At 40.1% G+C, this 72,089-nt stretch overlaps 1 protein-coding gene and 1 pseudogene across 1 annotated transcript; one reads left to right on the forward strand and one right to left on the reverse strand.

Annotated features, from left to right (window-relative positions):
* Positions 1-6,381: 6,381 nt before the first annotated feature.
* Positions 6,382-34,183, reverse strand: C12H12orf54 (chromosome 12 C12orf54 homolog). Its single transcript, XM_053558035.1, has 8 exons — positions 34,068-34,183; positions 31,769-31,799; positions 31,259-31,297; positions 14,140-14,172; positions 12,016-12,040; positions 10,080-10,122; positions 7,495-7,788; positions 6,382-6,444 (listed from the first exon to the last, which is right to left on the reverse strand). Exons 1-7 carry the CDS (start codon positions 34,130-34,132, stop codon positions 7,647-7,649), a joined length of 378 nt encoding a protein of 125 aa, XP_053414010.1. The 5' UTR covers positions 34,133-34,183; the 3' UTR covers positions 6,382-6,444; positions 7,495-7,646.
* A 9,247-nt stretch (positions 34,184-43,430) lies between these two features.
* Positions 43,431-44,080, forward strand: LOC128561886 (olfactory receptor 8S1-like; annotated as a pseudogene).
* The last annotated feature ends 28,009 nt before the right edge of the window (positions 44,081-72,089 follow it).

A 72,089-nucleotide genomic window follows, 5' to 3' on the forward strand; every position in this document is an offset into this window, starting at 1 on the left:
TTGTTGCAATTGCCATGGCAGTCTTCTTCATGAAGTCTTTCTCCAGGCCAATAACTTCCAGTGTTTCCTATACTTTCTTGCAGGATTTTTATTGTTTCATGCCTTAAATTTAAGTCCTTTATCCATCTTGAATCAATTTTTGTGAGTGGGGAAAGGTGTGGGCCCAGTTTCAGTCTTTTACATGTAGACATCCAGTTCTCCCAACACCATTTATTGAATAGGGAGTCTTTCCCCCAAGGTATGTTCTTGTTTGGTTTATCAAAGATTAGGTGGTTGTAAAATGTTAGTTTCATTTCTTGGTTTTCAATTCAATTCCAAGTGTCTATGTCTCTGTTTTTGTGCCAGTACCATGCTGTCTTGAGCACTATGGCTTTGTAGTACAGACTAAAATCTGGTATGTTGATGCCCCCAGCTTTATTTTTGTTACAGAGAACTGCCTTAGCTATACGGGGTTTTTTCTGGTTCCAGACAAAATGCAGAATCATTTTTTCCAAATCTTGAAAGTACGATGTTGGTATTTTGATAGGAATGGCATTGAATAGGTAGATTGCTTTGGGAAGTATAGACATTTTAACAATGTTGATTCTTCCCATCCATGAGCATGGTATGTTCTTCCATTTGTTAATATCCTCTGCTATTTCCTTTCTGAGGATTTCATAGTTTTCTTTTTTTTTTTTATATTTATTTTTTTTTTTATTGTTGGGGATTCATTGAGGGTACAATAAGCCAGGTTACACTGATTGCAATTGTTAGGTAAAGTCCCTCTTGCAATCATGTCTTGTCCCCATAAAGTGTGACACACACCAAGGCCCCACCCACCTCCCTCCTTCCCTCTTTCTGTTTCCCCCCCCATAACCATAATTGTCATTAATTGTCCTCATATCAAAATTGAGTACATAGGATTCATGCTTCTCCATTCTTGTGATGCTTTACTAAGAATAATATCTTCCACGTCCATCCAGGTTAATACGAAGGATGTAAAGTCTCCATTTTTTTAAATGGCTGAATAGTATTCCATGGTATACATATACCACAGCTTGTTAATCCATTCCTGGGTTGGTGGGCATTTAGGCTGTTTCCACATTTTGGCGACTGTAAATTGAGCTGCAATAAACAGTCTAGTACAAGTGTCCTTATGATAAAAGGATTTCTTTCCTTCTGGGTAGATGCCCAGTAATGGGATTGCAGGATCAAATGGGAGGTCTAGCTTGAGTGCTTTGAGGATTCTCCATACTTCCTTCCAGAAAGGTTGTACTAGTTTGCAGTCCCACCAGCAGTGTAAAAGTGTTCCCTTCTCTCCACATCCACGCCAGCATCTGCAGTTTTGAGATTTTGTGATGTGGGCCATTCTCACTGGGGTTAGATGATATCTCAGGGTTGTTTTGATTTGCATTTCTCTAATATACAGAGATGATGAACATTTTTTCATGTGTTTGTTAGCCATTCGTCTGTCGTCTTTAGAGAAAGTTCTATTCATGTCTCTTGCCCATTGATATAAGGGATTGTTGGCTTTTTTCATGTGGATTAATTTGAGTTCTCTATAGATCCTAGTTATCAAGCTTTTGTCTGATTGAAAATATGCAAATATCCTTTCCCATTGTGTAGGTTGTCTCTTTGCTTTGGTTATTGTGTCCTTAGCTGTACAGAAGCTTTTCAGTTTAATGAAGTCCCATTTGTTTATTTTTGTTGTTGTTGCAATTGCCATGGCAGTCTTCTTCATGAAGTCTTCCCCCAGGCCAATATCTTCCAGTGTTTTTCCTATGCTTTCTTGGAGGGTTTTTATTGTTTCATGCCTTAAGTTTAAGTCCTTTATCCATCTTGAATCAATTTTTGTGAGTGGGGAAAGGTGTGGGTCCAGTTTCAGTCTTTTACTTGTAGACATCCAGTTCTCCCAACACCATTTATTGAATAGGGAGTCTTTCCCCCAGGGTATGTTCTTGTTTGGTTTATCAAAGATTAGGTGGTTGTAAGATGTTAGTTTCATTTCTTGGTTTTCCATTCGATTCCAAGTGTCAATGTCTCTGTTTTTGTGCCAGTACCATGCTGTCTTGAGCACTATGGCTTTGTAGTACAGACTAAAATCTGGTATGCTGATGCCCCCAGCTTTATTTTTATTACAGAGAACTGCCTTAGCTATACGGGGTTTTTTCCAGTTCCATACAAAACGCAGAATCATTTTTTCCAAATCTTGAAAGTATGATGTTGGTATTTTGATAGGAATGGCATTGAATAGGTAGATTGCTTTGGGAAGTATGGACATTTTAACAATGTTGATTCTTCCCATCCATGAGCATGGTATGATCTTCCATTTGTTAATATCCTCTGCTATTTCCTTTCTGAGGATTTCATAGTTTTCTTTATACAGTTCCTTCACCTCCTTCGTTAGGTATATTCCTAGGTATTTGATTTTCTTTGAGACTATGGTGAAGGGAGTTGTGTCCTTAATTAGCTTCTCATCTTGACTGTTATTGGTGTACACAAAGGCTACTGACTTGTGGACATTGATTTTATATCCTGAAACATTACTGTATTTTTTGATGACTTCTAGGAGTCTTGTGGTTGAGTCTTTGGGGTTCTCTAAGTATAAGATCATGTCGTCAGCAAAGAGGGAGAGTTTGACCTCCTCTGGTCCCATTTGGATTCCCTTTATTTCCTTGTCTTGCCTAATTGTATTGGCTAGAACTTCCAGCACTACGTTGAATAGTAAAGGTGACAGAGGACAACCTTGTCTGGTTTCAGTTCTAAGAGGAAAAGCTTTCAGTTTTACTCCATTCAGTAAAATATTGGCTGTAGGTTTGTCATAGATAGCTTCAATCAGTTTTAGTAATGTGCCACCTATGCCTATACTCTTCAGTGTTGTAATTAGAAAAGGATGCTGGATTTTATCAAATGCTTTTTCTGCATCTATTGAGAGGATCATGTGATCTTTATTTTTGCCTCTGTTAATTTGGTGGATAACGTTTATAGACTTGCGTATGTTAAACCAGCCTTGCATCCCTTCAACTTTTATTCCATGATAGTCTGAGAAGATGCAAGAAATAATTTCTATTTTTTTAAATTTGCTGAGGTTAGATTTGTGGCCTAGGATGTAGCTGATTTTGGAGTATGTTCCATGGGCTGATGAGAAGAATGTGATTTCAGTTTTGTTGGGATGAAATGTTCTGTAGATGTCTGTTGAGTCCAGATGAATGGTTAAGTTTAAATCTAAAATTTCTTTGCTTAGCTTCTTTTTGGAGGATCTATCCAGCACTGCTAAGGGGGTGTTACAATCTCCAACTACTGTGGAAGTGGAGGAATCAAGTTGCTCATGTCTATTAGAGTTTCTCTTATAAATTGAGGTGCATTCTGGTTAGGTGCATAAATATTAAAAATTGAAATCTCATCATATTGAGTATTACCTTTAACAAATATGTAGTTTCCGTCCTTATCTTTCCTTATTTTGGTTGGTTTAATGCCTATTGCATCTGCGAATAGGATTACAACGCCTGCTTTTTTTTGCTTTCCATTTGCCTGGAGTATAGATGACCATCCCTTCACCTTGAGTCTATATTTGTCTTTTAATGTAAGATGCAATTCTTGTATGCAGAAGATATCTGGCTTGAGTTTTTGTGTCCAATCCACCAACCTGTGCCTCTTTAGAGGACAATTTAAACCATTCACATTAATTTAGAATATTGATAAGCTTTTTGAGAGTCTGGTGAACATTTTTAATCCTTTTGCGACTGTAGAAGTTGGAATTTGATCAAAATTTTCTGGATGGGTTTACTTTTGTGGTGGAGGATTACGCTGGTATTTATGGAGGATAGGTCTGAGAATATCCTGGAGAGCTGGTTTAGTTATGGCAAATTTCTTCAACATGTGAATGTCATTAAAGTATTTAATTTTTCTGTCATAAATGAAACTCAGTTTAGCTGGATACAGGATCCTGGGTTGAAAGTTATTTTTTTTTAGGAGATTAAAATTCAATGACCATCCTCTTCTAGCTTGAAAGTTTTCAGCTGAGAGATCTGCAGTTATTCTAATATTCTTCCCCTTGTAGGTGATGGTTTTCTTTCATCTGGCTGCTTTCAGAATTTTCTCCTTCATATTAACTTTAGTGAAATTGATTATGATGTGTCTGGGGGATGTCTTATTTGGGTTGAGTCATGCTGGAGTTCTGAAACTGTCTGCTATCTGAATTTCAGAATCTTTGGCATGTCTGGAAAGTTCTCCTTCATACTCTCATGGAGAAGAGACTCTGTGCCACGTGAAGGCACTTTGTCACTTTTGGAGATCCCTATAAGACAAATATTGGTTTTCTTTGAATTATCCCAGAGCTCTCTGAGAGAGTGATCTGTTTTTTCCCTTCATTTCTCTTCCTCTTTGAGAGTTTGGGAGCGTTTGAAAGCTTTGTCTTCAATGTCAGAAATCCTTTCTTCTGCTTGCTCCATTCTGTTACTGAGGGATTCTACTGTGTTTCTCAGATCTTTGAGGGCTGCAACTTCTTGTCTCAATGTGTCAAAATCTTTGTTCATTTGGCCTTTGAATTCGTTGAATTCTTGAGATATCTTTTGGGTTACTGCTTGGAATTCTAATTCGATCTTATTTGCTATCCAGATTCTGAATTCGATTTCTGACATCTCAGCTATTTGTTTGTGCATGGGATCTTATGCTGTGTCTGCCCCATTGATCCTTGGGGGAGTTGATCTACTCTGATTATTCATATTGCCAGAGTTTTTCTGTTGATTTTGCCTCATGATTATTTTTCACCATTGCCTCTGGTCGTCCTCAGAGTTGGGGAGGTGTCTCTCCAAGGTTAGACCCCAGCAAGATCACTCAATTGTTGCTGGATCTTTGTAGGGAGTAACCCTCTGGGGCTGCCCCAGCTAGGGAGTTCTGGTTGTGGAAGCAGCTCTGGAGTGTGACACACCCAGAGCCAGCAACAGGGCGGGGGGTGGTGCACATGATTCTCGGAGTGCCTGGTGCCCAGTGACTTTGGCATAGAGACCCAAGGCTCCAGCAGTCTCTGGCCAGGAGAAGGGCTCCACGCAGAAGCAGGGAGGGCTCCGGAGGGCACGCGGCTACCAGAGTCTCTGGCCAGACGAGTGGGCCAGTGTGGAGGCAGGGAGGGTACAGGGGGAGGACGCAGGGTTGCGCAGCTCCTGTAGTTCCTGGTCAGGGCATGCGGAGGCCCCAGGCTCAGGTTGCGGGTCAGGTGTCATGGCGCAGCTCTAACCAAGGTCCGGGCAGGTGCTGATCACGGTCGCAGCGCAGTTCTTATGGAGGTCTAGGAGGGCGCCGATCAATATATTTTCTTTTATTACTTTGTATACATCTGGTAGTGGTGACAGCTGCAGGCCCCGGGCTCGTCTGTGTGCGTTTGTCTGATGGTTTCTTTGCCGGCTGCCTTGATTTGTTTTAGGTTTTGTCTCATACTTTTGAATAAATTTTGTTATCCATTTGTATAAAATGTCTTACTGAGATTTTGTATTATATTAAACTATTTTTAGAAATGAAAAACACTGGCAACAATTTTAATATCATTGAATTAGCATGAAAATATCCTTGTTTCATTTTTTTCAACACAACTCAATGATTACAGTATATTTTTTATCATGTTAAAAAATTTCCATTGATATTTAAAAGTCTTAATTAAAAATTAAAATTTGAAATTTAACATATAAGTCAACATCTAATAAAGTGAAGAATTTTAAAAAACTTACTTTATTGCTATAATGTATTCTGATTAGTATTTTACTAGTTTTATGATAAATTCTCACTTCTGGGGTTAAATCCTATTTAATATATTATGTTTATTTGTTCAAATTTTGTTTAGAAAGGAAAGAGATAAAAACTTATCTGCCCCATCAAGTAGTATGTGCATATATATGCATAAATTGCCATTTTTGAAAAATATCCTTAATAGTCTTTTCTTGCATGAAATGCTTTTGGACTAGGTGACCTCTTCACAGGCTGGAGGATAACTGTGTTGGAATGGTAGACTGTAAGACCAGTCTACATGCATTAGGAATGAAAGGCATTTTCAAGTAATGCCTACTTATTTTACAGGAGAGGGAGATGAAGCCCACAAAGAATAACTTAGACAAAGTCAGAGTGAGTTTACGAATTTATATTGTATGCCTCCTCTCGTCTACAGTGCTGTTCTCTAAACAAAACGCAATAGCATACTTGGAAATTCTATCACTACATTTTACAACCCAGGAAGAACCAAGAGGGCAAATGTCCCTTACACCACATTTATTTCATCAGTTGTTTGTCTGATGGTTTCTTTGCTTGGCAGGTTGGAAGATGCTTGGGTCTCACTTGTTTTCCAGATTCCCAATTGCAGCTGTTGACCCTAGCTTCTCTACTCAGGGGGCACCACTGTCTCTTCTGGGTTCAGACGATGTCTTTCTAACACCTCTATTTCAGGCCACTGAAGCTGTGTTCTAGATGTCAAATCACCTGGATGGGAAGAAAAGAAATTTATTCTCTTCCCTGCTAGATAGTTTACTAGGCAGAAGCCCCTGAAAGTAAAAACAGTCTTTGTGCCCCCATCCCAAGTCATCCAATAGGAATTGAGGGAGGACTTCTGTTAGGTGTCCACCATATTCTATGTGGTCTCTACTTCAGGATCTTTGCTATCCTATACTTGCGGTCCGTGTTTCAGTAGAGGAAGGAAGTAAGCTTCTTGTCTTAATATCTAAAACCACAGCTAGGTTTTGAGTAATGACAGAAGTTTTGTGAGTGTACGTCTTCCTTTAGAAAGATGTAATCTTAATGCTAAAATATTGGAATGTTTTGTGGATTTGGATGATTTGGGGGAAAACAGGGTAAAATAGTTGAAAGAAGACTATTCAAGAAAATACATAGTCACTGAACTTAGACACTGGCAGATGAGACCAATTTTTCTCTATCAGCTATGACTCAGACTCTGTTTTAAAAGGAATTTCCAATGAGCCCCAGGGAGGTGTATAACTAGGATATGGCTAGTATAGTCTATGCCGAGGGGTGAGTGTCTGAGACAGTCTTCTTCTCCATGTGGGGTTAGGTGTCAGGTGAGTGAAAAGGGTTGAGGAAGTGGCCTAAAGTAGTGCCTCTGGGGCAGCATACTCAAGTGCTGTATTACAGAAAACCCTGGCAAAGGAGTCTAAAAGGATGTATTATGTTTGACTCTTGAACTGAATTAAGCCTGCAAAATAATGTAAGTTTATTTTTCTTTCTATTTTTTTTCCTTTCTATTTTTTTTCCAGGCCCAGGCGAGGTTCAATAATCTAAGTTTATAGAGCCCTTTCCGGAAAGGAACTGTGGGCCTCTCAATTATTGTTTTTTTCTATCTCTTTTTATCTCTCTGTCCCACAGAGAGATGAACATGCCTTCTTGTACAGAACTATCTACACCTGATGCACTCTGTTTGGCTCTTTGTCTTGATTGTAGGGACCAAAAGAACCTGGGCATACCCCTGGCCTCCCCTGCCCACCCTCTCACCCCATTTCTCCTGGCACTAGACCACACCTGCATGGACCGCTGCTCTCCCATGTTGGGATGAGCACCTGTGAGATCTGTGTTTCTGACGATAGCAGGTAGGCAGGGTGGAGCTTGGGGAAAGGCCACCTGGGTGAAATGCTTGGCAGAAGCAGAGGGGTCCTTCTTCCTTGGTTATAGAGTTAGGGCCCAGGGTAGTAAGCTGATTGACCAGAGAGCTGTGTCTTTAGGTTGTGGGCACGGGCTCCTGATGGCTGGTCTCCAGTGCTGAACTGTGATCTTCTCAACTTTGGGGTCATCCCCCAATCAGGAGGCCTGATGCTTCTGTACCAAATAAGAGGAGGTTATGGATGTATGAGAGAAAGAGATCCTACCCTTTGGGCTCCCTCCCTGGCCTCCACTGTTCTTAGAGATTTTGTTATAACACTCCACCAGGAATAGGCATCACTGGCCCTCAGAGTCGTGATTCCTTGTGTGGTCCACATGAAAAAGTCCTTGTTGGGCTTTAGGAGATAAGTGTCGTAACCTATCAGAGCCTATGTTTTCATCAGGAAAACTCCTACCGTTTGCCTTAGAGGAATATTAAAATTAAATAACAATAGACTGGGTGTGGTGGCTTATGCCTATAACCCTAGCACTCTGGGAGGCCGAGGTGGGTGGACTGCTTGAGCTTAGGAGTTCGAGACCAGCCTGAGCAAGAGTGAGAACCCCCATCTCTAACAACAACAACAACAACAACAACAAAAAAGCTGGTGTTGTGGCGGGCACCTGTAGTCCCAGCTACTCAGGAGCTGAGACAGAGGATCACATGAGCCATGAGTTTGAGGTTGCTGTGAGTTATGACCACACGGCACTCAAAACCAAGGCGACTGAGTGAGACTCTGTCTCACAAAAAAAAAAAAAAAAGTAATAACATAGATCCAAAACGGTTTTGGCCAATCCAAAATGCTCTTTATGTACACCATGGAATATTATGCAGCCTTAAAAAAAGATGGAGACTTTACCTCTTTCATGTTTACATGGATGGAGCTGGAACATATTCTTCTTAGTAAAGTGTCTCAAGAATGGAAGAAAAAGTACCCAATGTACTCAGCCTTATTATGAAACTAATGTAGGACACCTCCACATGAAAGCTATAACCCAGTTATAACCTAAGACTAGGGAGAAGGGGGAAAGGGAGGGGAGGGAGGGGGGAGGTAGGTGGAGGGAGGGGGATTAATGGGATTATACCTGTGGTGCATCTTACAAGGGTATATGTGAATCCTAGTAAATGTGGAATGTAAAGGTCTTAGCAAAATAACTAAGAAAATGCCACGAAAGGTATGTTAACTAGCGTGATGAAAATGTGTCAAACGGTCTACGAACCAAGTGTATGGTGACCCATGATCATACTAATGTACACAGCTATGATTTAATAAAAAAAAACCAAAATGCTTTTTATTTTTTATTTATTTATTTTTTTTGAGATAGAGCCTCAAACTGTCACCCTGGGTAGAGTGCTGTGGCATCACAGCTCACAGCAACCTCCAACTCCTGGGCTCAAGTGATTCTCTTGCCTCAGCCTCCCAAATAGCTGGGACTACAGGCACCTGCCACAATGCCCGGCTATTTTTTGGTTGTAGTTGTCGTTGTTTGGCGGGCCGGGCTGGATTCAAACCTGCCAGCTCTGGTGTATGTGGCTGGTACCTTAGCTGCTTGAGTTACAGGCGCGGAGCCCAAAATGTTCTTTATATGTAAAAGTTTATAATAATTGCATTTATAGTTTATATAAATATAAAATAACCTTTTAGTTATTCCTCTTATGGTTTCAGCACTGAGCAAGCTAAAGCATAACTATCTTTTCAAAAGGAATGTTTTTATTTCACAAGAGCCAACTGTCTGAGATATAAGACAAATTCTGTTCAAATAGGGATCTAAGGAGTTCCCCTTCTCCATTTCCTGGTTCAAGAAGAACCATACCTGAAATATGTCAAGCTGACTTTTTTTTTTTTTTTTTTTTACAAAAAGTATTTATCTTTAAAGCCCTTTGAAGAACATGGCACTGCCCTCTTTCTTGACTATGCAGTCCTCTGTATCTCGATTGTCACTGTTGGAAATCATTCCTGATGTCTAAATTAAATCTCTGATGTGGTAACTTGATCTTTTTTCTCCTCATCTTGTTCTTATGGAAAAGAAATCAACATCTCTGAATGTTAGGGCACTGATTTCTCAAACTTTTATCAGTTTTCCTTATAATTTTCTAAGTCCCTGATTCTTTACTCCTTCTTCATGGCTTTCCTGTCCTATCTAGCATTCTTTCTTTCTATGTTCCCTCATTCCCTCACCTGCCTAAAGAGAGTTTCCCGAAGTCTAGTACTGTGAAGTTCAGGACTGGCCCTAAGATTCCAGGGATTTATTATTGATTGGGCTGAGGATAGAGGAGGAAGCCCTGGTCTATAGTTTACTCTCAGAAGAGATGATGCAGGGACCACCTCTTGCCCCTTTAGAAGAGCTGCCTATTGGAAGTACAGGATTTTGAAGGTTCAAGGCTCAGAGATAGCTCTCATTCCTGGCCACATATCCATATCCAGGAGGATACTATCTCCTTTGGGGACTATCAGAATAGGGCCACTTACCCAGTCCTAGGTGCAGATGACATGGGCGTCGTGGAGCTCATCCCTGAGGTGGACACAGGAAGGGGTCATTAACTTACAGGGGTCTGGAAATGTCTCCCCAGTTGCCAGGCTCACATCCCTAGTTTGGAATATAGCCACTCAATGTGGGAGAGGCAAGCCTTGTGGGGACACGGAGGACACAGGACTCTCAGAGAGGCAGAATGTGGCACCAGATACCTGTCTATCTGTGAAGCACAGTGAATCATGGTCACTGTAGCTCTGTTCAGTCAGTGCTGGACATTACAAGACTTGGCCAAATGCTTCAGTTATGTGGCACTGCCATGGGAACAAGTCCCTAGTTTCTCGCTTCTTATACCCCCCCCCCTCTTTTTTTTTGTATGGACAATGGATACAATGAGACTTGACCTCCTCCCACCCTAAACGCCACCCTCCTTGCCCTCACCTCCCAGTCTTTTGGGCAGCAGGTAAACAACAGCAGCAGTTAGATCTTAAATCCACATTTTTACAGGCTGGGTAATCAGTTGGATATTTCCAGGACTCTACAGTGGCCTCTTTGGAAATCAAGCTTCCTTGGATAAAGGAGAATATCCTCCAAGCAGAAGTAAATTTAGCCCTGTTTAACCTTTTGCCAATTAGGGGTCAACATCCAGTAAAGTATCCCATAATCCTGAAGATCTCACAATGGATTATGCTAGGCCATAGTTCCTTATTCTGGTGAAGGTGATTGATCAGGCTTGGAGAAAATCAGAAGAGTTCTTCTCTGGACTGCATGTATTTAAAGACCCCCAAGAAGACTTGTACTCTTGTGAACACTGTTTTGTGAAGGAGCTGGAATACCAGATAGACCCCAAAAGCAGTCAGAATCTCCTTTAGATTTCCTCCCTTCCTTGCCTCTTGTGCCCACAGCTGAAGTCTCCTCAGCTCTTCCCTGGGGTATGCAAGTCCCAGCCTAGACCTACTGAATAAGGACCTGCTTTTTAACAAGAGACCCAGGTGTGATTTGTAAATATGCAAAAGTTTGAAAAGCTCTGATTTTTAAATTCTCTTCTAGATACGTAAAGGGAGGTGCTGCAAATACAGTTTTTATGCTCTAACTCCAGCCTCGTGAGTGTTTTGAGTATTTTCTCAAAATGCTGGAATTTGCATCTAGGCCTTTGAGAACTGTAACTTGACCACCCTGAATAATTATTCCATTCTGACATCCCTGCTATTCCATCCCTATGCCAGCCCTGGGAAGCTGTTCCTCGCTGTCCTTGCTGTCTCTTTTCTGTGGACAGGAGCCCATGTCTCCTTAGGCCCTCAATAGCCGTTCCAAGGGAGAAAGGGATCTTTCCATCCCTGTCCAGGTGCTGTAGACTGAAGGCCAGCATCCCCTCCAGATTCATATATTGAAACCTAATCCCCACAATGATATTAAGATGTGGGATTGTGTTGAGGTGATGAGGTCATAAGAGCATTGCCCTCATAAATGATATTAGTGCCCTAATAAAAGGAGAACCTAGAGAGCACCCTTGCTTCTTCTGCCATATGAGGACACAGCAAAAAAGACACTGCCTGTGAGCTGGGAAACAGACCCTCACCAGACACCAAATCTGCTGGCACCTTGGTCTTAGACATGTCAGCCTCTAGAACTATAAGAAATAAATTTCTGCTGCTTATAAACCACACAATCTATGGTATTCTGTTATAGCAGCCCAAATGGGTTACACAAGGTAACTAGGCTGGACAGAGGAGAGACTAGCAGCGTGCATGGAGGCTTTAAGGAAAGCTGGTTTCCAGGCTGGCTGAAGTGGGGGGAAGGTAAAGAGCATCTGGACCTCAGCTCTAGGACAAGTGGAAGATTCTGAGGTAAGACTTTGGGATAAACTGGTCCTTATTCTCTACCAAATCCCCTCTTTTGTTTCCTTACCCAGACCTTGGAATACTGCTCTTTTACCTCGAATCCGAGCATCTTCCTGCAGCTGAAAAATAAGGAGATTTCAGAGAGTCAGAGACCATGGGGCTGGTCTCCTCTGGACCTTCATTGTACCAGCTATAGAATCACTCAAATGCAGGGAAGTCTATTTGGGAAATCTGGACTTCTTGGAAGAAGAAATAAATCCTAAGTTTCCTGAAAGAAGAATTTGTATTGTCTTTGTATCTCTAACACCGAACCACTTAAGATGATGTCCTGTATACAGTATATTTTCAAGAAGTATTTTTTGAATAATGAATAAATAAATAGGAGCCAGCTATGGTTTCTGTAGGGAGGAGATACACAGCTCGTTACTTCACAGTCCTAATTACTCACACCATGGCCTCCCCTATTTTATTCTGTCCGGTCTTTCTGCTGCGCCTTTTCTGGGCTCTGTTACCCTCCTTGTTCAGCCACCAGCGGTTCTTTGTAGTGAACCTTGTAAGTACTTGCAAAAGACCTTGTAAAACATACTTCTTACCTGGAAGAGTAGCTGCCAATGATACACTTTGGGCCCTCTGAGCTCACATGAGCCAACTAGATGGTTTTCTGCCTTAGGAAGTTCTAGTGCCGGGTCTTATGTTTGTCTAATAAGAAGAAAGCACATTCTAATTCTACCTTACCCTGCTGCCTCTTTCTTAGCTTTATTCTTACCTGAGTATATAAGCACACAAATTTCCCTTATATGTTTGGGCCTAAGGTATTTGTTTTGCCTGAGGGATTTGTGGGGTTAGGGATTATATCTGACCAACTCCATGAAGCAGCACCAGAGGAGAGCTTCTGCACAGGAGAGGTCACCCACTGCTAACTTCATACGCAGGCCCTGAGAGGATGGAATGGACAAACAAGTCTCACAGATAAGCATCCTCCTCCCAATAGCTGCGGGGGACTAATGTTCTGGGTAGGATAGAGGCACCCTGACCCCAGAGGCAAAATCTGTCTCGTATTTCCTTTTACCCACAGCCTGGCATATGCTGTAATTTTCTTTCTTTCTTTCTTTTTTAAAATGAAAGCGATCCTGTTTTTTATCTTTACACTACTGAATTAGAAGAACAGAAAAAGAACAACAGTTGGGTGCTCAGAGGCAGTAATTTTCAGAGTAAGTCCCAAATATAGCAGCATGATACAGTGATATGGCTTTTTGGACCATAGGATGGGGCTCAGTTCTACCAAAAGTGATCCAGATAGGGAAATAGAGAAAGCTTACTTTCAAAGCTGAACAATCCCTTTCTTGTCATTCCTCCCAAGCTGCCATTTCTAATACCACAGGAGGTGCGTGCTATATTTAAATTCTAATTTTAATGAAATTATATCTTTATTCAGAGGAACAAAAAGCTAAGAAATCTGTAAACAAGTTTTTTGTTTGCCCTAGCTTTAGAATATTTGCATTTGCCGCGAGTTATGTGTTTTCCTACATTTCTAGCTTATATAAATAGCCTGTTCATAAGTAATTGCACAGATAGTGTTTGTTGATTTTCAGTCTAACAAAGAGGAAAAAAAAAGATGTGACGGTTGTCTTGGTAGAACCAAAGCACCATCAGCAACTTGAGCAGGCTAATACAATAACTCAGTATCTGTGGCAGGCCCACAATAGGGTACGTGCAGGCCCACAATAGGGTATGTGCTTTACTATGTTGTTTAGATACTTGATCAGTATTGAGAAAAGAGATGGAAAGGTGCACGGAGGAAGAACAGAGAAAGAGGATTTATTTCTATTTATCCAAGTAGTTTAGCCCTAGTTTCTAATTTGCACTTCCCCGCCATTCGTTAATAACCACCATGATCTAATAAGGAAGCTTATCATGTCATGTGGGGGTTCCCTTCAACTCAGCCACTTATCAGCATGTCATACAACCAACTGCACAGAAGGTTTTTGTTCTGGTGGATACAATTTTCTCTACGTTACCACATTCCCTCAAGGGAATTGTTAGGTATCTTCCTGCCTTACCTGTCTAAATTGATAAGTTAATGCTCCTCTTTAAAGGGAGAAATTACTAGATAAATGAATATAAAATCTTGGTAAGAGTCTCAATAGCATAAGGAAAAAATGAAATTAAGGACAGGTGATGAGATCAGGAAATTCTCATCATTAAAATCTAATCTCACCTCCTTCTGTATATCCTTAAAGGCCATCAGCACCTGATAAAAGACAAAAACATAGAACAATTAATAGTACAGACTGTCGCTTTACACAAAGGCATTTATATAGAAAATTAGGTTACATAATCTCTCAGGTTTTAGGGTGTAGAGAGTGAATGCCAAGAAACTAAATTTCTAGCTTCAGTGATGATCTTCATTGGTTTCCACTCTACTTACATCCCTTTTCTTTTGTAGATGCCATTTCTCTACATGGTAAGTGGGGCAAATACAGTACAGTATTTAAAGAGGACTGGGCTGTGCAGGAGTGTATAAGGAAACCCATTGTTACTTTCATTTCCATTTAATGAGTCCTTACTCTAAGCTAAGCATTAAAATCAACTCATATTGGTATGTAGGTTACAATACATTGGAAAACAGCACCAAACGTTGGTGAGGATAATACAGAACAGCTGCAACTTTCATACATTCTTGGAGGGAATGTAAAATCATATGATCGCTTTGGAAAAAGTTCAGGCATTTTCTTATAAAACTAAATCTACACCTGCTTTATTATCCAGCCATGGGTGGATACTATTTGGGAGAAAGTTTGAGAACTTAAAGACAGGTGTATCTTGTTTGGTGGAAATATAGTTTTTGTAGATATTCAAAAGTGTCTATAAGGCTACATATGGGAAATGGATAGTAAAAGGGGTAAAATGTGCCAATTACCAATTTCTTGCCTCTCAGCAATGCTTTGTTCACATTTTGTTATGTCATATTCAACATTCATTATGTTAAAGGTTATCCAATTATTTACTGGTTCTCAGCAGGATGGTCTTCCGACTCTTACAACAAGCAACTCATTAGTTAATGCAATCATTGTGAAAACATGTGATAGTTATATTAATGTGAAGGATTATGACTGAGAAGATTGTTTTCTTATGTAAAACGTAAAGGAAGGGTCATTGGAAATCACAGAGAATAAAGAAAATTGATCATTTCACTCATTTCATATAATATTGTACAGTGGGGGCTAAAAGAAGAGGCTCTGGAGAATTTTACTCATTTTTCATCAAAAAGCCAGTCATTGATTTAATTAACAGTCATTTTCTACCTGGTTCCATATGGAAAACTATTAAATAATACTAAAAAGTAATCAATTATCCTTTCTTATCTCTATATTCAGGCTTTAAATGTAACGTGCAACTAAAATGTCAAGATTGGGATGTTGAAGTAGCTGATATTTGTGGGACGGCCTCTTAGGAATGCCAAATAAATGTCTGTGTTCTATGAAAGTGCACAACTGTGCTCTATGAAAGTTTACTGTGGCCATCTCACGGGCATAACTAGCTTCTGCACTCTTATTCCATTCCAATATATGGTGAAACGTGACATTTTCTTTTTTCTTTTTCACATGCTTACAAGTGGTGGTTTATTTCAAGATATAATTGAACTTAAATTTAAAATACACTAATGGCATTGTTAAGTCTATTACTAGAAGCAATTTATCCAACAAAGATTATAGTTAGTCAGTAGAGAGCTTACATGCTTTTTTAAAGGAAGATAATGTTATTTTGTCATTATGGTTTTACAACAATTTTTTTGTGTTGCCTTTTTATTTATGTATTTTATTTTTTTAATTAATTAATTTTTTTATTATTAAATCATAGCTGTGTACATTAATGCTACCAGGGGGCAGCATACACTGGTTTTATAGACCACTTGACATATTTTCATCACACTGGTTAACATAACCTTCCTGGCATTTTCTTAGTTATTATGTTAAGACATTTATATTCTATGACACCTGATATTTTCATGTTTGAGAACTGACCATCTTGATTGTCATTTTCAGATGGCTGGAAAACCAAGGACATTTTGTTAAAGTGAATAAAACATCAACTTTTATAGAATTAGAAGAAGCTGCTCACGCAGTAAGTCTATTTTAAAAAGTGGGGCTTTGAGTCTCAGACTTACCACTGAGGACATTGCTTCAGTTAGGAGACTGAAGGCTACAGATTCCTGTTGATGGCTTAATGAGCCTATTTCTCATTTTCAACTCATAGTTTTCAAGTTCTAAAACACTTTCTGTATAGGATTCAACATTTTATTCATTATAGAAGGTGTAATTCAACTATCTTCCACAAGGACTCTCTTTTTGGACTGGATCACTTTAAACCAATTTACAGCAAACAATTTAATCTAATTCCTGAGGCAGCTCTCTTTAAGTAGGATTGAAATATAATCTTTTTCCTAGTTACGAATCAAAATATAGTCTTTTCCCTAATGACGGAAAGGATAATTCCTTATTTTCAAAGTACAGACTCACATTCTTTTGCTTTCTTCTCATGCATTATAACTCTTCAACAAGTAACAGGTCTGAGGCTCTCAAATCTAATTAACAAGCAGGGATGCTACTGGCATCCCCGTTTCTACTGTTAGCCATTATTCTCATTCAAATAATTGTCAACAGATTTGGGAAGATGTAAGATATTTTGAACCATTTAAAAAATTTCATTGGTAACCTCTGATATCACAGAGAGAATCTGGCTATTGTGTTCTTTTCAAATCTTTGTTGAAATACCCTAAGATGATCAGAACAGGTCAAAATACATTACTAACAAAGCACTCTCCCTCTTTACATCATGCAAAGCAGAATGGTGTCCCAGCTATTGAAATTTTATCTGAATGAAGACATTCAATTTTTATGTCTTTAAATATCTTGATATAGACCCTCCAGTTATAGCCAATGAGAAGAAAATGATCATCCTCTCTGCTAATGACAGGGTCCCAATGATGCTGTAAGCAAGACCTCTGGAAGCAATAGAGCCACTTGGCATGTTACTCTCAAAAACAACAGCTCATTAGCAATTATATTCCCCAAAATCACTTTTTATGGATTCAGTTTGGAATTCAAATGTGTAAAACTAAACACCTCTACTCTGCAGATTGATTAATTTAATATCCGAGAGGTTTATTTTGAGGCTTACTCATTCTAGAGGGCCCAATTCATTCAGAAAATTATGTTTTATGATGTGGGAACTGAAGGCCACAGTCAGTATTTGTTAGCCAATTTAGTGGTTCTAGAGGTAGAATGACTTTCTTTTTGTAACTGGCTCCATAAGCTCGAAAACATTTTTTATGGTTTTTATTTATAGTTCTCTTAAGTTTCAAGTTTCCAGCCCATTAAGAGTTGCTGACCAGAACTTTGTAACTTTCTGTGGCACTGATGCATTCCCTTTTGAGTTCCTTTCCCAGGAACGGCAGAAACTCCTTGCAGCCATGAGTTAACTATAAAGCCTTAACCACCTGTTTGTCCAGAAAGGACAAGATAAGAGATATACCACTACAGATTGTGTCCAAGGACCCACCGAGCTTGCGCAGATGAAGTTAACCAGAAACCTGTGTGACAAGGAAAATAACACACAATATTCAATCCCCAAGCCAGATGTGCTCCCATGAATGGAGAAACTCATTAAAATAAAAATATCACATTTCTGGCTCTGTGCCTGTAGTTCAGCGGCTAGGGTGCCAGCCAAATTTAACAGAGCTAGCTGGTTCCAGCCCGGCCCTGGTAAATAGCAATGACAACTACAACAAAAAGCCAGATGTTGTGGTGGGTGCCTGTAGTACCAGCTACTTGGGAGGCTGAGGCAAGAGAATCATGTAAGCCCAAGAGTTTGAGGTTGCTCTGAGCTGTAACACCAGGGCACTCTACTGAGGGTGACACAGTGATACTCTGTCTCAAAAAATATATATATATAGATATAGATATATACATATCACATTTCTTAAATTTATTTATAAATTCAAGCCAATGCTAATAAAAATCAAAGTATTTTTCATGAAACTTGACAAACTGATTCTAAAATTCATAAAACAAGAATAGCTAAGATAATTTTGAGAATAAAAATAGAGGGTCTTATACCAATAAATATCAAAGCATTTTATAAATTTAAGGTAAAATAGTGTACAACTGACAAAATAGATGTATAAATCAGTGGGTGATTCTTGGCCATGGGTGATTTAAAACCCCTTCTCAAAGTATGTTAGGTAATGTCATGAGACATTTTTGTTTATCACAACTGGGGAGGAGGCAAGCTACTGTCATCTAATATGTGAGGTTAGGGATGCTTCTGAGTATCCTGCAATGTACAGAACAGCTCCCCACAATAATTATCTAGCCCCCAAATGTTATAGTGCTATAGTTGAGAGAATCTAATATAGAATATTCAGGAATAGGGCTTGGGAGCAAGATAGCAGCCGAGTAACAGCTTCCTTGCAACTGGGCATGGTGAGTTTGGGGAGAGAAGACTCCAGGCATCTCTGGCTGCTGGGATCTGCCCAGAAATATCCCTTTGGGGACATAGGGTGTCAGCATGAGACTTCTGGACCCCATGGGGAGGACAAAAGCAGTGGAGAACTGGCAAATGTTTGCATGTGTTTGTTTGGTCTTATCCTGCCGGCAGCTGTAAGTATAGCAGCAGTCAGATTGCAAACTGGGAAGGCCTTGCCTGTGAGCTGTTTTGGGTTTTTGGACTTGGCACTCAGTTGAACTACCTTGGGAGAACTTGGGCAAGAGTGCGGAGGACATTAAGTGTTGTCTAGGGCTCCAGACTGAGTTGCTGAGCCTGACAGGAGCTAATAGTGTTCAGCTGTGGGCCTTGCAGAGCCATTGTGGGAGAAACTGACCAGGCATGCTCTGCCCTCAGGGTCGCAGAGCAAGGATCAGGCTGGAGTGAGTAACCTAGTGACTGAGCAGCCTAAAGGTGGGGACTGAGACGTCTTACACCCTTAGCCCTCAGGGGCATAGAGTGAGAGTGGTTTTGGCCGACTGGGTAAGTGGATAGCCACTTCAGGAGTGATCCCAGTGACAAGTGCTTTCCGGGAAAGCTTCTGCTTAGCCAGGTTAGCATTTTATAGTACCATTTAAGCAGGCTGAGGTGAGATTTAGGCTCTCCACCCTGCAGGGTTTGAGAAATCAGCAGAGGCCTCCAGTCTCCATCTTGTACAGCTGTACCAGCATTGTGATTAAAATCTCATACCCCAGAAGATCACCTGTTGCCCAGACAATATACAGCAAGATATATATATATATATATAATATATATATATACTGTTTTGTTTTTGATTTTGTTTTTTGCTTTTTTTAAAAAAATTTCACCATTTTCCCTATAGATTTTTCTTTTTGTTTTTCATTTTTCTAGTTGAAATATAATTTTTCATTGTTGTCTTTTTCAACAATTAGAACTTAATTTTTGCTAGTGTTTCTACCCATATTATTTGGTTTCCCCCCCAATTTTATCCCATAAAGTTTTCTGTTTGCTTGTTTTGGTTTGATTTATAGCATTTTTGTCTTCTCTCTATACTTGGTGGAGGTGGGGTACTGTGTCCAAACAGGCTAGCAAAGAGCTGCTGACCTCAAGGGAACCACTCAACCTGGCACCCCCAGAGGTTGGAGGGTTTTAAGGTTGGGTCAAAGTACCCTACTATACACCTATATTGCTCCCGTCTCCCTCTTTCTGTGCCTCTCTTCTTTTTGTCAATATTCCCTTTTTTTCTTTTTTCTTTTTTCCCCTCTTGCTCTTCAATCTTCTCATCCTTCTGGTCCTGTACCAAAAGGACTCATCAAAACCCTAGTCCAGAGGCACAGCAACTTAAAGATCAAGAGGAAGTGAAAGGAAAATTAGGGCAAGGAAACAGATAAAAGAAATCACTCATGAGGAAGAATCAGCAGAAAAGTCATGGCAACATGAAAAATCAGTCCAGAGCAACCCCCCCCGCCAAGGGACTGTGAGGTAGCTACTGCAGAGGATATCACCTATAAATAAATGTTAGAAATGACAGAAAGGGAATTTAGAATACACATGATGAAAACAATGAAGGAAATGATGAATATAGGGATTGGTGGCACATTTCTGAAACTGATCGAAGCTATCTATGACAAACCCACAGCTAATATTTTACTAAATTGAGTAAAACTGAAAGCTTTTCCTCTTAGACCTGGAACCAGACAAGGTTGTCTTCTGTCATCATTACTATTCAATGTAGTGCTGGAAGTTCTAGCCAGTACAATTAGGCAAGACAAGGAAATAAAGGGCATCCAAATGGGAGCAGAGGAGGTCAAATTCTCCCTCTTTGCTGATGACATACTTAGAGAACCCCAAAGACTCAACCACAAGACTCCTGGACATCATCAAAAAATACAGTAATGTTTCAGGATATAAAATCAATGTCCACAAGTCAGTAGCCTTTCTATATGCTATTAACGGTCAAGATGAGAGGCTAATTAAGGATACAAATCCCTTCACCATAGCTTCAAAAAAAAAATGAAATATCTAGGAATATACCTAACAAAGGAGGTGAAGGACCTCTATAAAGATAATTATGAAATCCTAAGAAAGGAAATAACAGAGGGTATTAACAAATGGAAGAACATACCATGCTCATGGCTGGGAAGAATCAACATTGTTAAAATGTCTATACTTCCCAAAGAAATCTACCTATTCAATACTATTCCTATTAAATACCAACATCGTACTTTCAAGATTTGGAAAAAATGATTCTGCATTTTGTATGGAACCAGAAGAAATGCCGTATAGCTAAGGCAGTTCTTAGTAATAAAAACAAAGCTGGGGGCATCACCATACCAGATTTTAGTCTGTACTACAAAGCCATAGAGGTCAAGACAGCATGGTACTGACACAAAAATGGAGACATGGATATTTGGAATTGAATAGAAAACCAGAAAATGAAACTAACATCTTACAATCACCTAATCTTCGATGAACCAAACAAGAACATACCTTGGGGGAAAGACTCCCTATTCAATAAATGGTGCTGGGAGAACTGGATATCCACATGTAAAAGACTGAAACTGGACCCACACTTATCTCCACTCACAAAAATTGATTTCAGATGAATAAAAGACTTAAATTCAAGGCATGAAACAATATAAATCCTCAAAGAAAGCACAGGAAAAACATTGGAAGATATTGGCCTGGGGAAAGACTTCATGAAGAAGACTGCCGTGGCAATCGCCAACAACAATGAAAATAAACAAATGGGACTTAATTAAACTGAAAAGCTTCTGTATAGCTAAGGAGACAACCAAAGCAAATAGACAACCTACACAATGGGAAAGGATATTTGCATATTTTGAATCAGACAAAAGCTTGATAACTAGGATCTATAGAGAACTCAAATTAATCCACATGAAAAAAGTCAACAATCCCATGTATCAATGGGCAAGAGATATGAATAGACCCTTATCTAAAGAAGACAGATGAATGGCTAACAAACATATGAAAAAATGTTCATCATCCCTATCTACTAGAGAAATGCAGTTGCCTTGTTTTTTTTTTTGTCGAGACACAGTTCTACCCTATGCCCTGAGCAGAGGGCAATGGCGTTGTAGCTCACTGCAACCTCAGACTCGGGCTGTGGGCATCCTGCTGCCTCAGCCTCCAAAGCTGCTGGAATTACAGACGCTTGCTGTGGCGCCCGGCTGGGTTTTTCCATTTTTTTCATGAGTCGGGGTCTCACTCTCGTTCAGATAAGCCTCAAACTCCTGAGCTCAAGCAATCCTCCCACCTCAGCCTCCCACAGTGCTGGGATTACAGATGTGAGCCACCGCGCCCAGCTATTAGAGAAATGCAAATCAAAACCACCATCTAACCCCAGCGAGAATAGCCCACATCACAAAATCTCAAAACTGCAGATGCTGGTGTGGATGTGGAGAGAAGGGAACACTTTTACACTGCTGGTGGGACTGCAAACTAATATAACCTTTTTGGAAGGAAGTATGCAGAATCCTCAAATAACTCAAATTAGACCTCCCATTTGATCCTGCAATCCCATTACTGGGCATCTACCCAGAAGGAAAGAAATCCTTTTATCTTAAGGACACTTGCACTAGACTATTCATTGCAGCTCAATTTATAATCACCAAAATGTGGAAACAGCCTAAATGCCCACCAACCCAGGAATGGATTAACAAGCTGTGGTATATATACACCACGGAATACTATTCAGACATTTAAAAAAAGGAGACTTTACAGCCTTTGTACTAACCTGGGTGGAAGTGGAACACATTGTTCTTAGTAAAGCATTACGAGAATGGAGAAGCATGAATCCTATGTGCTCAATTTTGATATGAAGACAATTAATGACACGGTGGAGTGGGGGAAGGGGAGAGCAGAGAGAGAAAGGAGGGAGGGAGGGGTGGGGAAAGGAAAAGCAGAGAGAGGGAAGGAGGGAGGGGTCTTGACGTGTGCCATACCTTTTGGGGGCAAGACACGATTGTAAGAGGGTCTTTACCTAACAAATGCAATCAGTGTAACCTGGTTTGTTGTACCTCAATGAATCCCCAACAGTAAATTAAAAAAAAGAATATTCAGGAACAGACTCAGATATGTATGGGAAGTTGGTTTAGGATAGTGGTGGTATTACAAATCAGTGGGAGAAAACGGACTATTCAAAAAAGTTTTTTTATTTTTAGAAAAAGGGTTATTTCCTAAATTAAAAGCAGTTATAAGTGTGACAAATTGTTTGCAAATTATAAAAAAATTTTAGAAGAAAATATAAAATAATTAGGAGAGAAAAAAAATCTTTTTACCAATATGTAAAACAAAGAAAAGGGTAATAAGCTTTACTATTTAAACCTTCTTTGTGGCAAAAGATAGGAAAACAACTAGAAGAAGATATTTATAACATACATAACAAACAACAAAGGTCCAAATTTTAAATATATACAAATCAAATGACCTTTATTATATACACAAATTATATATAATATGAAAATACACTATATTTATAAATTTTCAAAGAATTCTTTCTTTCTTTTTTTTGACAGAGTCTCACTTTGTCACCCTTGGTAGAGGGTTGTGGCGTCACAGCTCACAGCAACTTCCAGCTCTTGGGCTTAGGCAATTCTCTTGCCTCAGCCTCCCAAGTAGCTAGGACTACAGGCACCCACCACAATGCCTGGCTATTTTTTTTTTGTTGTTGTTGTTTGGCCAGAGCCAGGTTTGAACCCACCACCCTTGGTATATGGGACTGGTGCCCTACTCACTGAGCCACAAGCATGCTTTCCTTCCTTCAAGAATCTCAGTTGTGCGGATGGAGCAACATGGTGAATGAGAAACGGGAGTTAGTCCCACCCGCTTGGAGAAGAGCTTTTGTCTGGAGTTGTGGCTCAGGGTGAGCTGCAAGGTGGCAGGGTGCTGATTGCTGTACATGAACTGGAGCAACATCCAGGAGATTTGACACACTAGGCAAGTCTTGTGCACAGGCAGCAGTGGGAGCCCTGGGCAGCAGCCAGGGCTGGGAACCATGTAGGTAGGGGACGTGAGGAAGCCTTTTTGCAGTTTTCAGTTCTCAGGGCTAGTGCATTGAGTGGATTGCCTGGAAGATGGCAAACCTGAACAGTATATAGCAGCCAGATTTGAGGGCTGGCTGGAGCAGATTTGCCATTAGTTTGGCAATAGTAGAGACAGCCATTCTGGGAAGGTCCCAGCAACAATGGATGGGCCATGTTAGCATGGTTGTGAGAAGGTCATGAGGCCAGGCCCCCTACAGCAAAATAGCCATTTTAGTTCCGTTTGCTAGGCTCCGTCCTCTAGTCGTGATAGGCTCAGGGTCTCCAGCACACCATGAAAACTGTTGTCTGGCAGCGCAGTGAGATCTGCCTCTGAAGGATTCAGGAGAGATCTGAATTCCCAACCCCGAGGAACCTGAACACTGAGGAAATAATCAGGTGATCACTGTGGACAATTAAATTGCGGATCTGGTTTATGCCTGGGTTCTAGAGAGGTTATCAGCTGTGTTGTCCATCCCCTAAAAATACAGCTACCTGATGATCCAGCAATACATTACAACACAAATATATTCTTACTAAAGTTGGACTTTTCCACCATATATATGCTTTTATGTATATATATGTATATATACTTATTATTTTATTTTATTTATTTTTTGAGATAGAGTCTCACTATGGTGCCCTCACTAGAGTGTTATGGTGTCACAACTCACAGCAACCTCAAACTCTCGGGCTTAAGCAGTTCTCTTACCTCAGCTTCCCAAATAGCTGGGACTACAGGTTTGAACCTGCCAGCCTTGGTGCATGTGGCTGGCACCCTACCTACTGAGCTATGGGTACCACTCAGTTTTTTATATTTTTTTGATTTTTTTTCATTTTTCTTTTCTTCTTGTTGTTAGTATTTTCTTTTTCTTTTTTGTTATTGTTCTTTTGTTTGTTACTGAGGTTGCTTAGTTTTGGTTATTTAGAGCTTTTCGATATTTTGTATTGATGCATTTTGTTTCTTACTTGTATGGTTGGTTCGTTTCTTAACTTCTATTTTTACTTTCATCAAGAGCAAGGGCTCCTGTATTTTATGGTTACAGTATTTTAGTCTCATTTATCTCTTCATATTTCACTCCAGTACATTCTCTCTTTGGACAGTGACTGTTCTACCTTTCTCATCTTTCCCACAATAATAAGCTCTGCAACAGCTAAATTATACCCTCCCTTTTTCTTGTCTTTCTCCTTTCTTTCTTTACTCCACTTCCCTCTCTCCTCTATTAGATACAATGGTATTTTAATTTCCTTTATCTATTTTTATCTTAATATTCTTTCTTTCTTCCTTTTTTTGGGGGGGGCTGAGAGCTGGGGGAACACAGCGGTGGTCTGGCATGTAGGCCACAGCAGTGATTGAGCTCAAGGGAGCTAAAAGATCTTTCTTTCTACCACTGGCCCTAGGAAGATAGTATTGGCAAGACCATGCTGCAGAATTTTTCTATTTCATTTTCATTCTTACTTAATTTTTACTTAGTATTTTTTGTTTTTGCTCTTCTCTTTCCCTTTCTAGTTTTGGCATAGGAAGATTCTGGCTCTGCTCAGGCTGGTAAGGACCACCTAATTTTGAGGATACCTCCCAGGCCAGCCCCCTCAATACCCTTGAGTTACAAGTGTGGCCTTAGTACCATCCTGATCAATACTATTTATTCTGCCACTCCCAGTCTCTCTTCCTGATCTCCTCCTCACCTGTTCTGAGTTTTTGTTTGTTTTTTTTTTTTTTTTTTTTGAGACAGAGCCTCAAGCCATCACCCTGGGTAGAGTGCAGTGGCATCACAGCTCACAGCAACCTCCAACTCTTGGATTTAAGTGATTCTCTTGCCTAAGCCTCCCAAGCAGCTGGGACTACAGGTGCCCACCACAATGCCCAGCCATTTTTTGGTTGTAGTTGTCATTGCTATTTGGCAGGCCTGGGCTGGATTTGAACCCACCAGCTCTGGTGTATGTGGCTGGTTGCCTTAGCTGCTTGAGCTACAGGCGCCAAGCCCGAGTTTTTTTTTTCTTCTTCTTATGTCATTCCTCCTTCCCTTTATTCCTTTTCTTCTTTTTCTTTTATTATTTGATTCTTTTTTTACTCTTCCCCCATTTCTTCCTGTCTGCTCATTACCTTTCTCCTCATTTTGGCCTCACAATAAGAGGTCTCTTCATCACATAAACTCTGAGACAAGGTAATTTGAAGCAAAGGAGGAAATGAGTAGGAAAAAGGTTTGCAAAGAAGTGAGCATGAAGAAAGCACACATGAGGAGGAACCAATGAAAAAATTCAGGCACCATGAAAAACCAAGATAGAGCAACTCCTCCAAGGGACCAGGATAAATTATAGAAGATTTATCCTATGAAGAATTAATGGATATGACAGAAAGGGAATTTAAAATATGGAAGATTAAGACAATAAAGGGAATGGATGAAAAAATAGAAAGACAGAACCAAAAGTCAGATGAGAGATATGTAGAATATAGAGAAGACATGGATGAGTTTATGGAAATGAAGGAGATAGTCAGAGAATGTAAAGAAGCAGTAGAAAGTTTCAAAAATAGATTAGACCACAGAGAATAAAGAATATCAGAGTTAGAGGATAAAGTTTTTGAGTTAACAAAGGTAGTTACAGAGTCAGAAAAGAAGAGAGAGAAAGCAGAGCAGGCACTTAGAGAACTATGAGACTCCATGAAGCGTTCAAACATATGGATAATAGGAATCCCTGAAGAGGAAGAAGATTGTTCTAAAGGTATGGAAGCCCTACTGGAGACTATCATAAATGAAAACTTTCCAAGTGTTATGAAAGATCCTGACACACTCCTTTTAGATGGATATTGAACCCCGGGTCATCTGAACTCTGAGAGGTCTCAGAGCCTCTCTGAGATACATTGTAATGAACCTGTCCAAAGTCAAGAAGAAGGAGAAAATACTACAAGCAGCTAGGAGTAAGCACCAATTGACCTACAAGGGCAGAACCATTAGGATGACAGCAGACTTTTCAACTGAAACGTTGTAAGCCAGAAGAGTATGGTCATCCACCTTCAACATTCTTAAATAAAGTAATTTTCAGCTGAGAATCCTGTATCCTGCTAAACTTAGCTTTAAAATTGATGGATAAATAAAATCTTTTGCAGATATACAGGCATTGAGGAAATTCACCACAACAAGACCAGCTCTACAGGAAATACTTAGACCTATTCTAAATACTGAACACCACAATGGACCAATACCAAAGTAAACACCTAGAAGCCAAGGCCAGAGCTTAGCTTCCACAATGGCACAAAGGGTAAAACTACACAACAAACTATCTCATAATAAGATGAATAGAATTCCACCACACTTATCGATACTCTCAGTAAATGTCAATGGATTGAATTCCCCACTGAAGAGGCACAGGCTGGCTGATTGGATAAAAAATTACAAGCCATCCATATGCTATCTCCAGGAGACACACCTATCCCTGCAGGACAAATCAAGACTCAGGGTTGGATAGAAAACGGTGTTTCAAGCAAATGGAAATTGGGATAAAGGAGGGGTTGCAAACTTATTCTCAGATACAGGCAGATTCAAATCTACTTTAGTTAAAGACAAAGATGGACACTTCATAGTAGGTCAAGGAATACAACAAGAAGACATCTCAATTTTAAACATCTATGCACCTAACTTATATGCTCCCAGATTTATGAAACAGACCTTGAGGGGTCTGAGCTATAGCCTGTAACACCTTAATAGTTGGGGACTTCAACACCCCTCTGACAGAACTGGACAGATCTTCTAAGCAGAAAATAAACAAGGATATGAAGGACTTAAATGTGACCCTAGAACAAATGGGATTAATAGACATACACAGAACATACCATCAGAAAGCAAAAGAATATACTTTTTTCTCTTCAGCTCATGGCACATACTCCAAAACAGATAATATCCAAGGATAAAAATCAAACCTCAGCAATTAAAGGAATAGAAATTATACCATGTCTCTTTTCAGATCACAAGGCTATAAAGGTGAAGCTCAACTCCAAAAAATTGTTCATCTCCACATAAATTCTTAGAAACTAAACAACCTTATGCTGAATGATAGTTGGGTTCAGTAAGAGATAAAAGAGAAATTTGTTAATTTCCTCAAACATAACAAAAATGATGACACAAGTTACCAAAACCTCTGGAATACAGAAAAAACAGTCCTGAGAGGAAAATTTATTATGCTAGATGCTTACCTTCAAAAACAGAAATTGAGTGCATCAGTACACTCACAAACCATCTTATGGAATTGGAAAAAGAAAAAAAATCTAACCCTAAGCCCAGGAGAAGAAAAGAAATAGTGAAAATTAAATCAGAGATTAATGGAATTGAAAAAAAAAATTCAAAAAATTAACAAAACAAAGTTGTTTTTTGAAAAAGTAAATAAAGTAGATAAACCTTTGACTAGACTGACTAGAAAGAGAAAAGTAAAATCTCTAGTAACCTCAATCAGAAATGATAAAGGGGAAACAACAACAGATGCCACAGAGATACAATAGACTATCTCCAAATACTGTAAGAAACTCTATGCCAAGATATTTGACAATATGGAGGAAATGGATCAATTCTTGGAATCATGCCTTCTCCAAGTCTTAAACAAGAAGAAATAGATCTCCTGAACAGACCAATTTTGAGCACTGAGGTCAAATAAACAATAATCCCTCCCCCCCAAATGCTCTGGTCCAGATGGCTTTACACCAGAATTCTATCAAAACTTCAAAGAAGAGCTTATACCCGCACTGCAGAAATTATTACAAAAAATTGAGAAGGAAGGAATCTTCCCAACACGTTCTATGAAGCAAACATCACTCTGATACCAAAACCTGGAAAAGATCCAACTAAAAAGGAGAATCATAGGCCAGTTTCACTAATGAATATAGATGCAAAAATTCACAACAAAATTCTAGCCAATAGATTACAGCTTATCATTAAAAAAAGTCATACATCACAATCAAGTAGGTTTCATCCCAGGGATGCAAGGCTGGTTTAACATACACAAATTCATAAGTGTAATGCACCGTATCAACGGAAACAAAAATAAAGACCATATGATCCTCTCAATAGATGCAGAAAAAGCATTTGCTAAAATCCAGCATCCTTTTCTAATTAGAACTCTGAAGAATATAGGCATTGGTGGCACATTTCTTAAATTGATTGAAGCCATCTATGACAAACCCATAGGTATTATTATATGAATGGAGTAAATCTGAAAGCTTTTTCACTCAGAACTGGAATAAGACATGGTTGTCCACTATTCAACACAGTGCTGGAAGTTCTAGCCAATACAATCAGGCAAGAGAAAGTAATAAAGGGGATCCAAATGGGGACAGAGGAAGTGAAACTCTTCCTCTTTGGTGATGATATGATCTTATACTTAGAGAACCCCAAGACTCAACCACAAGACTCCTGGAAATCATCAAAAAATACAGCAATATCTCAGGATATAAAATCAATGTCTGCAAATCAGTAGCCTTTTTATATGCCTATAAGAGCCAAGATGAGAAGCTAATCAAGGATATAATTCCTTTCTCAGTAGCTTAAAAAGAAAGAAGTATCTAGAGATATACCTAACAAAAAAACCTCTATAAAGAAAACTACAAAACCCTAAGAAAAGAAAGAGCAGAAGATATTAACAAATGGAAGAACATACCATGCTCATGGCTAGAAGAATCAACGTTGTTAAAATGTTAAAATGTCTATTCTTCCCAAAGCAATCTAAAGATTCAATGCAATCCCCATTAAAATACCAACATCATACTTTCAAAATTTGGAAAAAATAACTATTTTGTATGGAACCAGAAAAAACCTGGTTAGCTAAGGTTTTTAGCTAAGGCAATTCTTAGTAATAAAACAAGGCTGGGGCATTAGCCTCCTAGACTTTAGATTGTACTACAAGGCCATAGTGATCAAAACAGCATGGTACTGGCACAAAAATAAGCAGACATCTGGAATCAAATAAACACCATGAGATGAAATTAAAATCTTACAGCCACCTGATCTTTGATAAACCAAATATGAACATACACTGGGGGAAATAACCCCTATTCAATAAATGGTGCTGGGAGAACTGGATAACTACATGTAAAAGACTGAAAGTGGACCCGCACCTTTCTCCACTCACTAAAATTGATTCAAGATCATAAGAGATCTAAATCTCAGGCATGAATCAATAAAAATCCTCGAAGAAAGTGTAGAGAAGACACTTGAAGATATCAACCTGGGGAAAGATTTTATGAAGATGACTTCCTTGGCAATTGCAAAAACAACAAAAATAAACAAATGGAACTTAATAAAACTGAAAAGCTTCTGTACAGCTAAGGTGACAACAACCAAAGCAAATAGACAACCATCAGAATGGGAAAAGATATTTGCATATTATGAGTCATACCAAAACTTGACAACTAGAATCTACAGAGAACTCAAATTAAGCAACAACAACAACAAAAGCCAACAATCCCTTATATCAATGGGGAAGTGAGATTAATAGAACCTTCTTTAAAGAAGACCGGCAAATGGCTAACAATGCTCATCCTCCCTAATTATCAGAGAAATGCAAATCAAAACCACTGTGAGATATCACCTAACCCCAGTGAGAATGGCCCACATCTCAAAGCAGCAGAAGCTGGCATGGTTGTGGAGAGGAGGGAACACTTTTATACTGTTGGTGGGAATGCAAACTAATACAACTCTTTTGGAAGGAAATATGGAGAACCCTGCAAGAACTCAAACTAGACCTCCCATTTCATCCTGCAATCCCATTACTTGTCATCTAACAAGAAGAAAAAAATAATTTTATCATAAGGACATTTGCACTAAACTGTTTATTGTAGCTGAATTTACAATTACCAAATTGTGGAAACAACCTAAATGCCCACCCATCCAGGAATGGATTAACAAGCTGTGGTCTATGTATACTATGGCATACTATACAGCCACTAAAAAGGATGGTGACTTTACATCTTTTGTATTGATTTGGATGGAGCTGAAATATATTCTTCTTAGTAAAGCATCACAAGAATGGAGAAGCAAGAATCCAATGTACTCAAGTCTGACATGAGGACAATTGATGCTAGTACATGGTGGGGGAAGGGGAAATGGAGAGGGGAGAGAGGGAAGGCAGGAGGGGGGTGTGGGGCCACAGGGTGTGACACATCTCTTTGAGGACACTATTAACAGAGGGACTTCACCCAGCAAATGCAAGCAGTATAACCTGGCTCAATGACCCTCAATGATTCCCCCAAAATTAAAAAAACCCCTCAGTTGTAAGATTCTTAAGAGAAAGAATGCTTATTTCTTTACAGTGTGTCTTATGGTAGGTGATGTTCAATAAAGGCTAGATTTAACTTAATTTTGCCTAAGTTTTATTGATTTCATGAAGGTCTTAGTCTAAAATGACTTGGTAGTGCATAGACATATCGGTTTTCCCTGTAGGGATCAGGGCACAATTTGTCATATTGAACCTGTGAGAAAGACCAAACTTGTCCTTCTAAGTCTGTAGCAGTCAACTGAGAACAGAGAGATTAAAGATGTTTAAAACCTTAATTGAAGAAACTGCACCAAGGACAGCATCCGACAGTTGGTGTTTGGGGAGAGGCACTGAGATGCATAGACTTGAGGAATTCTAAGGATTTGGGACTGAATGAGAAACAGAACAAGACAGGGGGAGCACAGTAATCCTTTCCATCCATCAGCAAACTTCTCAAGGAAAGAGAAAGAAATTTTCTCCTTGTTCAGAGCTCTGTCTCTCTCTTCCCACCTCTCACTGTACTGTCAAAAATGACCCCTCTGTACTCACCTGGTCCCACAGGGTTTCAGTGATGTTTACTTCTCTGTCCTGTAGAAATAAAGAACAAATCTTGGAAACATTATCCCAACTATCTCAGAAACTAAATTGCAACATCATGAAACTGGTTGAATAAAATATATTTCTTGGAATTAAGATGCACACCTGAAATAACCCCATTTTTCAGGTAGCTTAAAGCCCCCTTCACTCTTGCTGAGTCATTTCCAGTCTGTATCTCCTGCCTGTCTCTTGATCTAGCTGGTGAGTGACAGTTACAAACAGACTCATATGCATATCTTTTACCCACTTTATCATGATGTCTGCATGGCCTGCCTGACCCTGGAGTTATCTGGTACAGAGCTGGTCTTAGTAGACAATGATGCACCAGTCAATTGCTTCCCAAACTACAAAACCTAATTCCTCTGAGAAATTGTTCTTGCAGGGAGCTTTTCTGCCTCTTCTTCCTTCTCCCCAGGAATCAGAAGCTCCAAAGAAACCACAGCATTTGGATATCTTACCCACCTGTGATCTCTTTGTCTCTTCTGCAGATGTGCTGGAAAAAAAGAATGATAAAAAACCTGATAAAGAGCAAAGAACATAAGCCAAAGCCTTCTCCTAACTCTTAGCAAGAATTCTTGAAGTTTTCATACTAAAAATTCAGGAATGATAGGTAGGGTCCCATCTGTCATATCCCCTCTGGGCCTTGTGAGAGGACAGAATATTGCCTTATTTTCCTATTATCTTGGCAATTGTGGTAGCACTTCCAGAACTCTGAAGCATGGAACATTGGAAGTAAAGGTGATGGTCACCATCATTAAACCTTACCATTCTCTTTGATGCCTAATTGTGTCCACTTTTAATTCTTCATCTCACCTAACTTGTTTCCAGATCCTTCCTGAGAAAGTACATTCAGTTAGAAAACTGCTTCCTTTTTTTTTTTTTCTGCTTCCTTTTTTGTCCTCCCAAAATGTGTTCTTTTTCCTTCATGACCTCTGTTGGGGTGGGGATGGGGATGGAAGGCTGAGGAAAAAAATTGAAAGCTTTTGCTTATGCTTGACAGCACAGCTGAAGCTCATATCCCCAAATCAGTGCCAAAGTTACCTGGGAGAGGGTCTTGCTGTACACAGGATTAGACAGGTAAGTGTCAAAATGGAGAGGGATGAAAACAAGTGAAACTTGGACAACAAATCTGATCTATCATCAAGTGAATTCTGAACTCAGCATGGATCTCCTGGCTATGTGTAGACTTGTGTAGGGGTGACAGGTCAAAGTAATAAACTGGACGAGGGAAGAGTAGGTGGTTACCTGTTGGAATTGTTTCAGGACCCCTGGTATGAGACCCTAAGAAGGGATTGGGGGAAAAGGGGAAAGGTGATGGAGGGAATATCATGTTACAGATCCCAAGGATCTTTACATTTCTGGCCTAGGGCTCCTGCTTGTACAGTTCTTGCTATAAAAGAAGCAGTAAGTCTTTACAAGCAAGGGTGGGGAGGAAGGCCAGTAATTAAGAGAGTCTGGGGACCAAGAAGAGAGCAGAAACTGAGCCCAAGACGACATTGAGCCTAATATTTGCAGTTAGAAGGGAAGTCTTGATGAACATTGATTTAGGATAGCAGAATGGAAATCTCTGGGAGCCATCATATTAAATGGCTCCTGCACACAGCTTTGCTGGCTAGATTATGTTTCTCAAAGGAACCTGGGGACAGCTCACTATAAATCCAAGCCATACCCCTTATCCTGAAAACACTCTTTTTATTTATTGATACATAAAATTATACCTATTAGATGTGGTGTGGGAGGGAGCCTCACCATGGCAGACTGAAAATTCCCTAAGTGGGGGCTTTGCCAACTGCAGGAGGTCTGGGAGTGGAAAGAGGAATGATATGAGAAATTCACATGCAGAATTTTCAGTGAAATAATTTGCTGAGGCCTGGAGAGATGAACACTGTATTAGCCTGTAGTAGTGAGAATAGGTGCTGCCTCAGACTGAAATTTCAGAAGGCTTTTATTAGAATTTTTGGGCATGTATGTACAGAATGAAGAAGTAAAGAGTTAATAGTCTCATGACTCAATCATGCAGGTGGTCTTTTTTATTATGAAAAAGATCCTCAGGGTGAAGGACAATAAGGCACCAAATCATAGAACAATTCTTAAGGGCAGAACTAAATAGGTAACAAACAAGGTGCCTTAGGAGATGAGAGAGGTACAATTACAGTTATAGCCTTGGAGCTAGATTATCTCAGCTAAATTTTTAATTGCCTTCAAACTCTGCTACTATCCTATTTCCACTAAGCTGCTGATTTTACCTAAATGTTCCCAAATCAGTTTCCTGTCTATTCTGCTAAATATTCTGACCCCTTTACCACGGTAGGCATGCTGCGCAGGTAGAGTTGAGGCCTGGGCTGTTCCTGCAAGTCCTCTGTAATGTCTGCATTATATTTTTACCCACATAACATGGGACTCATATTCAGCAGATTCTTGCCCTCTTTTTTCACCTTTGGTCAAGGGAAGTGTGGGTTTTGGGTGGCTGGCCTTGATTCACCACTGTACAGGGCATAAAGGATATACAGAATGAATTAATGTCCCTGGTTTGTATACCCAACCAACTTGTAGAAGAATTTCAATTGATGGCTACTTTCTTAATTAGAATGATGAAGATTTGCTATTGTCCCTTTCATTGAGAAAACGGAGAAGAAGAAGGACGCATGAAAGTCCCCATCCTCCCAAACCAGGAAGCAAGTACAGCTAATGGGAGAGAAATGGAAGGCAGGAGACCATTGCTCTTCTAAGGATGCTAAGTGTCATCATTAGCCCCATTTACCTTCTCTGCTGCCTGGATGTCATTTCTGCCTTTTGTTGTTGATACTGATAGGCATTCTGTGCCATTTGTTCTTGGACAGAAACAAAGGACTCTGGAACTGAAGATGGAGATAGCACCAGGCCCTGAAGAGATGTAAATGAATAGAGGGAGAAGGCAGGCATATGATGACAAGAAAAGCACTTATCCACCAGAGAACTATCAAGACAGTTGTCTCAGTGTTTTGAATGTGTGTGTGCATGTGTGTACATGCATGCATGCATATATGTGTAAAGAAAGATAAGAGGAAGAGGAAGAGGAAGAAAGTATCTGTCTCAGGTAAAATCTTATTATCATTGTCAACAAAAAAAAGAAATTCTAGTGATAAAGTGGGTGAAAAAAAGAGGGACAATCTAAGTAAAAAACAAACAAACAAAAAAGCTGGCTGGGATTGGGGGAGATGGCCAGAGACTACTTGAGTTGAGAGTGGCCTCAAAGGCAAGGATAGAAAACAGTGTATTGTGAATTCAATATTGGCAAACACCCAACCCCATCCCACCTCATAGAATTTTTATGGTAAGCTAAGGGTAGAACTGCAAGCTGGAAGCCAGTCAGCTACAGCCTTCAAGTGCTTTGTAGAGAAGAAGGAAAATACCATAGTTGATACTATCAAAGACACATGGACCTGGGAGGCCATAGCAATGACTCAGACCAAAGACATCTTTGAGAAGTTTCTCTGTCACTTTTCCCACTCCCATCTGTCCAAACTTCCAACCCCCAGTAATAAACCAGGCCAATTATACCCAGAAACTTACCCAGCTGGGCTCCTCAAATCACACTTTGCCCGTCCCCTTCCCCCTTAGACTTTCTCCTCTCAGAGCCCCATCTCACAACAGCCCCCTACTCTCCATATCAAACTTGTCCTTTTCAACATTCTGTGACCTCAGCTGTGACCTCATAGACCTGGGACAACTGGCCCTTCCTCCCAGTCTTACTATGTACTCCATTTCATCCAAAGAATGATAGTAAAATAAAAGGACAATACTGTGACATTCAAATTTCTGGCAACTTTTGCTTCCTTGTTGTCCTCTACCCATTGTTAGACATCCCTTGATTCTGAGAGATGGCAAGAGTGATAAATATACACATACTTATCTTCTACTTTCGATTTCAAGGGCTAGGTCCTTGAGAAAGAAATAGTTTTGTTTTGAATTTCAAAAGTCTTTGACTTGGAAGATCATGAAATATTGAGGAATGATAATGGATTTAAAACCCTACAAGGTATGAAAACAGTTTCCCTGAAGAAAAAGAAAGTGAGGAGTGCTGAGAAGGAGGCAGGAAGTGAACATGAGAGAAGAGATAAGTTAGGTATAGGTGTGCAACTCTGAGAAGGCACACTAGCCCATCCCTGGTTTTGACTTTAGAGCTGCAGATACTACTAGTGAGACCAGCACAGTTTTTCCCTGCTTACTATTGCGAACTGCTTAAAAGATAAGTCACAAGAAGAAACTGTGACTACGTGTCAACCACCATCAACCCTCAAAGAGATTAGGGCCATTCCCGTAAGTCACTGGTTTACTTGTTTACTTATCTCAGTTTCCATAGAGTCTAAGCTCTTCCCTTCATGATCCCTCATCATAGAGACTTTTATTTTTTTATGGCCAGATGTATCTCATAATCTGACTCAAATTCCTGCCTCTCTCTAACCACTCCAAATATTAACCACTCCAAATATTTCACTATCTGAAGCTGAATTCTTAATTCCACCCCCCACCACAAAACCTGTCCCTTCCTTCACATGAAATGGTGCCACTATTCATTCACACAGGTGCTCAGGTAAAAAACATTGAAATCATCATTAAGTCCCCAATTTTTCTCTTTTACATCAAATATAGGTATTGGCTGTATCTTCACAGTGTATCCTGTGTACTCATTTACCTCCTGAACTACTGCCAAAACTTCTGGTTGGCCTATTCTTACCATGTTGTAGCAGCCAGAATGATCATTTTAAAATGCATACAGATCACATCACTTCCTTCCTCCAAACCCTGTGTTCCCTTTGCATCATACTTAGGACAAAGTACACAGTGCTTCCGTATCCAGGTTTGCCCCTTGTATGTCATACCTTCTTCCCAGAAGGGTCTTTTCTCAAACATTTGCTTGACCTCCTCACTCAACCGACGTATCCTTAGGGAGACATTTTTATATCATGTGCCTAAAGCAGCAGCTGCCACCACTTACTAGTCCTTTACTCTGATTTATGTTTCATTTCATCGCCATTACACATTATCATATAGACAATGTAGTTTTGTTTGTTTCTTTCATCTTACAGAGTGTAAGTTCCATGAGAGCTTTTGTCTTAATCATTTTTGATTGTATATACAGTGCCAAGAACCATACCTAGAAAATAGAAGGAACTCACATGTATGTAGAGTAAATGAGACAATCAATAGTGAGATCCCTAGGGTGGGACTTGCCTTATTATCCCAGGGCATTGATGAGGAAATGCACCACCCTGCTACCATGATATCACTTCTCCCTGCAGACAGACTTCACCTAGAGAAAATGGAATTAGAAGGAGAAGGAGAAGGAGAAGGAGAAGGAGAAGGAGAAAAATATCTAAGTTGTCATAATACTACACACACAGAGAGACTAAATTGGAACTTCAGCTTTGAGAACTTTATTGAGAAATAATTGCCATACAATAAATGACACGTATTTGCTAAGTTTGATCATATGTATACACCCATGAAATCATCAATATTTCTGGGTTCTCTACTCTGTTCCATAGGTCAGTGTGTCTGTTTTTATAACAGAACCAACCATGCTGCTATGGTTGAAATAGCTTTGTAATATATTTTGAAGTCAGGTAGTGTGATGCCTTCAACTTTGTTCTTTCTGCTCAGTATTGCTTTGGTTATTTGGGCTCTTTTGTGTTTCCATATTTTGTCTTTTTCTGAGAATAATGTAATTGCTATTTTTATAGGGATTGTATTGAATCTGCAGACTGTTTGGGGTTGTATAGTCATTTTAAAAATATTAATTCTTCTAATCCATAAGCATGGGGTGTTTTTCCATTTGTTAATGTACTCTTCAAATTTTTTTTCACTAGTGATTTGTAGCTTTAATCGTAAAGGTGTTTAACCTCTTTGGTTAAATTTATTTCTACATATTTCTATTTTTTCACAGCTACTGTAAATGGAACTGATTTCTTTTATAGCTAGTTTGTTATTGGTGTATAGAAATGTTACTCATTTTTATGTTGTTTTTGTATTCTTCAACTTTACTGAATTCACTTATGAGTTCTAAGAATTTTTTTGTAGAGTCTTTAGGTATTTCTATGTATATGGTCATGTCATATGCAAAGAGGGGAAATTTGACTTTCTCTTTCCAATTGGTTGCCATTTTTTTCATGTCTTATTTTTCTGGTTAGAACTTTCAGGACTATATTGAATAAAGATGATGAAAGTGGTTGTCCTTGTCTTGTTCCAGTCCTTGGAGGGCTGGCTTTCAGATTTTTTTCCATTCTGTGTGATGTTAGCTGTCAGTTTGTCAGATACGGCCTTTAATATATTGAAGCATATTTCTTCCATGCTTACTTTTTGAAGTATGAAAAAGTATGAAAATGAATGTATGAAAATACATTCTCATCAGTGCATAGAACATTTTCTGTGATAGATCATATATTGGGCCTCAAAACAAGTCTCAACAATTTTTTGAAAATTGAAATCATATCAAGTATCTTCTCAGAACACAATAGAATAGAACTGAAAACCAATACCAACAGAAACTCTGGAGATTTACAAACACATGAAAATTAAACATGCTTTCTAGTAATCAGAATTGACCCAATTGCCTCTTAGACTTTGAGGTCACACTTTGCCATCTTATTAGCAGCCCTAATGAATGACTATACCTGAGCCTCCTTTGTTAGGGTGGTGCTTTTAGCACCATGTAAGATAATTAATAGTATGGAGGGCTGCATACCAGATGGCGGAAGGAAGGCTGAATGACGGCGCAGCTACGGTGCGCTAACCTGAGTCTATGTTTATTACCTGGCTACTGATGACGCGGTGCTAGGCTGAGAGTCGAGGAGCAACCTCATGGGGAACTACTTCCCTAGCAACTGCTGAGCTTTTGGCCCCTAAAACGCCCATAGGTGGAATGCCTGGAAAGTCCCGGGGTGTATACACCGGATGCGTGGGTGGAGGATGTGGGAAGGATATATAATCAGAGAGTTTGCTGTGCAAAAACGGTTGCTGTGCCAGAAAAGAAAGAGAGCTGTAACACCCTAACAGTAAAGCAGCTGCAACTTCTCCGTTGGTGTCCTCGTCTCTGCTGGTCAGCGGCCCTGCGACACCGACAAGTGGTGCCGAAACCCGGGAATCTTCGGAGGTCTCTCACAATACAGCTCTTCGAACCAGCACAGCAGCTCTGTAAGTCAATCGCCTGCGACCACAGCAGGGGGAAGCCCACTACATCTGGTGGGGGGAATTCAGGCCCGGGACTAGAGCTGGGGGTCTGCGCAGGGGTCTGCAGCGATATTTACCATGATAAGAGTGGTGGTTATACCCGCGACCAAAGCGGGGGGTCTGCGCAGAGGGCATTTGCCACGACAACAGTGGCAGGAAGTAGTTAGTGTAGTGTTAGCCTAGTGTCGTGTTGATTATGTCTGTTTGTGTTGCTTTGCCTTTTGTTTTGTTTGTGTGTCCTTGAGCTGTGTAAGACAAGAACGGCTGTTAGACAATTGAACAAAGATGGGTAATGAAACATACTGAGTGCGGCTTCAAGCCCCTCTACAAGAAATGCTAAAACGTAATGGTACCCCTTTAAAGGATAGAACTGCTAAGGTTTTTGTGAAGGCGGTGGCAGAGGCCTCCCCTTGGTTTTTGGAACGGGGCCAACTCACCCCGGTGACTGGGAGCACCTAGGCCAAGACCTGAGGCATCAGGAACAATTCGAACCCCTCTCCATGGGGACCATGGCCATTTGGGCCTTGGTGAAGGGTTGCCTCGCCACTACCAAGGGCAGATGCCGAGAGGCGATATTGGAGGGAGAAAAGATCCTAGAGAGCGTTCAGGAGGAGATATCTCACTCTCCAGGTCCCTGTGCTTCCAAACACAGCTGCCTGGTGATAACACCCCCCCCTATCGCTTTGGGTAATCAGACATTAGGGGCGTTCCAGGATACCTCTGGGAACAGCTCCTCTGGGATAGTCACAACATTTCAGGGTTTGGTGCCTCGCTTACAACAGTCCAGCGGGTCCTCTCCATCACAGCCCTGCTGGGGCCTCCGGTGCCGACCCCCCTCCCCCGAAGTCCTGGCCACCTGAGTGGTCCGGGTGTCAAAGTCCCACCAGGGCCGTATGGGTGGGATCTGGTTTTTCCTTGTCTCCAAATTTCCCCACTCGCAGCAACAGCACTTTCGGCGGCTACAACTTTACCAAGCAGAACCCTGTACAAGCTATAACTCCCAATCCTTTTAGTGCTTGGCTTTTGTGTAATGCCCTTGGTGCCTGCACCGATATAGCCTCCCTTGGGTTTTTAAATGGTAGTATACTCCAAAATAGCAGTTACAGCTATAACACTAGTACCAGCTTTGAAGTCAAGGTAGCCGTTAGCCCCTCTAATACAACATTACAATTTGGGCCCACGCCTGTATGCGTGGCACCCCCATTCTTCTTTTTGTTGATAAATGACAGTACTGTATTCAACCATAGCATAACAATTCAGTGTACTAACCAAACTTGTTTTTTAAGTGCCTGCTGGAATGCTACCCGGTTTCCCCTTGCTGCAGTAGTCCACGTTCCTACCCAAATACCCGTTCCGGTCGAGGTGTCAGAAGAATCACTCCCGGTGCTGCTGCGCCAGAAGTGAGATTTTGGAGTGACCGCAGCGGTGGTTGCAGCGGTCGCTGCGGCCACCACTGCAGCTTTGGCCCCGACGATACCGACCGTGCAAGCTGTGTCGAAAGTAGCCGAGGATACAGCGGCTGCTTTGGATGCCCAGGCACTGGTTAATCAGCACCTGCGCTTGGGCCTGCTGCTTCTCAACCAAAGAGTAGACTTACTCCAAGAACAAGTGGACATTTTAGCCAGTACTATGTCCCTAGGGTGTCTGGCCCGTCTCCCCGGTCTCTGTGTAACCCCCATTGAGTTTCAGAATGTGTCTCTTGCAGCAAATTTGTCACGACAGTTGGGCCAGCAGTTGCTGGGTGAGTGGAATGCTCAATTTGATAACCTAACTCAGCAACTCCGCCGCAGCATCACGGCCGTCAACGCCACTTGTGTGCCAGTGGCCACAGCTCAGGGTATTTTACACTTACTAAGCGCTATCGCTGTTCAGGCCCAGAACTGGGCCGGTACTGCAGCGTTAGGAATTCTGTTCCTCATTGCCGCAGCCGTCAGCCTCAAATGCCTCCTAGCCATCCGTTGCCGACAACACCGCGAACGTGTGATTGTCCAGCAAGCCCTCCTTGCCCTCCAAGAGGGAGGTTCCCCCCAGATCTGGATTAGCATGCTGGACCAGTAGTCAAAGATGGGTAAGATCCCCCTGACATAGATCAACCTAAGACAGAGGACAGGCCTGTGCTGCCCGTTTCCTCCATGACGGGTAAGACTATGCTCGAAGATGGGGACAACCTAAGACAGGCATGGTCCCAAATGAATAAATAATAAAAAAGGGGGAGATGTGGAGGGCTGCATACCAGATGGCGGAAGGAAGGCTGAATGACGGCGCAGTAATGGTGCGCTAATCTGAGTCTATGTTTATTACCCGGCTACTGATGACGTGGTGCTAGGCTGAGAGTCGAGGAGCAACCTCATGGGGAACTACTTCCCTAGCAACTGCTGAGCTTTTGGCCTCTAAAACGCCCATAGGTGGAATGCCTGGAAAGTCCCGGGGTGTATACACCGGATGCGTGGGTGGAGGATGTGGGAAGGATATATAATCAGAGAGCTTGCTGTGCAAAATCGGTTGCTGTGCCGGAAAAGAAAGAGAGCTGTAACACCCCAACAATAAAGCAGCTGCAACTTCTCCGTTGGTGTCCTCGTCTCTGCTGGTCAGCGGCCCTGCGACACCGACAAATAGTCACAGAGAAATGACTGTGTAGTTATAATAGGGGAAGTATTATAGCAGTTGCTGTTAATATAATATTTTGTTGAGAATTTGAAGTTTTCATGTTTTCCTTTTCTTTTTAGTTTTATAGAGTCATTAAGGGATAAGAGCAAAAATGCAGTCAAAGTTCAGAAAAACTTTCTGAAGATTTTTTTTGCAGGAGTTTTTGAGGAATGAACTTACATATTTTTGTTTATGTACAAAAGGTATTAAATAGAAAAAAGCAAGGTCAGTTCACAAGATTGACAGTTGGGGAATATTTCCTCTCTCATGAATGTCTCCCGAATTCAGTGGCAGCTAGGAAAACAGGATGTGTTCTGCACTAGGAAAAGACAGAAACACAGTGTATCAGTCCATTTGTGCTGCTAAAAAGAAAATACTCGAGGCTGGGTAACTTATATAGAAAAAAGTTTACTCTCCTCACAGTTCTGCAGCATCTGCTCTGATGAGGGCTTAAGGGAGCTTCCAATCAAGGAAGGTGAAGCAGCAACAAGAGAGAGAAATTGGTGCCGGGCTCCTTTAAATAACCAACTCTCAGGCAGCGCCTGTGGCTCAGTTGGTAAGGCGCCGGCCCCATATACCGAGGGTGCGGGTTCAAACCCAGCCACAGCTGAACTGCAACCAAAAAATAACCGGGCGTTTTGGCAGGTGCCTGTAGTCCCAGCTACTCGGGAGGCTGAGGCAGGAGAATCGCTTAAGCCCAGGAGTTGGAGATTGCTGTGAGCTGTGTGATGCCATGGCACTCTACCAAGGGCCATAGAGTGAGACTCTGTCTCTACAAAAAAAAAAGAAAAGAAGTAAATAACCAACCCTCCCTCATTATCACATGGAGAGCACCAAGCCACTCTCAAGGGATCTGCCCCATGACCCAAACACCTCCCATCAGGCCCCACATTCAATACTGGGGATCAAATTTCACATGAGATTTGGAGGGGACAAACATCCAAACCATATCACCTGGTAATGCTTTCCCTCTGTCCTCTGATGGTTTTCTCAGCTAGTGCATTCCCCCCAATTCCCACCATTTCCTATCATTCCTCCATCAGGCCCTTCCCTTCCCTTTCATCTTCTCATCTGATCTTTGCTCTTCTGGGCTGGAAATAGTACCTTCCTTGTTCTCTGTGTATTCATTTTTGTTCCCTAGGACATTTTTGTCTGCTCCTCAAAATCACTTCTCTTTTTCCTGTTGTGAAAATCAAACACTTGGATCAGGGAGGCAAAGAAAAAAGAATATGATGATTCTTAGGTACTTCAATTATCTTCAGCACTCTACTTAAGTTAGTAAGTTAAGTCTTCTCTATTTTGCAAGGTTTTTTTTTTTTTTTTTTGCAGTTTCTGGCCGGGGCTGGGTTTGAACCCGCCACCTCTGGCATATGGGGCCTGTGCCCTACTCCTTTGATCCACAGGTGCCGCCCATTTTGCAAGTTTTTTTAGCGTTCATTTTACATATGGGACAATTGAGAAAAGATTTCTTTCCTACATCTTGCTATATTCCTTTTTCTGGTGCCAAAGCTCCACCTTAGACTGGAAACCTGTAAGTTTGGGGAGGCCAATACTTGTGAGCTATCTGCAAGAGATGGGAGGAGATGAGGTCATTCATGATGGACTATGGACACCTTGTGACTCAAAAAGAATCCTTTCCCAGAACTCCAAACAAATAAGATTCAGAAAGTAATCATATACTTAATTGTAGGAATCCCCTATAATTACATGCTTTAAGGTATGTGGAAGTTCAGAATAGAGCAAGAGACACTGCTTTGGGACAAACCTCTTCAGTTGAAGACGTTTTTCTCCATTGCCTTTGCTGTGTCTGGCTTAATGCAAGCCCAGTGGGTCTAAAATTCCTTACTGGGTCTCAATCTGGTATGTTCTTTTTGAGTAGAAAAGCACTAGGTTGTTTTCCTCTTGAGGAACTCATTCACTCATCAATTCATTCATCTGTATTTTTAAATACTGCATTTGGAGCATCTTCTGCTTTGGACTAGTTATGGTCCTAGTTACCTTTGTGTGTCTCATTTTATAGAAAGTTCCTCTCAGGCAGGTCTTTTTAAAAAAAGATCCAGTCAGCTGACTCCACCAGATTGTAATAATAGCTGAACACATAATGACAGCATTCTCAGAGTGGTTTCCTCGCTAAATTTGGATCTGGAGTCTGAATAAATGAAGCATCTAGAATAGCAAATTTGCAGCAATAGCTGTAAAACTAAGCAACGCTTTTATTTATTTCTGTGATCTCACAAATATCTCTAATACAGTACACCTATAATGCCTACTTGCTGTGGTGGCCTGTGATTGCTATGCCACCATCAGCTCTCCTCTGCTCTATGGCCAGGTGATGAACAGAGAACTGTGTGTAGGAACTGGTGTGGGACTCCAGGGGCTTGGCTTTTCTGGATGTTCTCATCAGTATCCTTGTAGGTCTCAATTTAGACTCTGTGAGGCTCAAAATATCCACCACTTCAGCAGCACACTGCCCTCCATTTATCCTTTATCTTGCTCTGATGTGTCTGCAAGTTTTACCACCCTGCTCTGCTCCAGCCTCCTGCATTTCTTTGGGAATTTTCTCATTGCTATTCTTTTCTTACATTTGCATTTTGTCTGACATCCTGAGAACCAGCTCCACTACAGATAGAAGAAAGGCCTTCTCTACCTGCTCCTCCCACCTCACTGCTGAGATGTGCTTTTGCAGGTCAGCAAAATCTGCAATCTCATGCCAAACTCAGGATCTAGCAGTACAGCGTGATCACTCCCATGCTGAATCTTCTCCTGTATAGTCTGAACAACAAGGAGCAGAAAGCAGCTGAGAAAAGAACATTGAGAAATGTTTCTAGTGTTTCAAATAATAGGCTACAAAATCAGAATGAGGGCGAAACTGAATATAACCACAATAAGCAATGCCTGGACAAGATAGGAATTCCCTGATAGTAGATCTGCAAAGTTCTTTACATCTTCAGGTGGAGAGTTGTTTTCTTGGGATGATGCCTGTTCAGGCCTAGTCAGAGGAAGATAGGATGGATAAGGTAAACCTCTTGTCCAGTAATTTTTTGCACAAAATATTTATTTATTTATTTATTGTTGAGGGTAGAAGAAAAGAGGTTACACTGATTGCATTTGTTAGGTAAAGTCCCTCTTACAATCATGTCTTTTCCCCAAAAGGTGTGGCACACACCAAGGCCCCACCCCCTCCCTCCTTCTCTCTCTCTGCTTTTCCTTTCCCCACCCCTCCCTCCTTCTTTCTCTCTCTGCTCTCCCCTTCCCCCACCCCACCATGTCCTAATTGTCCTCATATCAAAATTGAGTACATAGGATTCATGCTTCTCCATTCTTGTGATACTTTACTAAGAATAATGTGTTCCACTTCCATCCAGGTTAATATGAAGGCTGTAAAGTCTCCATTTTTTTAAATGGCTGGATAGTATTCCATGGTGTACATGTACCACAGCTTTTTTTTTTTCATTGAAGAATGTGTGGTTTATTTTTTAAATGAGACACACCTTTACTGTTTCATTTTATTTTATGTAATATTATGTTATTTTTATTAAGAAACAAGGTCTCACTGTTGCCCAGGCTGAAGTACAGTGGCATGATCCTAGCTCACAGCAACCTCAAACTCTTGGGCTCAAGTGATCCTCCTGCCCCAGCCTCTCAAGTAGTTGGTACTACAGATGTATGCTGTGACTACCAGGCATGGCTGGCCCTCCACCATGCCCGGGTAATTTTTCTATATTATTTTTGTAGATCCAGGGGTCTCACTATGTTGCTTAGGCTGGCCTCAAACTCCTGGTCTGAAGTGATCCTCCCGAAGTGCTAGGATTGTTGACATGAGCCACTACACCTAGACTGCCCATATTTTCCTTTTCTTTTTTTTTTTTAGTTATTGTGTTAAGACATTTATACTCTACATTTAGCAAGTTTCACATGTACCCTTGTAAGATGCACTGTAGATGTGGTCCCACCAATTACCCTCCCTCTGCCCATAATCTCCCCCTCCCCTCCCCTCCCTTTACCCTTTCCCCATATTCTTAGATTATAGTTGGGTTCTAGCTTTCATATGAAAGCTATAAATTAGTTTCATAGTAGGGCTGAGTACATTGGATACTTTTTCTTCCGTTCTTGAGATACTTTACTAAGAAGAATATGTTCCAGCTCCATCCATGTAAACATGAAAGAGGTAAAGTCTCCATCTTTCCTTAAGGCTGCATAATATTGCATGGTGTACATATACCACAATTAATTAATCCATTCCTGATCAATGGGCACTTGGGCTTTTTCTATGACTTAGCAATTATGAATTGGGCTGCAATAAACATTCTGGTACAAATATCTTTGTTATAATGTGATTTTTGGTTTTCTGGATATATACCCAGTAGAGGAATTGTAGGATCGAATGGCAGGTCTATTTTTAAATCTCTAAGTGTTCTCCAAACATCTTTCCAAAAGGAACGTATTAGTTTGCATTTCCACCAGCAATGCAGAAGTGTTCCCTTTTCGCCACATCCATGCCAATATCTCTGTATACCACAGTTTGTTAATCCATTCCTGGGTTGGTGGGCATTTAGGCTGTTTCCACATTTTGACGATTATAAATTGAGCTGCAATAAACAGTCTAGTGCAAGTGTCCTTATGATAAAAGGATTTTTTTCCTTCTGGGTAGTTGCCCAGTAATGGGATTGCAGGATCAAATGGGAGGTCTAGCTTGAGTGCTTTGATGTTTCTCCATACTTCCTTCCAAAAAGGTTGTACTAGTTTGTAGTACCACCAGCAGTGTAAAAGTGTTCCCTTCTCTCCACATCCACACCAGCATCTGCAGTTTTGAGATTTTGTGATGTGGGCCATTCTCGCTGGAGTTAGATGGTATCTCAGGGTGGTTTTGATTTGCATTTCTCTAATAGATAGAGATGATGAGCATTTTTTATATGTTTATTAGCCATTCATCTGTCTTCTTTAGAGAAGGTTCTATTCATATCTCTTGCCTATTGATATATGGGATTGTTGGCTTTTTTCATGTGGATTAATTTGAGTTCTCTATAGATCCTAGTTATCAAGCTTTTGTCTGATTCAAAATATGCAAATATCCTTTCCCATTGTGTAGGCTGTCTATTTGCTTTGGTTGTTGTCCCCTTATCTGTACAGGAGCTTTTCAGTTTAATTAAGTCCCGTTTGTTTATTTTTGTTGTTGTTGCAATTGCCATGGCAGTCTTCTTCGTGAAGTCTTTCCCCAGGCCAATATCTTCTAGTGTTTTTCCTATGCTTTCTTTGAGGATTTGTATTGTTTCATGCCTGAAATTTAAGTCCTTTATTCATCTGGAATCAATTTTTGTGAGTGGAGAAAGGTGTGGGTCCAGTTTCAGTCTTTTACATGTGGATATCCAGTTCTCCCAGCACCATTTATTGAATAGGGAGTCTTTCCCCCAAGGTATGTTCTTGTTTGGTTCATCGAAGATTAGGTGGTTGTAAGATGTTAGTTTCATTTCCTGGTTTTCTATTCAATTCCAAATGTCTATGTCTCTACTTTTGTGTCAGTACCATGCTGCCTTGACTACTATGGCTTTGTAGTAGTACAGCCTACAATCTGTTATGGTGATGCCCCCGGCTTTATTTTTATTACTAAGAACTGCCTTAGCTATACAGGGTTTCTTCTGGTTCCACACAAAATGCAGAATCATTTTTTCTAAATCTTGAAAGTACGATGTTGGTATTTTAATAGGAATGGCATTGAATAGGTAGATTGCTTTGGGAAGCATAGACATATTAACAATGTTGATTCTTCCCAGCCATGACCATGGTATGTTCTTCCATTTGTTAATATCCTCTGCTATTTCCTTTCTTAGGATTTTATAATTTTCTTTATAGAGGTCCTTCACCTCCTTTGTTAGGTATATTCCTAGGTATTTCATTTTCTTTGAGGCTATGGTGAAGGGTGTTGTGTGACTGGAGATGTGATAACTCTTTCTATCTAAGATTAACTTAGGTAGAAAGTTAGATTGTGCTGATTTGTAGACTTGGTGTGGGGAGTCATCAAGTCTACAAATCAGCTCAATTTTTTCTTTTTCTTTCTTCTCAGACATGTGTTAACTCTTGAGCAAGGTATCTAAATAAAAATCACAAAGAACTCCTGAGAAAGAAGGGGAAATAAAATCCCTCAGGCACATACTAAGTTTGTCTCATAATGGAATAATGACTTTGTTCTTGCATAAGGCAGAGACCTTTAGGCTCCAAAGACATTGTGTTTTTAACACCTGTCAACCAAAGTGTTAGTCTCTGACCATGTGGGCTTAACAGGAGCATAACATCAGAGAAACTGTTCCGGATTTTTACTTCTGAACAAACAGGCTCTGAGTATGCCTCAGGGGGGAGCCCAGTTCTCCTTTTGCCTTTGTGTTAGCAAAAACCATTTTTAACCCATTACAGACTTGCCTTGTGTAGCTTATGTGGGACACTTTAACCCACAAAGGGAGTTGTGTCCTTAACTAGCCTCTCATCTTAACTGTTATTGGTGTATAAAAAGGCAACTGATTTGTGGACATTGCTTTTATATCCTGAGACATTACTGTATTTTTTGATGACTTCCAGGAGTCTGTGGTTGAGTCTTTGGGGTTCTCTAAGTATAAGATCATGTTGTCAGCAAAGAGGGAGAGTTTTACTTCCTCTGCTCCCGTTTGGATGGCCTTTATTTCCTTGTCTTCCCTAATTGTATTGTCTAGAACTTCCAGCACTATGTTGAATAGTAATGTTGACAGGGGACACCCTTGTCTGGTTCCAGTTCTTAGAGGAAAAGCTTTCAGTTTTACTCCATTCAGTAAAATATTAGCTGTAGGTTTGTCATAGATAGCTTCAATCAGTTTCAGAAATGTGCCACTTATGCCTATACTCTTCAGCATTCTAATTAGAAAAGGATGCGGATTTTGCTTTTTCAGCATCTATTGAGAGGATCATATGGTCTTTATTTTTGCTTCTGTTAATATGGACTTGGGTATGTTAAACCAACCTTGCATCCCTGGGATGAAAACAACTTGATTGTGATGTATGACTTTTTTGATGATAAGCTGTAATCTATTGGCTAGGATGTTGTCGAGAATTTTTGCATCTATATTCATTAATTAAATTGGTCTGAAAATCTCCTTTTTAGTTGGGTCTTTTCCTAGTTTTGGTATCAGGGTGATGTTTGTGTTGTACTCGTCACCTTCTGTAAGAAAGAACTCAGACCCCACTTCAGGTATAAAATAGATGGTGATTTATTAGACTTCCGCAGGGGACAGCTGCACCAAAGAGCAGGCAACCCTGAAGTGAGGAGCAGGCTGATTTTTGTACCTTTTTTGTGCTGTGTGGCAAGCAAGCAAACAAGTACAGAAGCAGAATGTGGTGGTTAGCTTCGGCAGGGTTACAGTGTGGTGGTTGGCACAGGAACAGCTTCGGAAACTCAGCTTGAGTCCATTGTTTTGTTAACTGGGAACTAGGGGGGTTTTCGGGAACTTCCTTGTTCTGAAACCTGTTCCCAGAATTAACTCATGATCTTTTGTATATCTGTGGCATCTGTTGTTATTTCCCCTTTATCATTTCTGATTGAGGTTACTAGAGATTTTATTTTTCTAATTCTAGTTATCTGGCCAAAGATTTATCTATTTTATTTATTTTTTCAAAAAACCAACTCCTTGATTTATTAATTTTCTGAATGATTCTTTTGTTTTCAATTTCATTGATCTCTGATTTAACTTTGGATATTTCTTTTGTTCTACTGGGTGTAGGCTTAGATTGTTCTTCTTTTTCCAATTCCATAAGATGACTTGTGAGTTTGTTGATGCGCTCTCTTTCTGTTTTTCGAATGTAGGCATCTAAAGTGATAAATTTTCTTCTCAAAACTGCTTTTGCTGTATCCCACAGGTTTTGGTAGCTTGTGTCATCATTGTTGTTATGCTCAAGGAAGTTAATGATTTCCTGTTTTATGTCTTCCTGCACCCAACTGTCATTCAACAGAAGGTTGTTTAATTTCCATGCCTTTGTGTGGGGTTGAACATTTTTGTTGGAGTTGAGCTCCACCTTTAGTGCCTTGTGGTCTGAGAAGAATTTCAGTTCTTTTGATTCTGTTGAGGTTTGTTTTGTGGCCTAGGTATGATCAATTTTGGAGAATGTTCCATGGGGCAATGAGAAGAATGTCTTTGTCTTTGGGATGAAGTGTTCTGTATACATCTATCAAGCACAGTTGTTCTAGAGTCTCATTTAAGTCCCTTATATCTTTGTTTAATTTCTGTTTAGAGGATCTGTCCAGCTCTGTAAGAGGAGTGTTAAAGTCCCCTGTTATTTATGGTATTATAGGATATCATATTGATATCATATTGCTCAGACTGAGTAAGGTCTGTTTCAAGAATCAGGGAGCATTTAAATTGGGTGCATAAATATTTAGAATTGAAATGTCTTCTTGTTGTATTTTTCCCTTGACCAATATAAAGTGACCATATTTGTCTTTTTTGACTTTAGTTGCTTTAAATCCACATGTATCTGAAAATAAGATTGCAACTCCTCTTTTCTTCTGAATTCTGTTTGCCTGAAAAATTATCTTCCAACCCTTAACTTGGAGTTTTAATTTACCTTTTGAAGCTAGGTGTGTTTCCTGAAGACAGCAAATGGATGGCTTATGTTTTTTAATCCAGTCAGCCAATCTATGCCTGTTCAGTGGGGAATTCAAGCCATTAACATTTACTGACATAATTGTTAAGGATGGTAGTGTTTTATTCATCTTATTTTGTGAGAGTCCATTGCTTAGTTTTATTTTTTGCATCAGTGTGGAAGTTAGGTTCTGTCCTTTAATTGCTGAGTTCTTACTTTGCTGTTGATCCATTGTGATGGTCAGTGTGTAGAACAGGTTGCAATATTTCCTGTAGAGCTGGTCTTGTTGTGGCGAATTTCCTCAGTATTTGTATATCGGTAAATTATTTGATTTCTCTGTCAATTTTAAAGCTTAGCTCAGCAGGACATAGAATTCTGGAAATTGTTCTGTTTAAGTAGATTAAAGGTAGATGACCATTGTTTTCTTGCTTGGAAAGTTTCATTAGAGAAGTCTGAAGTCACCCTGTTGGATTTGCTCCTGTAGGTCAACTGGCGCTTACTCCTGGCAGATTGAAGAATCTTTTTTTTTTGTCTTGACTTTGGACAGGTTCATCACAATGTGCCTTGGAGAAGCTCGATTAGAGTTGAGGCAACCTGGGGTCTGATATCCCTCTAAAAGGAGGGTGTCAGATTCTTTGGTGATTTTTGGGAAATTTTCATTTATAATATTCTCTAGTATGGCTTCCATCCCTCTGGGGCATTCTTCTTCCCCTTCTGAGATACCTATAACTCATATGTGTGAATGCTTCATAAAATCCCATAATTCTGTCAGTAATGTCCTGCTTTCTCTCTCTTCTTTTCTGCCTCTTTATCTGAGTTATTTCAAGAGCTTTGTCCTCTACATCTGAGATTCTTTCTTCTGAATGGTCTAATCTGTTGTTGATACTTTCTATTGTATCTTTAAGTTCCCTAATTGACTGCTTCAGTTCCTTCAGCTCTGCTATATCCTTTCTATATTCTTCATATCATTCTTCTCTTATTTGATTCTGTTTTTGGATTTCCTTTTGGTTATTTTCCACTTTATCAGCAGTTTCCTTCATTGTTTCTATCATTTCCTTCATTGTTTTTATCATTTCCTTCATTGTTTTCACCATCTGTATTCTAAATTCCTTTTCTAATTTCCATTTCTAACATTTCTTTATAGGTGGAATCCTCTGCAGTAGCTACCTCACGGTCCCTCGCGGGGGTTGCTCTGGACTGGTTTTTCATGTTGCCAGGATTTTTCTGCTAATTCTTTCTCATGAGTGATTTCTTTTATCTGTTTCCTTGCCCTAATCTTTTTTTCACTTTCTCTTGCTCTTTAAGTTGCCATGCCTCTGGACTAGGGTTTTGATGAGTCCTTTTGGTACAGGACCAGAAGGATGAGAAAGGTGAAGAGTAAGAAAGGAAAAAAGAAAGAAAAAAAAAAAAAGAAAAGAAAAAAGAGAAAGGAGAGGGGATGGGTAAAGGGAATATTGACAAGAGGAAGAGGGGCACAGAAAGAGGGAGACAGAGCAATATAGGTGTACAGTAGAGTACTTTGACCCAAACTTAAAAACCCCAAACCTCTGGGGGTGCTGGTTTGAGTGGTTCCCTTGAGGTCAGCCGCTCTTTGCTAGCCTGTTTGGACACAGTACCCCACCTCCACCAAGTAGAGAGGAAAGACAAAAATGCTATAAATCAAACAAAAACAAGCAAACAGAAAACTTTACAGGATAAAATTGGGGGAAAAGCTAAATAACAGGGGCAGAAACACTAGCAAAAATGAAGTTCTAATTGTTGAAAAGGGCAACAACGGAAAATTATATTTAAACTAGGAAAATGAAGAAAGAAAAGAAAGAAAGAAAAGAAAAAATCTATAGGGGAAATGTTGAAATTAAAAAATAAAACAACAATAACTAAAACAAACAAACAAAAAAAAAACCCAAGCAGAGCAGTATATATATATATATATATCTTGCTGAATATTGTCTGGGCAACAGGTGATCTTCTGGGGTATGAGATGGTAATCACAATGCTGATACACCTGTACGAGATGGAGACTGGAGGCCTCTGCTGATTTCTCAAACCCTACAGGGTGGAGAGCCTAAATTTCTTCTCAGCCCATATAAGAGGCACTTTAAACTTGTAAACTTGGCTAAGCAGAAGCTTTCCCAGGAAAGTACTTGTCACTGGGATCACTCCTAAAGTGGCTATGCACTTAACCAATGTGCCAAAACTGGTCTCACTTATGCCCCTGAGGGCTAAGGCTGCAAGGCGTCTCAGTCCCTGCCTTTAGGCTGCTTAGTCACTACATTACTCGCTCATGCCCGATCCTTGTTATGCGACCCTGAGGGCAGAACTTGCCTGGGGGGGGGGCCTTCACCCCCAATGGCTCTGCGAGGCCAGCAGCTGAACACTATTAACTCTATCTGCCTCAGCGGCTTAGTCTGGGGCCTTAGACAATGCTTAATGTTCTCTGCACTCTTGCCCAAGTTCTCCCAAGGTAGTTCAACTGAGTGCCAAGTCCAAAAAAGCTAAAGCAGCTCACAGGTAAGGCCTTTCCTGTTTGCAATTTCACTGCTGCTGTACTTACAGCTGCCGGTGGGATTAGACTGAATGAACACGGGCAACCACTTGCCAGTTTTACACTGCTTTTGTCCTCCTCCTGAGGTCCAGATGTCTCTTGCTGACTCCCTGTGTCCTCAAAGGGATATTTATGGGAAGATCCCACCAGCCAGATATGCCTGGAGTCTTGTCTCCCCAGACTCACCGTGCCCAGTTGCAAGGAAGCTGTTACTCAGCGCCATCTTGTTGAGTCTCCAAAATATGTATTTATTATACACAATATGGTAAATGTTGTTATTGCCTGTTCAGTTTATCTTTCCAATTCTTCTAGTAAACAAACTCCACTGTTCAATATGCTTCCAGAGAAACTGATGCCCCATCCTCACTCCCACCCTGGCTCATTATTCTCTCATTCTTCCTGGCATAGTGGCAGGTCTAGAAATGAGCACATAGTTAATGCCAGATCATTCACTCTACTAGGAATTTTAATCCTCAAGATTCAAAGAGGGAGAGGTAGCCATTCTGTCTGCAGCACTCTCACAACCTAAGCACATGCTCCCACTGACAAGATCACTGGAGTTATCCTACATTCTATCTTTTCACGGCCAGATTTAGAAACATGAATCATAATGAGAGCATCATTAGGTATTTGCATCATGTCAGGCACTGTGCTAAGCAATTTACATACATTATCTGACTTAAATATCACAACAAATGCACTAGGTAAATGCTTTAGCTATCCCTATTTCAGAGAAGAGGAAACTGGCTCCAAGAGTTTGAGTGGTAAGGTTGGAGTTTGGAACCAGATGGACTTATACCAAAGCTTGTTTTCTTTACCACTTTGATACTCTTACTCTTCCACTGATTCTGTGATCTACTGCCCAGGTTTATTTCATGAATTCCCTTTTTAATGATTTATTGTTGTGGTTGTCTTATTTTATTTTGTTTGAGTCAGAATTAGATCCTGTTTGGCAAGGAAAGGACCTAAAAGATAAGTATTGGTACCACAATGGAATCGCAGGTATAGGCATCCAGGGGTAATTGGGATATTTGAAATTGCTTATTGGACCTAGCCATGTCCCATAGAGACTACACATAACATATGGGTTTATTCTGCTTCAAACTATTTATCCAATGGACAGCCATCTTTAGCTGTGAGGTGACCAATGGCAAAAGACCATTCCAGAGCCCACACACATTGCTACCCTCTGCCACTCAACCCTAACAATCTCATGGAAATGGCAGACCACGAGGGAGCCAAGGGCAGACAGAACCTGTGGCAGGCTCCAAGTTAAAAACAGAAGAATTTCAGCAAAGAAGAACTGGGAAACACATATGAACTAAAATTTTCATAGTCAAAAAGTAACTAATACTTTATTCTGCAATTACCTTTTACTTTTTATTTATTTTCATGCTATCAACTCTTGTCCTCTCCTTCACCTTGCACTCCACAGCAGCAGAGAATGCAAACCCAAAGAGAACAGGACATTTTCTTGCATCTTCACTGCTTTCTCAAGAACATTTAAAAATGTTTCTAACATGTTGTTGCACAATAACTGTATTTTGAATGTGTGAATATTGTGTGAATAGTCTCTTCCAAGAAACTGAGAATGTGTTTAGCATAAGTTCTTCCTAGAGGGACCCCACTGCCAAAGCATTTCAAAATAATTACATGAACAGAATGGTTTACCATGCAAATGGCAGTATCTTCCTTCATTGTCAGCCTAGTTCTGATTCATGAACTCACAAAAGCTATAGCAGCAGCTGAGCAGGGCGGTCTTTACGCAAGTGTTCTGCAGCATTTTCGTGCATTCACCAAGACTGATCTGCTGTTGCTGAAGAAGAAAGTTATCTTGATAAAGATCACACATAAATTTTGTTAGATATGTTACCAGATACCTTTTTTTTGTTTTTATTGTGAATTAAAAATTCAAATATAATGCAGATAAAGCATTGGATAAAATCCAGCATCCTTTTCTAATTAGAACACTGAAGAGTATAGGCATAGGTGGCACATTTCTGAAGCTGATTGAAGATATCTATGACAAACCCACAGCTAATATTTTACTGAATGGAGTAAAACTGAAAGCTTTTCCTCTTAGAACTGGAACCAGACAAGGGTGTCCTCTGTCAACATTACTGTTCAACATAGTGCTGGAAGTTCTAGACAATACAATTAGGGAAGACAAGGAAATAAAGGGCATCCAAATGGGAGCACAGAAGGTCAAACTCTCCCTCTTTGCTGATGACATGCTCTTATACTTAGAGAACCCCAAAGACTCAACCGCAGACTCCTGGAAGTCATCAAAAAATACAGTAATGTCTCAGGATATAAAAGCAATGTCCACAAATCAGTTGCTTTTTTATACGCTAATAATGGTGAAGATGAGAGGCTCATTAAGGACACAACTCCCTTCACCATAGCTTCAAAGAAAATGAAATACCTAGGAATATACCCAACAAAGAAGGTGAGGGACCTCTATAAAGAAAATTATGAAACCCTAAGAAAGGAAATAGGAGAGGATATTAATAAATGGAATAACGTACCATGCTCATGGCTGAGAAGAATCAACATTGTTAAAACGTCTATACTTCCCAAAGAAATCTACCTATTCAATGCCATTCCTATTAAAATACCAACATTGTACTTTCATGATTTAGAAAAAATGATTCTGCATTTTGTATGGAACCAGAAGAAACCCTGTATAGCTAAGGCAGTTCTTAGTAATAAAAACAAAGCTGGGGGCATCACCATACCGGATTTTAGGCTGCACTGCAAAGCCATAGTAGTCAAGGCACCATGGTACTGGCATAAAAGTAGACACATAGGCATTTGGAATCGAATAGAAAACCAGGAAATGAAACTAACATCTTACAACCACCCAATCTTTGATGAACCAAACAAGAACATACCTTGGGGGAAAGACTCCCTATACAATAAATGGTGCTGGGAGAACTGGATATCCACATGTAAAAGACCGAAACTGGACCCACACCTTTCACCACTCACAAAAATTGATTCCAGATGAATAAAGGACTTAAATTTCAGTCATGAAACAAAACAAATCCTCAAAGAAAGCATCAGAAAAACACTGGAAGATATTGACCTGGGGAAAGACTTGAGACCTTGATCTTCACTTTTTTTTTTTTTAATTCCTGATTTCTTTCTTTTTTATTTATTTTATTTATTTTTTATTGTTGGGGATTCATTGAGGGTACAAGAAACCAGGTTACACTGATTCCATTTGTTAGGTAAAGTCCCTCTTAACAATCATGTCTTGCCCCAAAAGTTGTGGCATACACTAAGGCCCCACCCCCTCCCTCTCTCTGCTCTTCCTTTCTGCACCCCTCCCTCCTTCTTTCTCTCTCTGCTCTCCCCTTCCCCCACCCCCACCGTGTCCTTAATTGTCCTCATATCAAAATTGAGTATATAGGATTCATGCTTCTCCCTTCTTGTGATGCTTTACTAAGAATAATGTGTTTCACTTCCATCCAGGTTAATACGAAGGCTGTAAAGTCTCCATTTTTTTTTAATGGCTGAATAGTATTCTATGGTGTACATATACCACAGCTTGTTAATCCATTCCTGTGTTGGTGGGCATTTAGGCTGTGTCCACATTATGGCGATTGTAAATTGAGCTGCAATAAACAGTCTAGTGCAAGTGTCCTTATGATAAAAGATTTTTTTCCTTCTGGGTAGATGCCCAGTAATGGGATTGCAGGATCAAATGGGAGGTATAATTTGAGTTCTTTGAGGATTCTCCATACTTTCTTCCAAAAAGGTTGTTTAACTCTTGTAAAAGAGTTCCCTGATCCCTACATCCACAGCACCATCTGCAGCTTTGAGACTTTGTGATGTGGGCCATTCTCACTGGGGTTAGGTGATATTTCAGGGTAGTGTTGATTTGCATCTCTTTGCTGATTAGTGACAATAAGCATTTTTTCATGTTTATTAGCCATTCATCTGTCTTCCTTAGAGAAGGTTCTTTTCAAGTCTTTTGCCCAGTGATGTATGGGAATGTTGGGTCTTTTTTTGTTGATTAATTTGCGTTCTCTAGAGATCCTAGTTATTAAGCTTTTGTCCAATTCATAAAATGGAAATATATTTTCCCATTCGGAAGGTTGTCAATTTGCTTTAGTTGGTGTTTCCTTAGCTTTACAGAAGCTATGCAGTTTAATTAAGTCCCATTTGTTTCCTTTTGTTGTTGTTGCAATTGCCATGGAAGTCGTCTTCATAAAATCTTTCCCAAGGCCAATATCTTCAAGTGTTTTCCTTACACTTTCTTCAAGGGTTTTTATTGTTTCATGCCTTAGGTTTAAATATTTTATCCATCTTGAATCAATTTATTTATTTATTTTATTTTTTTATTAAATTATAAACACATAGATCATATATACATTAATTAATTAATTAATGGGGTATAATGTGGGGTACAATGTGCTGATTTCATATAGAATTTGGAATGCTTATATCGCACTAGTTAAAATATCCCTCACCTCATTTACTTAATTATTGTGTTAAGATATTTATATTCTATACTTAATAGATCCGACATGTACCCTTGCAATATGCACCATAGGTGTGGTCCCACAATTCCCCGTCCCTCCATCTGACCTCCCCTCTGCCTTTCCAACTCCCTCCTCCTTCCTTCACCCTGGGCCATAGTTGTGATCTATCCTTCATATGAAAGTGTGAGTGATTATAAATTGGTTTCCTAATAGTACTGAGTACTTTGGATACTTTTTATTCTATTCTTGAGATACTTTACTAAGTAGGATACATTCCAGCTCCATGCATGTAAACATAAAAGAGGTAAAGTCTCCATCTTTTTTTTAAGGCTGCATAATATACCATGGTATACATATACCATAATTTATTAATCCATTCATGGGTCAGTGGGCACTTGGGCTTCTTCCATGTATTGGCTATTATGAATTGAACTACAATGAACAATCTGGTACAAATATCATTGTTACAAAGTGAATTTTAGTCTTTTGGATATACATGTAGTAGAGGAATTGCAGGATCGAATGGCAGGTCTACTTTTAGATCCCTGAGTGTTCTTCATCACTTCTTTCCAAAAGGAACATATTAGTTTGCATTCCCACCAGCTGTGCAGAAGTGTTCCCTTTTCTCCACATCCATGCCAACATCTGTAGTTGTGGGATTTTGTTATGTGAGCCAGTCTTATAGGAGTTAGATGATATCTCAAAGTGGTTTTGATTTGCATTTCTCTGATGATTAAAGATGATTAGCTGTAGTGTGTCTGTAGGCTATGCACCTATCTTCTTCAGAGTGATAGCTGCCATTCAAGTCCCTTGCCCCAATGAAATGGGATTACTTGTTCTTTTCTTATTAATAAGTTTGAGTTCTCTGCGGATTCCAGTTATCAAACCTTTGTCAGAAACATAACCTGAAAATATCCTCTCTCATTCTGAGGGCTGTCTGCTTGCTTTACTTACTGTGTTTTTGGCTGTGCAGAAGATTTGTAGTTTGATCAGATCCCAGTAATGTATTTTTTGGTGTTGCTTCAATTGCCCAGGCGGTCCTCCTCATAAAGTATTCTCCCAGGCCAATTTCTTCAAGTGTTTCCCCTGCACTGTCTCTAAGAATCTTTATAGTTTCATATCTTAAATTTAAATCTTTAATCCAGTGAGAGTCAATTTTTGTTAATGGTGAAAGGTGTGGGTCCAGTTTCAGTCTTCTACAACTTGCCAGCCAGTTCACCCAGCACCATTTGTTAAATAGGGAATCTTTCTCCCAATTTACATTTTGATGGGCTTATCAAAGATCAAATGATGATAAGTGTCTGGGTTCATCTCTCAGTTCTCCATTTTGTTCTGTACATCTACCTCTCTATTTTTGTGCCAGTACCATGCTGTTTTGATCACTATAGATTTATAGTATAGTTTGAAGTCTAGTAGTGTGATTCCTCCTGATTTTTTTTTATTTCTGAGTAGTGTCTTAGTTATTTGAGTTTTTTTCTGGTTCCATATAAAATGAAGTACTATTTTTCTCCAGATCTTTAAAGTATGACAGTGGTGCTTTGATGGGGATTGCATTAAACTTGTATATTGCTTTGGGTAATATGGACATTTTAACAATGTTGATTCTTCCCAGCCATTAGCATGGTATGTTTTTCCATTTGTTAACATCTTCAGCTATTTCTTTTCTCAGAGTTTCATAGTTCTCTTTATAGAGATCTTTCACGTCCTTTGTTGGATAAACTCCCAAATATTTCATCTTCTTTGGAACTACTGTGAAAGGAATGGAGTCCTTGACTTGAAGGGGCTGGTTCTTAGCACCCCAGAAAGGTGGCTTTGTCTCATATGTGCTCCTTGAAGTACGAGAACCTAAGACGGGAAAATTCCATTCTCTGCTATAAGCGAGACTCAGGGGTTAATTCCTCCCTGCTAGCTGAAAAGGCCTTGAGATATGATTCCCTGAGGTCCCCGCCAAGTCGTAGCTGGAGATTTAGCACCTGCCTGGAGCTGAACTGTTACTCTTCATTCCCTAACTTCAAATTACACAAAAGCTTCATTTAACTTGTTAGGGAGGTGGGCAAACAGAAACAGACAATCTGGTGTCCTTGTGGTTTATCTTCAAGTTATATGCTCCAGACTTAGAAATGACGTGTATGTGCTTTGCAACATTTATGCTGAAGAAATCTTTTTTATAGCAGTCTCAATTAATGCTTTTGTTCTTTATTCTTGCTTATTCTTATCTGATGAGTTTGAATATATAATACAGTGAATAAAGATGAACAAGGGCTGCAGGCCTGAGTGAGCCTCAGTCTTCCCTTAATCATTCCGTCTGCAGTGATATCTCTGTGTCATTGATTGGGCTGGTGGACAGCAACATTGACTATTTTTTCAGCTTGAATATTATTGGTATATATAAAGGCTACAGATTTATGAGTGTTGATTTTTTTAACCTGAGATGCTGCTGTATTCCTTGATCATTTCTAAGGCTTTTTTTTTTTTAAATTAAATCATAGCTGTGTACATTAATGCAATCATGGGACAAAATGTGCTGGTTTTATATACAATTTGAACTGTTTTCATCAAACTGGTTAACATAGCCTTCATGGCATTTTCTTAGTTATTGTGTTAAGACATTTATATTCTACACCTAGTAAATTTCACACGTACCCTTGTAAGATGTACGGAAGGTGTGGTACCACCAATTACTCCCCCTCCATCCATCCTTCCCAATCCCTCCCTCTTCACTTTCCCCTTCTTCTTGGGCTATACTTGGGTTATACCTCTCATAAGAAAGCTTTAAATTGGTTTCATAGTAAGACTGAGTACATTGGATACTTTTTCTTCCATTCTTGAGATACTTTGCAAACAAAAATATGTTCCATCCCCATCCATGGAAACACATAGGAGGTAAAGTCTCCATCTTTCTTTAAGACTGCATAATATTCCATGGTGTACATATACCACAATTTATTGATCCATTCATGTGTCGATGGGCACTTGGGCTTCTTCCATGACTTAGCAATTATGAATTGGGCTTCAATAAACATTCTGGTACAGATGTCTTTGTTATAATGTGATATTTGGTCTCCTGGATATAAACCTAGCAGGGGAATTGTAGGATCAAATGGAAGGTCTATTTTTAGATCTCTAAGTGTTCTCCAAACATCTTTCCAAAAGGAACTATTAGTTTGCATTCCCACCAGCAGTGCAGAAGTGTTCTCTTTTCTCCACATCCACGCGAACATCTCTGGTTTTGGCATTTTGTGATATGGGCTAATCTTACTGGAGTTAGATGATATCTCAAGGTAGTTTTGATTTGCATTTCTCTGATGATTAAAAACGATGAGTATTTTTCCATGTGTCTGTAGGCCGTGCACCTGTCTTCTTCAGAGAAATTTCTCTTCAAGTTCCTTGCCCAGCCCGAGAAGGGATCACTTGTTCTTTTCTTGCTAATACGTTTGAGTTCTGGTTATTGAACCTTTGTCGGAGACATAACCTGCAAATATCTCCTCCCATTTTGAGGGCTGTCTCTCTGCTTTTCTTACTGTGTTCTTGGCTGTGCAGAAGCTTTTTAGTTTGATCAGGTCCCAGTACTGTATTTTTTTTTTTTTATTGTTGGGGATTCATTGAGGGTACAATAAGCCAGTTACACTGATTGCAATTGTTAGGTAAAGTCCCTCTTGCAATCATGTCTTGCCCCCATAAAGTGTGACACACACTAAGGCCCCACCCCTCTCCCTCCATCCCTCTTTCTGCTCCCCCCCCATAACCTTAATTGTCATTAATTGTCCTCATATCAAGATTGAGTACATAGGATTCATGCTTCTCCATTCTTGTGATGCTTTACTAAGAATAATGTCTTCCACTTCCATCCAGGTTAATACGAAGGATGTAAAGTCTCCATTTTTTTTAATGGCTGAATAGTATTCCATGGTATACATATACCACAGCTTGTTAATCCATTCCTGGGTTGGTGGGCATTTAGGCTCTTTCCACATTTTGGCGATTGTAAATTGAGCTGCAATAAACAGTCTAGTACAAGTGTCCTTATGATAAAAGGATTTTTTTCCTTCTGGGTAGATGCCCAGTAATGGGATTTCAGGATCGAATGGGAGGTCTAGGTTGAGTGCTTTGAGGTTTCTCCATACTTCCTTCCAGAAAGGTTGTACTAGTTTGCAGTCCCACCAGCAGTGTAAAAGTGTTCCCTTCTCTCCACATCCACGCCAGCATCTGCAGTTTTGAGATTTTGTGATGTGGGCCATTCTCACTGGGGTTAGATGATATCTCAGGGTTGTTTTGATTTGCATTTCTCTAATATATAGAGATGATGAACATTTTTTCATGTGTTTGTTAGCCATTCGTCTGTCATCTTTAGAGAAAGTTCTATTCATGTCTCTTGCCCATTGATATAAGGGATTGTTGGCTTTTTTCATGTGGATTAATTTGAGTTCTCTATAGATCCTGGTTATCAAGCTTTTGTCTGATTGAAAATATGCAAATATCCTTTCCCATTGTGTAGGTTGTCTCTTTGCTTTGGTTATTGTGTCCTTAGCTGTACAGAAGCTTTTCAGTTTAATGAAGTCCCATTTGTTTATTTTTGTTGTTGTTGCCATTGCCATGGCAGTCTTCTTCATGAAGTCCTCCCCCAGGCCAATATCTTCCAGTGTTTTTCCTATGCTTTCTTTGAGGATTTTTATTGTTTCATGCCTTAAATTTAAGTCCTTTATCCATCTTGAATCAATTTTTGTGAGTGGGGAAAGGTGTGGGTCCAGTTTCAGTCTTTTACATGTAGACATCCAGTTCTCCCAACACCATTTATTGAATAGGGAGTCTTTCCCCCAAGGTAAGTTCTTGTTTGGTTTATCAAAGATTAGGTGGTTGTAAGATGTTAGTTTCATTTCTTGGTGTTCAATTCAATTCCAAGTGTCTATGTCTCTGTTTTTGTGCCAGTACCATGCTGTCTTGACCACTATGGCTTTGTAGTACAGACTAAAATCTGGTATGCTGATGCCCCCAGCTTTATTTTTGTTACTAAGAACTGCCTTAGCTATACGGGGTTTTTTCCAGTTCCATACAAAACGCAGAATCATTTTTTCCAAATCTTGAAAATACGATGTAGGTACTTTGATAGGAATGGCATTGAATAGGTAGATAGCTTTGGGAAGTATAGACATTTTAACAATGTTGATTCTTCCCATCCATGAGCATGGTATGTTCTTCCATTTGTTAATATCCTCTGCTATTTCCTTTCTGAGGATTTCATAGTTTTCTTTATAGAGGTCCTTCACCTCCTTCGTTAGGTATACTCCTAGGTATTTCATTTTCTTTGAAACTATGGTGAAGGGAGTTGTGTCCTTAATTAGCTTCTCATCTTCACTGTTATTGGTGTATACAAAGGCTACTGACTTGTGGACATTGATTTTATATCCTGAAACATTACTGTATTTTTTGAATGACTTCTAGGAGTCTTGTGGTTGAGTCTTTGGGGTTCTCTAAGTATAAGATCATGTCGTCAGCAAAGAGGGAGAGTTTGACCTCCTCTGGTCCCATTTGGATTCCCTTTATTTCCTTGTCTTGCCTAATTGTATTGGCTAGAACTTCCAGCACTACGTTGAATAGTAAAGGTACCAGAGGACAACCTTGTCTGGTTTCAGTTCTAAGAGGAAAAGCTTTCAGTTTTACTCCATTCAGTAAAATATTGGCTGTGGGTTTGTCATAGATAGCTTCAATCAGTTTTAGAAATGTGCCACCTATGCCGATACTCTTCAGTGTTCTAATTAGAAAAGGATGCTGGATTTTATCAAATGCTTTTTCTGCATCTATTGAGAGGATCATGTGATCTTTATTTTTGCCTCTGTTAATATGGTGGATAACGTTTATAGACTTGCGTATGTTAAACCAGCCTTGCATCCCTGGGATGAAGCCTACTTGATCATGATGAATGACTTTTTTGATGATAAGCTGTAATCTATTGGCTAGGATTTTGTTGAGAATTTTTGCGTCTATGTTCATGAGTGAGATTGGTCTGAAATTCTCCTTTTTGTTTGGGTCTTTTCCTGGTTTTGGTATCAGGGTGATGTTTGCTTCATAGAATGTGTTGGGGAAGATTCCTTCTTCGTCAGTTTTTTGGAATAATTTCTGCAGTACAGGAATAAGCTCTTCCTTGAAGGTTTGATAGAATTCTGGAGTGAAGTCATCTGGACCAGGGCATTTTTTGGTTGGAAGCTTTTTTATTGTTTCTTTGATCTCAGTGCTTGAAATTGGTCTGTTCAGGAGGTCTATTTCTTCCTGGCTAAGTCTAGGGAGACGGTGTGATTCCAAATATTGATCCATTTCCTTCACATTGTCAAATTTCTGGGCATAGAGTTTCTGGTAGTATTCAGAGATGATCTCTTGTATCTCTGTGGGATCAGTTGTTATTTCCCCTTTATCGTTTCTGATTGAGGTTATTAGAAATTTTACTTTTCTATTTCTAGTTAGTCTGGCCAATGGTTTATCTATTTTATTTATTTTTTCAAAAAACCAACTCCTTGTTTCATTAATTTTCTGAATGATTCTTTTGTTTTCTATTTCATTGATCTCTGATTTGATTTTGGAGATTTCTTTTCTTCTACTGAGTTTAGGCTTAGATTGTTCTTCTTTTTCCAATTCCGTAAGATCTCTTGTGAGATTGTTGATGTGCTCTCTTTCTGTTTTTCGAATGTAGGCATCTAAAGCGATGAATTTTCCTCTCAAAACTGCTTTTGCATTATCCCACAGGTTTTGGTAGCTTGTGTCTTCGTTGTTGTTATGCTCAAGGAAGTTAATGATTTCCTGTTTTATTTCTTCCTGCACCCATCTGTTATTCAACAGAAGATTGTTTAATTTCCATGCCTTTGGGTGGGCTTGAGCATTTTTGTTAGAGTTGAGTTCCGCCTTTAGTGCCTTATGGTCTGAAAAGATACAAGGTAAAATTTCAATTCTTTTGATTCTGTTGATATTTGTTTTGTGTCCCAGGATATGATCAATTTTGGAGAATGTTCCATGGAGTGATGAGAAGAATGTATATTCTTTATCTTTGGGGTGGAGTGTTCTATATGCGTCTATCAAGCATAGTTGTTCTAGGGTCTCATTTAAATCTCTTACATCTTTGTTTAATTTCTGTTTAGAGGATCTGTCCAGCTCTGTAAGAGGTGTGTTAAAGTCCCCTGTTATGATGGTATTATCAGATATCATATTGCTCAGACTGAGTAAGGTCTGCTTCAAGAATCTGGGAGCATTTAAATTGGGTGCATAAATATTTAGAATGGAAATGTCTTCTTGTTGTAGTTTTCCCTTGACCAATATAAAGTGACCATCTTTGTCTTTTTTGACTTTAGTTGCTTTAAATCCACATGTATCTGAAAATAAGATTGCAACTCCTCTTTTCTTCTGAATTCCATTTGCCTGAAAAATTGTCTTCCAACCCTTGACTCGGAGCTTTAATTTGTCTTTTGAAGCCAGGTGTGTTTCTTGCAGACAGCAAATGGATGGCTTGTGGTTTTTAATCCAGTCAGCCAATCTATGTCTCTTCAGTGGGGAATTCAAGCCATTAACATTTATTGAGATAATTGATAAGTGTGGTAGTATTCTATTCGTCTTATTTGGTGAGAGTCCCTTGCTTAGTTTTATCTTTTGCATCAGTGTGGAGGTTAGGTTCTGTCCTTTGATTTCTGAGTTCTTACTTTGCTGCTGATCCATTGTGGTGGTCAGTGTGCAGAACAGGTTGAAGTATTTCCTGTAGAGCTGGTCTTGTTGTGGCGAATTTCCTCAATGTTTGTATATCCGTAAATGATTTGATTTCTCCATCAATTTTGAAGCTTAGCTTAGCAGGGTACAGAATTCTGGGCTGAAAATTGTTCTGTTTAAGTAGATTAAAGGTAGATGACCATTGTCTTCTTGCTTGGAAAGTTTCATTAGAGAAGTCTGCGGTAACTCTGATGGATTTGCCCCTGTAAGTCAACTGGCGCTTACTCCTGGCAGCTTGCAGAATCTTTTCTTTTGTCTTGACTTTGGACAGGTTCATCACAATGTGTCTTGGAGAAGCTCGGTTAGAGTTGAGGCGACCCGGGGTCCGATAGCCCTCTGAAAGCAGTGTGTCAGACTCTTTGGTGATGTTTGGGAAATTTTCTTTTATAATATTCTCTAGTATGGCTTCCATTCCTTTGGGGCATTCTTCTTCCCCTTCTGGAATTCCTATAACTCGTATGTTGGAACGCTTCATAAAGTCCCATAATTCTGACAGTGAACGTTCTGCTTTCTCTCTCTTCTTTTCTGCCTCTTTTACTGTCTGAGTTATCTCAAGAACTTTGTCTTCTACCTCTGAAATTCTTTCTTCTGCATGGTTTAACCTGTTGCTGATACTTTCCATTGTATCTTTAAGTTCCCTAATTGACTGTTTCAGTTCCTTCAGGTCTGCTATATCCTTTTTATATTCTTCATATTGTTCATCTCTTATTTGATTCTGTTTTTGGATTTCCTTTTGGTTATTTTCCACTTTATTAGCAATTTCCTTCATTGTTTCCATCATTTCTTTCATTGTTTTCAACATGTGTATTCTAAATTCCCTTTCTGTCATTCCTAACATTTCTATACTGGTGGAATCATCTGCAGTAGCTACCTCATGGTCCCTTGGTGGGGTTGTTCTAGACTGGTTCTTCATGTTGCCTGGAGTTTTCTGCTGATTCTTCCTCATGAGTGATTTCTTTTATCTGTTTCCTTGCCCTAATTTTCCTTTCACTTCCTCTTGCTCTTTAAGTTCTTGTGCCTGTGGACTAAGGGTTACAGGACCAGAAGGGTGAGAAGGTTGAAGAGCAAAAAAAGGGGATGAAAGAAAGGAGGACCGAGTGATAAGAAAAAAAGAAAGATAGAGAAAGGAGAGGGGGTGGGTATAAGGAATATTGACAAAAAGAAGAGAGGCACAGAAAGAGGGAGACAGGGCAATATAGGTGTACAGTAGGGTACTTTGACACAACCTTAAAAAACCCCCACCTTCTGGGGGTGCCCAGTTGCGTGGTTCCCTTGAGGTCAGCAGCTCTTTGCTAACCTGATCAGACACAGTACCCCACCTCCACCAAGTAGAGAGGAAAGACAAAAATGCTATAAATCAAACCAAAAGAAGCAAACAGAAAACTTTACGGGGATAAAATTGGGTGAAAAACCATATTATATCGGTAGAAACACTAGCAAAAATGAAGTTGAAGTTATTTAAAAAGGCAGCAATGGGAAATTATAATTAAACTAGGAAAATTGAGAAAGAAAAAGGGATCTGTGTGGAAAAGATTGAAATTAAAAAAACAAAAGAACATCAGCAATGTCAAAATAAACAAACAAACAAACAAAACAACCAAACAAAAAAAAAAAAAGAAAAAAATACACAACCAAAAACAAAGCAGTTTGTATATGTTATTGAATATTGTCTGGGCAACACGTGGTCTTCTGGGGTATGAGATGTTAGTCACAGTTCTGATACGACTGGAGGCTGCTGATTTCTCAAACCCCAGCAGGTAGACACCCTAAATCTCTCTTCAGCCTACTTAAAAGGCACTTTGAACTTGTAAACTTGCTGAGCAGAAGCTTTCCCAGCTTTCTCACTGGAATCGCTGCTGAAGTGGCTATCCACTTACCCAGTGTGCCAAAACTGGTCTCACTCTGCCCCTGAGGGTTAGGGCTGCAAGGCGGCTCAAACCCCACCCTTAGGCTACTTGGTTGCTGGGTTACCAGCTACCACCCGTTTCTAGCTCTGCGACCCTAAGGGCGGAGCTTGCCGGGGCAGATCACTGACAATGGATCCGTGTGACCCACCGCCAAACACTATTAGCTCCGTCTGGCTCAGCAGCTCAGACTGGGGCCCTAGACAACGGCCAAAGTTCTCCACACTCCCGCTCAGGCCTTCCCCAAGGCAGTTCAACTCAGTGCCAAGTCCAAGAACATCAAAACAGTTCACAGGTAAGGCCTTTCTGGTTTGCAGTCTCGCTGCTACTGAACTTACAGTTGTGGGCGGGTTTAGACGGATTGAACACATGCGACCACTTGCCGGTTTTCCACTGTTTTAGTCCTCCTCTTGGGGTCCAGAAGTCTCTCGCTGACTCCCTGTATCTTCATAGGAGTGATGATAGGCAGTTCCCAACAGCCAGAGATGCCTGGAGTCCTATCTCCCCAGACTCACGGTGCCCAGATGCAAGGAAGCTGTTACTCGGCTGCCATCTTGCTCCGCCTCCCCAGTGGACATTTTTAATCCTTTTGCCACTGTGGAAGTTGGAATTTGATGAACAGTTTCTGAGTGAGTTTACTTTTGTGGTAGAGGATTGCACTGGTCATTGTGGAGGATAGGTCTGAGAATATCCTGGAGAGCTGGTTTAGTTATGGCAAATTTCTTCAACATGTGAATGTCATTAAAGTATTTAATTTCTCCATCATAAATGAAACTCAGTTTAGCTGGATACAGGATCCTAGGTTGAAAGTTATTTTGTTTTAGGAGATTAAAAGTCAATGACCACCCTCTTCTAGCTTGAAAGGTTTCAGCAGAGAGGTCTGCAGTCATTCTAATATTCTTCCCCTTGTAGGTTATGGTTTTCTTACATCTGGCAGCTTTCAGAATTTTCTCCTTCATATTAACTTTAGTGAAGTTAATTATGATGTGTCTGGGGTTGTCCTATTCAGATTGAGTCATGCTGGGGTTCTGAAACTGTCTGCTATCTGAATTTCAGAATCTCCTGGCATGTCTGGAAAGTTCTTCTACACAATCTTATGAAGAAGGGTGTTTGTGCTTTGTGAAGCAACTTTGTCACCTTTGGGAATCCCTATAAGGTGAATATTAGTTTTCTTCAAATTATCCCAGAGCTCTCTGAGAGAATGATCCATTTTTGCTCTCCATTTCTCTTCCTCTTTGAGCACTTGGGAGCAAGCATTTTCTTCAATGTCAGAAATCCTTTCTTCTGCTTGCTTCATTCTATTCCTGAGGGGTTCTACTGTATTTCTCAGATCTGTGAGGGCTGCAAATTCTTGTCTCAATGTGTCAAAATCTTTAGTGATTTTGTCTTTGAATTCATTGAATTCTTGAGACGACTTTTGAATTGCTCCTGGAATTTCTAATTCCAACTTTACCTCCATTTTGTTAATCCTATTTGCAATCCAAACTCTGAATTCGATTTCTGACATCTTGGCCATTTGTCTATGAACAGGATCTTCAGTTGTGTCTGCCATATCATTCCTTGGGGGTGTTGATCTACTCTGGTTATTCATGTTACTGGAGTTTTTTCCGCCAATTCCATCCCATGATTATTTTATACCATTTGGCTAGATGAGCAGTTAAAGGGAAGTTGGGTTGGGGGGCTCCTAGAGAAATGATTAACCAGCCCTTTGCCCTAGAGCTGTGACTCGTCTCTGTACCTTTTCCTTTAGAGCTCTGCCAAGGATCCATTCAGTGCTAAGGCCTGAGACACTGGGGATCTGCTTTGTGTGGTGGGGCTAAGTGGCTCTGTCTTATTTTCAGCTGGTCTCTGTCCTACCCTAGTCAATTAGTTACTCTGGTTTGAAGTCTCAGCTGTGGAGAAATACCAGCAATTAAGTCACCCCATCCTCCATGGACAACAACAGGAAAAGGAAAATCAAACCTTCCCACAAGCACACATCCAGGGTACCACTTTGGATAGTCCTCAGGTGATTGGTCTAGTCCAGAGGTCCTCAAACTATGGCCTGCAGGCCACATGTGGCCCACTGAGGACATTTATCTGGCCCTCAGGTGTTTTTGCACCCTGCCTGTCCTGCTTAGCAGCTGACTCATCCCAGGCCACAGTGCGCATGTGTAGAATGTGCGCCAGCTCTCCGACTCCACTCCTTCTCTCTGTCTTTCCCTGCCCCTCCTTCTCTCTGTCTCTTGACTCCTCCTCTCAGTCTCTGGTGTAATTGGAGGAGTCACCAGGTTGCCTGTGCAGAGCCTGCTGCTGCCTAAGGACTGAGGTAAGAACAAGTTAGGATTTATTTTTTTTAACTTAGGAGGTCTATTTTTTTTTTAAATTTTGCAGTTAATAGGGCCTTTTTTGTGGTTAAGGGGGGCCTTTTTCTTCTGAAGTTCAGAGGTCTTTTTTTGCAGATGGGGGCACCTTTTTTGAAGTTAGAAGAGCCTTTTTTTTGAAGTTAGGAGAACCTTTTTTTTTAAGTTGGTTAGTTGGTTGGGGGTGGTTTCTGGGGGGGTTGCATCACAGTGATAATGCAAATAGTCAGTGCTCAGTGCTAATGCAAATTGTCAGTGCTCAGAGGTAATGCAAATGGTCAGTGCTCAGTGGTAATGAGAATTTTAAGTGCTCAGTGTTAATGCAAATTATTAGCGCTCAGTATTAATGCAAATTGTCTGCTGTCAGTGTTATCGCAAATGGTTAGTGGTCAGTGTTAATGCAAATGGTCAGTGCTCAGTGTTATCGCATGGGGTCCCCAAACTGGTAATCTGCCTAGGGCCCCATGGGAACTTAATCTGGCTCTGCAGACAGCCGAGGAGTAAGAAACCCAATTTAATTGACAGTAAGTGCATTTATATTCTGATTGATATTCAGTTGTGTATGATGTTGTGTGCTATGTAAGCCCCAGTTCACACTGTTGCAGACTCTGAGCAATGCAAGTTCAGCCATATGCTAGTATGGATTTGGAAGAAAAAAGGCATACGTGCCTTCTTTTTTCCTGCAGTGCAAATTTACAGATCGCAGTGTGGTTCGCACAGGGTAGTGTGAACTGGAAAGGTGGTGGAGGAACCGGCTCTGTAATCATGCCTGTTCCCGCACCGCACCAGTGTGAGCCTGAGGTAAAAGTGGCATTCCACCATATGGGCACTGGTGAGGCTGAAATGATGTGGACTGGCAAGGCCGCATTGATGGACACTGATCAGACTGCATTGATGGACACTGATCAGACTGCATTGATGGGTACTGCAGTCTACATGTCTCTGTGTGGGCAAAGTTCTTGCTGGTATATTGTTTTTGGAGTTCTGTATATATATATGTGTGTGTGTGTATTTTACTAATAGCAATTTGGAATCCCTAGGAAACAATGATATCAAGAAAGAGAAAAATTGACTCAGAGTGTAGGATATTCAAAGAACAGTGGACTTATGATTACTTTTTTGTGCAGTACAAGGAAAGAGCTGTGTGTTTGATATGCCAGAATATAGTGTCTGTGTTCAAAGAATACAATTTGCCTCGACACTATCAAACTCAACATAAAAATAAATATGATGGTTTGGTCAGAGAAGTGAGAAAAGATAAAATATTAAAACTGAAATATACATTGACAATTCAGTAAAATAGTTTTGTGAAGCAGAACAGCTAAATACTTCATCACTGCGAGCAAGTTTTCAAGTTGCCAAGCTAATAGCGTGCACTGGAAGACCATTCGTGGAGGGAAAATTTGTTAAAGAATGACTTCTTTCTGTTGCCAAAGAGATGTGTCCAGAGAAGGCCGATTTATTTAGTACAGTGAGTCTTTCCGGACCCTCAATTACATGAAGGATTGAAGAAATGGGAGACAATTTGCATCAGCATTTGCAAAACTCTGCAAAAAATTTTCCTATTTTTCCTCGGCATTTGATGAAAATAATGATGTTTGTGATTCTGCAAAACTTCTAATTTTTATTCGTGGAACAAATGAGTATTTCAAAGTCACAGAAGAACTTGCTGCACTGCAAGGCATCAAAGGAACAACTACAGGAGAGGGTATCTATGAAAAGATTTGCCAAACTGTGAATAGTTTGGAGCTGGACTGGGCAAAACTAGCCAGTGTGACAACTGATGGTGCTCCTAGCATGGTGGGGTCTAAGAAAGGAGTAATTGCTCGCATTAACCAAGAGATGGACAAACATAACCATTCTCATCCAATAGCCATACAATGCCTCATCCACCAAGAAGTGCTGTATAGTAAATCACTGAAGTGGGATTCTGTTATGAAAACTGTGGTATCTTGTGTTAACTTCATTACAGGTAATGCACTAAACCACAGACAATTTCAGGGATTTCTGTCTGAGCTAAATGTTGCCTGTGAAGATGTTCCATACCACACAAAAGTCCACTGACTGAGTCAAGGGAGAGTTTTGAAACATTTCTATGACTTACTTCCACAGATTACAGCTTTTCTGCTTTCAAAAAACAAAGCAGTACCAGAGCTCAATGATGCAGAATGGAAATGGCACCTTGCCCTTCTGATAGGTGTAACAGAGCTACTCAACAATTTCAATGTGCAACTTCAAGGAAAGGGGAAGCTCATCTGTGATATGCAATCACATGTGAAAACATTTGAAGTAAAATTAGGCCTCCTCATCAAACAAGTGAAGGAGGAAAACTTCTGCCATCTCCCCACAACTCAAAATCTATTAGTGGAAAATCCACTGGTTGCATTCCCAAATAAAACATGTGTGGATTCACTGGAAAAGTTGCAAAAGAAGTTCCAATTTAGATTTAAAGAACTTCATCTCCATGAACAGGACATACAGCTTTTCTGTAACCCATTTTCTATTGACATTGAAAATGTGGATACGATTTACCAAATGGAACTGGCTGAACTGCAGAATTGTGACTCTCTGAAAGATGCATTCAAGTCAAGCAGCTTTTCTAATTTCTATGCATCTGTCCCCTCTGACACATATCCTAATCTCAGGAACCATGCACTCAAAATGGCAACCATTTTTGGCAACACTTATGTCTGTGAACAGACTTTTTCCAGAATGAAACATCTGAAATCTCTGAACAGATCTAGATTAACTGATGCACACTTGCATCACTTATTATGACTAGCAGTGACAAATATGGAACGAGACATTGACCAAAAGCAGGCCTATAGTTCCCATTGAAATACTGGTAAGTTTGTTGATTTAACTTTACTTGTTCTTCATTTTAAATATCGTATTTGTTCCCATTTTGTTTTCTTATTTCAAAATAAGATATGTGCAGTATGCATAGGAATTTGTTCATAGTTTTTTTTTTTAACTATAGTCTGGCCCTCCAATGGTCTGAGGGACAGTGAACTGGCCCCCTGTTTACAAAGTTTGAGGACCTCTGCTCTAGACTGTTCAAGTCTGCCCACTCTTCCAAGCTTTCCACTGAACACACAGCTTCCCCCAATAACTGAAAACTCTGGAAAGGCTGCCTCCTAGCCTAGACCTCCACGGAGGGGACAGCCAATCCCAGCAGGTCACAATCACTTGCCTAATTCATGAGATTCCCACCACTCCAGATCATACACTGCATCCAGCTCACCACCTCCTCACTGTGCTTCCTGAGCTTCGACTCTGGGAAAGGTCCCCACACCATGTATG

The sequence above is a fragment of the Nycticebus coucang genome, chromosome 12, assembly GCF_027406575.1.
Source record: "Nycticebus coucang isolate mNycCou1 chromosome 12, mNycCou1.pri, whole genome shotgun sequence".
Classification (NCBI taxonomy): domain Eukaryota; kingdom Metazoa; phylum Chordata; class Mammalia; order Primates; family Lorisidae; genus Nycticebus; species Nycticebus coucang.

Excerpts from the sequence above, each read along its gene's own strand:
- C12H12orf54 (XM_053558035.1), bottom strand. The coding sequence starts at position 34,132 with ATGGCACAGAATGCCTATCAGTATCAACAACAAAAGGCAGAAATGACA. Across the intron at positions 12,041-14,139 it reads TTAAGGATATACAGAAGGAG|CTGCAGGAAGATGCTCGGAT; the intron begins GTGAGATTAGAT and ends CTTATTTTTCAG. Across the intron at positions 7,789-10,079 it reads TCATCTGCACCTAGGACTGG|AAGCATCAGGCCTCCTGATT; the intron begins GTAAGTGGCCCT and ends TATTTGGTACAG.